General features: G+C 40.6%; 1 long non-coding RNA gene across 1 annotated transcript; it reads right to left on the bottom strand.

The window, feature by feature from the left end:
- Nucleotides 1-21,039: 21,039 nt before the first annotated feature.
- On the bottom strand, nucleotides 21,040-52,824 carry LOC308634617. The gene is made up of 5 exons (XR_014019050.1): nucleotides 51,888-52,824; nucleotides 36,136-36,240; nucleotides 33,764-33,958; nucleotides 24,720-24,836; nucleotides 21,040-22,319 (listed from the first exon to the last, which is right to left on the bottom strand). It is a non-coding gene; the product is annotated as an uncharacterized lncRNA (long non-coding RNA).
- Nucleotides 52,825-72,089: the final 19,265 nt, after the last annotated feature.

Raw genomic sequence — 72,089 nt, 5'->3', positions numbered from 1 at the left:
TGGACACTGTTGTCATTGACTTGAGACCTTCTTTTCTATAACAGAATCATAAAGCTATTACATCCCCCTAGGTACTTATTTTAGTGGCTTCCCACTAATTTTGATAGGTAGTGTTTTTTTTTTCATTCAGTTCAAAATACTTTATAATTTCATCTTTAAGCTTCTTTTTTAACCATGCTTTATTTAGAAGTATATTATTCAGTTTCTAAATACTTGAGAATTTTGCAGAGGATTTTTTTATTTATTTCTCATTTAATATGTTGTCATTAAGAACATATTTATAAAACTTGAATGTTTGTAAGTCTATGGACACTTAATTTGTGGCTAGAATGTTATCTAACTGGATAAATGTCCTGAGCACTTCAGGAGAATTTTGTCAGTGTTGAAAATGCTGAATTCTGTCATTAACAAGAATGTTCTGTGTCAGTTCAAGGTGGTTCATAGTGTTCAGAATTTCAATATCCTACTGATTTTCTTTCTGCATAATCTATAAGTTATTGAGAAAGCAGTAGAAACATCTAGCTATATCTATAGCTCTCTCTCTTTTAAGTTCCCCACTTTTCACTTTATGCACATTGATTTTCTTATTGCATGCACAAAAATGTAGATTAGTCCAATTTACCAAGAGGGTATAACAGTCCTATATTTTGAAATGATCTTTACCTCTAATAGCATTTATTGCTCTGAAATCTACTATGCCTTATGTTAAAATAACAACTACAGGTTTCTTTTGATTTGTGTTGTTATGGTATTTTTTCATTCTTATACATTTCACTTATTTTTATCTTTATTTTCTAAAGAGAGTTTTATTTGGGCAGCACATTGTCAGTCTTGCTTTCTTACACACTCTGATAAGTACTTAAAGAAACGCTTGATATTAAGGTGAACAGTAGCTCACAAAAAGATAGTCAATATCACTAAAGGTCAGGGAAATGCAAACTACAATGAGATAGAACCTCACATCAATAATTAAGATTATTATTAATAATAAGTAGTATCCATTAGTATCAAAAATCGGATAATAATAGGAGTTAGCAAGGATGTGAGGGAATTGGACCCCTTGTGTATTGTTGTTGAGAATGTAAAATCATACCACTACAATGGAAAATAGAAAAACATTTCCTCAAATAAGTAAACAGAATTATCATATAATGAAGCAATTCCACTCCTGGGTATATACCCAAAAAAATTGAAGGCAGAGTATCCAAGAGATATTTGTACATCCATGTTCATAGAAACATTATTCACAATAACTAAAATGAGGAAGCGACCCAAATGTCCATCAAAAGATGAAAGGATAAACAAAATGCAACATATACATACAAATGGAGTGTCATTCAGCCATAAAAAGGAAGGCAGAGGCCCAGCAACCCACGCAGGGGAAGAGCCGCCCCAGCAAGTGTAAGGTAGGCAGACCTGCGACCACCGACAGAACAGGCCCAGCGGCCGAGAGCGTGGCAGATGCATCGCCCCGGTTGCAGAAGGACAGAGCCGCTCCCTTGCCTGCTAGGTAGGCGGACCTGCGACCACCAACAGAACAGGCCCAGAGGCCTGCGGAGGGACAGAGCCGCCCCAGCGCCTGCAAGGTAGGCAGACCTGCGATCCACCGGCAGAACAGGCCTAGCAACCCGCGGAGGGGCAGAGCCGCCCCCCGCGCCTTCAAGATAGACAGACCTGCAACGGACAGACAGATCAGGCCCAGCGGCTGGTGGAGGGGCAGAACCGCCGCCCACACCTGCAAAGTAGGCAGACCTGCTACTGACCGGCAGAACAGGCCCAGCAGCCTGCCAGGATGGTAGGCAAATTGTCCCAATTGGAGGAGGGGCAGATCCGCCACCCACGCCTTCGAGGGAGACTTTGCAACTATACAAGAGCAATATAAATATATGGGGGAAAAGTCAATAACACAACAGTTTCACCAAGCAGAAAGAAACGTGAGCAGTATGAAAAGACAAGGAAAGAAAGGACCACAAGCAATGCAGGTCAACTCAACTTTAGAAGAGGTAATAGCTGCAACAGATGGAATGTCAGATAAAGAATTCAGGATATACATGCTTCAGATGATCTGGAGTCTCAAGGAAGACATTAGACAGCAAAATCAGACAATGAAAGATCACTTTGACAATGAATTACATAAATAAATCCAAGAAGCAAAAGATCAAATATACAGGGAGATAGAGGTTATAAAAAACAAACAAACAGAAATCCTAGAAATGCAGGAAGCAATAAACCAACTTAAAAACTCAATTGAGAATACTACCAGCAGAGTAGAACACTTAGAAGATAGAACATCAGACAATGAAGACAAAGTATTTCGACTTGAAAAGAACATAGACAGCTCAGCAAGACTGTTAAGAAACCATGAGCAGAAATCCAAGAAATATGGGATAACATTAAAAGACCAAACTTAAGAGTCATTGGGATACAGGAAGGTATAGAGGTCCAAACCAAAGGAATGAGCAATCTATTCAATGAAATAATACGAGAAAACTTCCCAGACTTGAAGAATGAGACAGAATCCCAAATCCTAGAAGCCTACAGGACGCCGAATGTGCACAATCATAAGAGATCCACACCTAGACACATTATAATGAAGATGCCCAACATACAGAATAAGGAGAGAATTTTAAAAGCTACAAGAGAAAGGAAGCAGATTACATTTAGGGGTAAACCAATCAGGATAACAGCTGATCTTTCAACACAGACTCTGAAAGCTAGAAGATCCTGGAATAACATATTTCAAACACTGAAAGAAAATGGGTTCCAACCAAGAATTGTGTATCCAGCGAAATTAAGCTTCAGGATGGAAGATGAAATTAAAACCTTCCATGATAAACAAAAGTTAAAAGAATTTGCAGCTAGAAAACCATCTCTTCAAAACATCCTCAGCAAAACACTACAGGAAGAGGAAAAGGAAAATAACAATGAAAACCAACAGTGGGAGGTAGTACAGGGAAAGGGGGAAAAGTAATCAAAGATGAAAAACAAACCATGTTAAGTAACATAAATAAACAAATATGGCTGGAAGAACAACCCATATCTCAATAATAACCCTAAATGTTAATGGCTTAAACTCACCAATTAAGAGACACAGGCTAGTAGAATGGATCACAAAACAAGACCCAACAATATGCTGCCTACAGGAGATGCATTTGATAGGAAAAGACATACGTAGACTGAAGGTGAAAGGCTGGGAAAAATCATTCCACTCATATGGACTTCGGAAACAAGCAGGAGTGTCCATACTCATATCAAATAAAATAGATTTCAAGCCAAAGTTAATCAAAAGGGATAAAGAGGGAACATACTGCTACATACATACTGCTCAAGGGAACCATACACCAACAAGACATAACAATCATAAATATATATGCCCCAAACAATGGTGCAGCTATGTTCATCAAACAAACTCTTCTCAAGTTCAAGAGTCTAATAGACCACCATACAATAATCATGGGAGACTTCAACACACCTCTCTCACCACTGGACAGATCTTCCAAACAAAAGTTGAATAAGGAAACTATAGAACTCAATAACACAATTAATAACCTAGACTTAATTGACATATATAGAATATACCACCCAACATCAAGCAGTTACACTTTTTTCTCAGCAGCACATGAATCCTTCTCAAAAATAGATCATATATTATGTCACAGGGCAACTCTTAGCCAGTATAAAGGAGTAGAGATAATACCATGCATCTTATCTGATCATAATGGAATGAAACTGAAAATCAACGATAAAAGAAGGAAGGAAAAAATCATGCATCACTTGGAGAATGAACAATAGGTTACTGAATGATCAATGGGTTATAGAAGACATTAAGGAGGAAATTAAAAAATTCTTAGAGATAAATGAAAACACAGACACAACATATCGGAATCTATGGGACACATTGAAAGCAGTTCTAAGAGGAAAATTCATTGCTTGGAGTTCATTCCTTAAAAAAAGAAAAAACCAACAAATAAATGATCTCATACTTCATCTCAAAATCTTAGAAAAAGAAGAGCAAAACAACAACAAAAGAAGTAGAAGGCAAGAAATAATTAAAATCAGAGCTGAAATTAATGAAATTGAAGCAAAAGAAACAATTGAAAAAATTGACAAAACTAAAAGTTGGTTCTTTGAAAAAATAAATAAAATCGACAGACCCTTAGCCCTGCTAATGAAAAGAAGAAGAGAGAGAACCCAAATTACTAGCATATGGGATGAAAAAGGCAATATCACAACTGACACTTCAGAAATACAGAAGATAATCAGAAATTATTTTGAATCCTTATACTCCAATAAAATAGAAGATAGTGAAGGCATTGAGAAATTTCTTAAGTCATATTATCTGCCCAGATTGAGTCAGGAGGATATAGACAACCTAAACAGACCAATATCAATTGAGGAAATAGAAGAAACCATCAAAAGACTACCAAATAAGAAAAGCCCAGGACCAGATGGGTATACAGCAGAGTTTTACAAAACCTTTAAAGAGGAACTAACACCAATACTTTTCAAGTTATTTCAGGAAATAGAAAAAGAGGTAGAACTTCCAAATTCATTCTATGAGGCCAACATCACCCTGATTCCGAAACCAGACAAAGACACCTCAAAGAAAGAAAACTACAGACCAATATCTCTAATGAACCTAGATACAAAAATCCTCAATAAAATTCTGGCGAATCGGATACAAAAACATATCAAAAAAATTGTGCACCATGATCAAGTAGGATCCATCCCTGGGATGCAAGGCTGGTTCAATATATGGAAATCAATAAATGTTATTCACCACATCAATAGACTTAAAGATAAGAACCATATGATCATCTCGATAGATGCAGAAAAAGCATTTGACAAAGTACAGCATCCCTTTATGTTCAAAACTTTAGAAAAAGTAGGGATAACAGGAACTTACTTCAACATTGTAAAAGCTATCTATGCTAAGCCTCAGGCTAGCATCATTCTGAATGGAGAAAAATTGAAGGCATTCCCTCTAAAATCTGGAACAAGACAGGGATGCCCTCTCTCACCACTTCTGTTCAACATAGTTCTCGAAACACTGGCCAGAGAAATTAGACAGATGAAAGAAATTAAAGGCATAAAAATAGGAAAAGAAGAACTTAAATTGCCACTATTTGCAGATGACATGATTCTATACCTAGCAGACCCAAAAGGGTCTACAAAGAAACTATTAGAGCTAATAAATGAATTCAGCAAAGTGGCAGGATATAAAATCAACACGCATAAATCAAAGGCATTCCTGTATATCAGCAACAAATCCTCTGAAATGGAAATGAGGACAACCACTCCATTCACAATATCCTCAAAAAATAAAATAAAATACTTGGAAATCAACCTAACAAAAGAGGTGAAAAACTTATACAATGAAAACTACAGAACCCTAAAGAGAGAAATAGAAGAAGATCTTAGAAGATGGAAAAATATACCCTGTTCATGGATAGGCAGAACTAACATCATCAAAATGGCGATATTACCAAGAGTTCTCTATAGGTTTAATGCAATGCCAATCAAAATCCCAATGGCATTTCTTGTAGAAATAGAGAAAGCAATCATGAAATTCATATGGAAAAATAAAAGACCCAGAATAGCAAAAACAACTATAAGCAGGAAGTGTGAATCAGGCAGTTTAGCGATACCAGACCTCAAACTATATTACAGAGCAATAGTAACAAAAACAGCATGGTACTGGTACCAAAATAGGCGGGTGGACCAATGGTACAGAATAGAGGACACAGAGACTCTTCCACAAAGCTACAACTATCTTATATTTGATAAAGGGGCTAAAAGCATGAAATGGAGGAAGGATAGCATCTTCAACAAATGGTGCTGGGAAAACTGGAAATCCATATGCAACAAAATGAAACTGAATCCCTTTGTATCGCCATGCACAAAAGTTAACTCAAAATGGATCAAGGAGTTTGATATCAAATCAGAGACATGGCATCTGATAGAAGAAAAAGTAGGCTCCAATCTACATATTGTGGGGTCAGGCTCCAAATTCCTTAATAGGACACCCATAGCACAAGAGTTAATAACTAGAATGAACAAATGGGACTTACTCAAACTAAAAAGTTTTTTCTCAGCAAAAGAAACAAGAGAGGTAAATAGGGAGCCTACATCCTGGGAACAAATCTTTACTGCTCAAACTTCAGATAGAGCCCTAATATCCAGAGTATACAAAGAACTCAAAAAATTAAACAATAAGAAAACAAATAACCAATCAACAAATGGGCCAAGGACCTGAACAGATGCTTCTCAGAGGAGGACATACAATCAATCAATAAGTACATGAAAAAATGCTCAGCATCGCTAGCAGTCAGAGAAATGCAAATCAAAACCACCCTAAGATATCATCTCACTCCAGTAAGATTGGCAGCCATTCTGAAGTCAAACAACAACAAGTGGTGGCGAGGATGTGGGGAGAAGGGTACACTTGTACATTGCTGGTGGGACTGCAAGTTGGTGAGGCCAATTTGGAAAGCAGTATGGAGATTTCTTGGAAAGCTGGGAGTGGAACCACCATTTGACCCAGCTATTCCCCTTCTCGGTCTATTCCCTAAAGACCTAATAAGAGCATGCTACAGGGACACTGCTACATCGATGTTCATAGCAGCACAAGTCACAATAGCAAGACTGTGGAACCAACCTAGATGCCCTTCAATAGACGAATGGATAAAAAAAATGTGGCATTTATACACAATGGAGTATTACTCTGCATTAAAAAATGACAAAATCATAGAATTTGCAGGGAAATTGATGGCATTAGAGCAGATTATGCTAACTGAAGCTAGCCAATCCCTAAAAAACAAATGTCAAATGTTTTCTTTGATATAAGGAGAGTAACTAAGAACAGAGTTGGGAGAAAGAGCATGAGAAGAAGATTAACATTAAACAGGGGTGAGAGGTGGGAGGGAAAAGAAAAGAGAAGGGAAATTGCATGGAAATGGAAGGAGACCCTCAGGTTATACAAAATTACATATAAGAGGAAGTGAGGGGAAAGGGGAAAAAACAAGGGGGAAAAATGAATTACAGTAGAGGGGGTAGAGAGAGAAGAGGGGAGGGGAGGGGAGGGGAGTGGGGATAGTAGAGGATAGGAAAAGCAGCAGAATACAACAGACACTAGTATGGCAATATGTAAATCAGTGGATGTGTAACCTATGTGATGCTGCAATCTGTATACGGGGTAAAAATGGGAGTTCAGTAAAAATGGGAGTTCATAACCCACTTGAATCAAAGTGTGAAATATGATATATCAAGAACTATGTAATGTTTTGAACAACCAACAATAAAAATTAAAGGAAAATAAAGGAAGGCAAATCTGACACATGCTACATCATGAGGATATTATGCTAAGTGAAATAAGCCTGTCACAAAAGAACAAATGCTGTATGATTTCATTTCTATGAGGTACTTATTGTAGACAAATTCATACCGAAAGTAGAATGGTGGCTATTAGGGGCTGGCATAAGATGGAATGAATTATTTGATGGGTACACGATCTCAATGTGGGACGATGGGAAAGTTCTGGAGATGGATGGTTGTGCTGGTTGCACATCAGTGTGAATGGACTCAGTACCACTGAACTGCACACTACAGAATGATAGAGATGGTGTTACATATATTTTACCACAATCTTTTATATTGGAAAAAATAAAGACTCTGTTACTTCAGAAACACTTGTCTGGTGCAGAGCGGTGTCCTGGCTCAGGTCAGTAGCCAGGCACCCTGTTGATCACACAGGAATGTAAGTATGATTTGTTCTTCTGCCTGTGCTGTGATTTAAAGCAGCTGTGTCTGTCCCTTAGGGCCCTGGTTGTTACTCAGAGGGAAATATTAACGACACTAAGCCCTTCTGAGAAATGTAAGCTCTAGACAGGAAAAGCTGAGGGCTGGAGCCAATTCAGCTGTCCTCAGTCCCAGAGGAAGGAACTGAGTACCCAGATCATATTCAAGGATGAATCAATTTTACCCTGGAAATATCTAAAATTGCTAAGCACATATTCATTTGTTTAATGAATATTTATTGAATGACTACTGTGTTAGAGATTCTTCCAACCATGAGTACAGCAACCTTGTTACTCCTTGCACACAATATCCATATTATTATTTGATTCTCTAGGGAAAATAATGTGCTAAGGGGACTTCTGTGTCCAGAACCATTGAGTAGGTAGGCCCCCTCTCCCAAAGACACTGAGAAAAGTTTAAACATTTGAGACAAAAAGGCCCAGGCAATGGGAGGTAATAGTTGAAAAGGGCATCTGCTGACATGTCAGAAAAGAGTGGCATAAATGAAAGCTCCCTTAGAAGCTTAGACAGTATCCAGAAACTTTCTTCTCTCCTTTATCGCCCATCCACAGAGTGGTGTACCTGTCGGTACTGACTGGACCCTCCCTCTCAGGCCCACAATCTCCAGGGCAGAATGGATGTCATGCACACCTGCCTGATGATTACTCCCTCACCTCAGTCCCTGTCTCAGCTTCCAGGCTGCCTGTTGGATGTCTCCTTTTCAATGTGGAACTCGCTCCCTTTCCCCACCTGCTCTACTGGAGCTACCTGATAGCAAGGCCTTCCACACAGTTCCAGGAAGGGAACAGGTCACCAGCCCCTCTCTTGCTCTCAGTCTCTCTAAGTTCAGTTTCCAAGTTCTACTTCTAAACAAATGTGGAACCTTCTGTCAGCTGTCACTCTCCTGCCACCACCCCAGATCAAGCTACCTGATAGGTAAACTGCAAATGCACACTTTGCAAAACCCAGAATCCACTTGTCCTACCTCCCTCTATTCCCTCACCCCTGCCTGGGGTGGAATCAACTCTTCACTGTGCAGCCAGAGTGGGGATCAATTTGGATCATTTCTTAAGCCTTTCAATAGCTTCCCTTCAAGATCTGTCCAAAGTTGGGAACCAGCCCCATTCCCCAGGATGCATCTCCTGGTCTTATGCCCTCGAATTTTTCCAGCAAATCCTGTATTCCATCCGCGTGGAACTTGCACAGAGGATCTCCTCCAAGCCTCAAGGAGTCCTTCCTTTTCTGTTGGAAGTGCTCTGCTATGGCCCAAGCTCACAACCCAAAATTTGACTTATCTTTGAGACCCTTTTAGCCCTAGTTTAACACTAGTTAACTCTCTAGTGCTCAGAGAGTCTACAAAGCACTCTGAGATCTCCTATGTGACCCTATGCTTCCTCTCATCCAAGCCTGCCACCTTCTTTGACCTGATTTGACACATCATTGTCTTTCCCACCAGATTCCACAGTCTCCAAAGTCAGAGACCATGGTACTCTTCTGACAGCATTGTATCTTCATCAAAGGCACAGTGCTGTAAACATCATTCGAATCAAATATAGAATTGCTAATTTTCAAAATCATCGGGAAATTATAAACAGCTACAGAATATTTGGAAACTAAGGCCAACCAAGGTCCAAGACGTGCCACATGCTGGTATTAACATGGGGAAACTAAACAAGAACTGGAGCCTGAGAACCAAGAGCTATAATTGAACTCACAGAAGAGACCAGTGGTGCCAGGTGTGGTAGTGTGTGCCTTTAATCCCAGTGGCTAAGGAGGCTGAGGCAGGAGGATTGTGAGTTAAAAGCCAATTTTAGTAAAAGCAAGGCACTAATCAACTCAGTGAGACCCTGTCTCTAAGTAAAATACAGAATAGACTGGGGATGTGGCTTAGTGGTCGAGTGCCCCTGAGTTTAATCCCCAGTAACCACCCCTCCACAAAAAAAGAAGAGACCAGTGGTTCCTTAGCATACTGCTTTTTAGTTCAGTGGGAAAAATCTTGGAAGTCATAATTAAAAGAAATGTTCTTCTTGGTAACCCCAAGTATTCACAGAGAAGCAAATGGCCACAGGGGAGCCTAGGAGGGCTGGAGCCCCTCAAGAAGCTATGGGATAGAAGTTTTCACCTGAGTCTGTGTCCCCAGTTCCTAACCAAGACAGCTCAGGAGACAAGCCACCTAGCAGTCTCCTTTCAAAGGATATCTACCTGGAACCAGATTTGGAGACTCTGATGGGTCTAAGATGAAAGCAATGCAGGAATCACTACATAATTTTCAAGGCCCAATACAAAATTAATATTAAAGCTCCTTGTTTAAAAATTATTAAGAATTTCAAAACAATGACAATCAGAGAACTAAGTCAACCTCAAGGTCTTTCTGAGTACAGGCCCATAAAGCCAATCCTACAACCATGATGTGCATTCTAAAAATTGTGGCCTCAACAACATAGATGATTTCCCCTGATTCTTGTCTGAGATTAATGCCATAAAACCTCCCCACTAATGAAAGGCCCACAAGTGCATAGCCCAGAGACCTCAGGATACTATAGAACCACCTCATACCCATAGCTTTCCATGCTATACTTTCATCGTACTCTTATTTAACCTTTATGTTTAAGGGGTTCCAGAGACTTCTAACATGATTTTCTTTTAAAATTACTTTCCTACCTAATAAGCCCCAAATCAGCAGTTGGCAATGGAATTGGAAATCAGGAAGAAGTCAGCTCGCTTACTTCATCCCTACTGCCCAAGATGAACTACAAAGGGAAAACTATAAAAACATATGATCGAATCTCTGAGGAAGGATACAAACAGAATGGAAAACCTAATTCCTTTGGCCAACAATTTTACAGTTTAGAGATCCCAGCATTATAAGCACACAAAGAAATCTGAAGTCAATGGAACATAACTCTACCCATGATCTCAGGTGACTACAGGGGCCCAGAGCAGTCATGACCACAGATCAACTTCAGAATCTAGCTGTGCTCACATGTCAGTATATGTTTTGGTAAGAGAAAGTGAGGCAACACTGATAACAAGCCTTGTCCAAAGACAGAAGATGGGAATCAGTCTAGGGCAGTCTCAGGTCTACCGCATGGAACATTCATGCTGATTCATCATCAAATGTCTCATGGACACTGGAACAGACCTGTGAAAGCTTCAAAATCACACACATCTCCACCCTGGTATAGTCCGGGAAGAGTTTGTGTCAGACACTTTAGAAGCATTTGATTGGGAGATATGGCACTTGAAGAAGTCAGGTTCTCAAGTGAAAGGGATGGGAAAATATTTCAAGCAATGTGGTGGGAAGTCCCAGAAATGAGAGAGGGCTGGACCTTTGGACAAACCTCTGGTTCAGTGTGAATAGAATGAATATCTGTAGCCCCCAGGGGGTCTCCACTTACAGGCACTCATCCCCCATGGTAACACTAACTCCTAATCTCATCAATTAATTTCATGAATTTTCATAATTATATAAATAAAATAATACGGTCTTTAGTCTTTTTGCTTGATTCATTTCTCCTTTAAACACTGACTTTCTTAAATGCAGAAATTCAGTCTCTAGTCTCCCTGTCCTCAGTAAAAATTTAATAAATTGTTTTGGTACATGAATGAATGAATAAATGAAAGGACGAACTAATGAACAGACATTTCCATGGATTCATGAAGCTCAGGAAGCTTCCACTGCCGGAGGGAAGGTGTGCCTGGGGCCGTGGTTTACTCTGTTCCTGCCCAAACACTGAGGTGATCAGAGCTCACTGAACTTGGGTCTTTGAAGACATCTTTGTTGTCCTGTGTAATTATTACTTTCCCTTCACAAGTGTCTTGGTTTGATAGTAAATTATGTTGTCACAGTAGTCCTAGTTTTGATATTTAGGAGGCAGAAACTCACAGGCCTTGGCAAGTTGAGTTAGGAAAGAAGGGTGCAACCAAGAGGAGCAAGCCATATTGAATCTTCATTCTCTAAGTCCACAGAATATGAGGAGATGACAGTAGCTCAGTAGAGCTGGGAGAGTGGGTGAGGGAAGTGACTTTCCAAACGCCTTTGTCTGTATCAGTCTTCTGGATCTGCAAAGACAAAGTGCCAGACTGAATAACCTGAACAGCAGAAATGCATTTTCTCACAGTTCTAGAGGCCAGAAATTCAATCTCCTTGGCTTACTGATGACATCTTCTCCCTGTGTCCTCATGTGGTCTACACACATGTGTGGATCTGTGTGTCCTGATCTCCACTTCTTATAAGTCATATTAGCTTAGGGCCCATTCTAATGACCCCATTTTAACTTAATCAATTCTTTGTAGGCCCCCATCTCCAAATAAAATTACATTTTCTTTTTTTATTGGTTTTTTCAAAAAAATAAATGACAGCGGAAAGTATTACAATTCTTATTACATGTATACAGCACAATTTTTCATATTCTGGTTGTACATAAAGTATGTAGACACCAATTCGTGCCTTCATACATGTACTTTGGATAATGATGTCCATCACATTCCACCATCCTTGGTAATCTCCTGCCCCCTCCCTTCCCTCCCACTCCTCTTCCCTATCTAGAATTCATCTATTCCTCCCATGCTCCCCCTCCCTACCCCACTATGAATCAGCCTCCTTATATCAGAGAAAACATACGTCATTTGTTTTGGGGGGATTGGCTAACTTCACTTAGCATTATCTTCTCCACCGCCATCCATTTACCTGCAAATGCCATGATTTTATTCTCTTTTATTGCTGAGTAAAATTCCATTGTGTATATATGCTACATTTTTTTATCCATTCATCCACTGAAGGGCATCTAGGTTGGCTCCACAGTTTAGCTATTGTGAATTGTGCTGTTATAAACCTTGATGTGGCTGTGTCCCTGTAGTGTGCTGTTTTTAAGTCCTTTGGGTATAGACCAAGGAGAGGGATAGCTGGGACAAATGGTGGTTTCATTCCCAGATTTCCAAGGAATCTCCAGACTGTTTTCTATAATGGCTGCACCAATTTGCAGTCCCACCAGCAATGTATGAGTATGCCTTTTTCCCCATATCCTCGCCAACACTTATTGTTGTTTGTCTTCATAATAGCTGCCATTCTGACTGGATATACAGTCACATTTTCAAGTACCAGGGTTAAGGATTCAACATAGAAATTTGGAAAAGCAATTAAGCTCATAAAACCTTTCCATGCTGTTGTAATCCCCTCCCTGTTCCAGGATCCATTTCCCCTACTCCTCCCCAAGCTCTGCCCACATCCTCAAGCCCCTCTACCACAAGTCTTTATATTCCCTGCCCTTCACCTAAGTCAGCTGGATAGAAAGTGTCAGACTTCAATATGATCCCAAAACATCAGGATTTACCTCTGCTGTTTCAATGTCTATGCCCCCCTCAAAAAAAATTGTATATGGGAGCTGCATGTGATAGTATAGAGTTGAGGCCCTTAGGAAGTATCCTTCATGAGTAGTATGTGCACGCTTTTACTAAAGACTTAAGAGAACTAACTAGGCCCTCTTCCCTTCCATTTATTCTGCTTTATGAGGTCATGGGGTTTGTCTGCAACAGAGGATACAGCCACAAAATATCATCTTGGAAGTAGAGGCTGGACCCCCACCAAACTCAACCCGGTAGCACCTTGATCTTGGACTTCCAGCCTTCAGCCTCCAGAATTGTAAGAAATAAGTACCTGTTCCTTATGATTTAATTACCCAGTCTCAGTTATAGCAGCAGAAACAGACTAAGACAACCTCCCAACTGTTCTTCCTAATCTGTGCCTATAGGAAGTTTTAGTGATTCTCAGGTTATCTCAGATAATAAAGTTATCTGGTCACTATGATTTATCTATAACAGTCTCCTCGATCAGTAGAGTAAGCACATACTGAAGGGAAATCTTATCCTCAGCTCAGTTCTGGCGCTGAGGCCACCATGGATGCCTTGAGTGGTTCTTCCACTCCACCCTCCTTGCTTTGTTAGTTAGGTTTTCACCCCTCCACATTTAGGGAGGAAAGAAAGAAAAGGAGAAGGCAGCTGAGGTCTTTCTCAATAGTCTATCATCATCTGATGTTGTTTCTCCCTAGGGTCTAAACCCAGATCAGGAAGACTCTCTCTCAGGCTCCTTGGCCAGTGTAGCTGCTAGGCTTTGTATACCCTACAAAGACCCCCTATTGGGCACCACAGCCCTTGGGGTTGGCCCACCAAGCCAAAATTCCTTAAAGGTATCTCCAGTATGACCTCCTGTGATGGAAGGGACCCACTTGTATACCTTTTGTCCTGACACAGCCCTGAACTTTAGGACATCCCTGAGGCAGCCAGGCATAGGTATGACTTTAGGGCCATAGACGGTAGAAAATTCATTCAAATTCAAGATCTCTGATTATTCTACTTAAAGCTCCCTCCCTTGGCTTGAGGAAAAAGCATATGATGAAGAGGTAAAATACAATCACTTGCCAATGTCCTTCCTGAATCTAAATGATTTCTCAGTCTTTTAAATTCACTATTCCTATGAGGGTACTCCAGTGTCTCACTCTGGGTCAAAAGGGGAGACAGGCCCCAGCATATCATCCGGTCCACATTCCAGGCCCTTCCCTGCCAGATGCCACCCATCTCTAAGGCACAAACCAGTGGGACTCAGTCTCAGTTCCCTGTACCACTCTTCTCAGACCAAGCCCAGCTTTAGAAGCTGCTGTGGTTTGAATGTGTCCCCTCCAGAATTCAGGAGTTGCCAATGTGCTAAATCTAAGAGATGAGGTCTTCACAAGATGACTGGGCCATGAGGACTCCTCCCTCAGGAGTAGGAATAAGGTCCACATAAAAGAGGCTTCACAAAGCCTTAAGTGTCTGGCCCTTTCACCTTCCACCATGTGAGGGCACAGCCTTCCTCCCTTATGGAGAGTGCAGACTTCACCAAACAACCACAGCTGCTGGTCTTGATCTTGGACTTCTCAGGCTTCAGAACTAGGGGAAATAAATTCCATTCTCTGTGAACTACCCAGTCTCCAGTGTTCTGTTACATTCACACAAATGGACTAAGACAGGAACAATATTGCCTGAGCCTTCGTCATCTTGATCCCAAAGGGAAGTTAGACATGAGAACTGCCCTGCCTTGAGGTGTCAGAAACATCCGAGTGAGGTGTCCAATGAGCACCAGGTTGCCAGGACTAGTCGATTATTCAAGAAATGATTGTTAAGTCTTCATTCTGTGCCAAGCAGTGTTCTAGATGCTATAAATGGAAACGGACAGGTAAAAAAAACCCTGTTCATGTGGAAATTAATTGGGGGATAGAGACAAAAAGCAAATAAATTAGTAAATTTGCATGATACAAGAGAGGAGCAGGCTGAGGAGCTGGGATGACAGAGGCAATGTCCTTAGAGTGAAGCAAGTTAGCACTCCTGTGAACCTGGTAGGTGTCTCTACAAGGGGACCAACAACTGGAGCTGGGGCACATGAGCATTCCTAGGGAAAAACATAGATTGAGAGGAGAAGGTGCTGGGATGAAATGCTAAGAAATTCAACACTTTAACAAAAGACTAAAGGGCATGAGGAGGAACAGCCAGACAGACAGGAAGGGATCAGGAAAAAAAGTGGGTAATTTTGCAGATGTTTCTTATAATGATAAAATCAGGGCTTACCATGAGCTCTATTAGATTGAGAGAGAGGAAGGTTACATCTCTATGCATCAAAACTCAACAGCACAGAATTCCATAAAAAAAGGTGAAATTTATATAATCTTTTCAATAAATTGAGAAAGAAGCCCACTAGATCTGTCACAAGGGAAGCATCAGTGATCCTAAAAGAGGCTCCTCCAGAGGAGTGACAGGTAGGGAAAGAGAAGTGGTTCTGGTGGAAAGACAAGTTTTGGGGTGGAAAATCTTCCAAGCTTCCTGACTCCCTACCTCAAAACTCCCAATGGCTCCTCATTATACTGAGAATGACCCAGCAGGGACTTGACAAACTCCTCAGCCCCCACTTGGCCCAATCTTCTGCCCACTCTCTCATGCACCTCCAGACTTCTTGCTGAGGCCCCACATGCCACATGTGTACTCTGCATACCCAGTGTGTTCCACCGGTGGGCATTTTCTGCACACAGCACATTCTTTGCAAAAGCAGTGTACTTTCCAGATAAGACCTTTGTACTTTCTTTCTCCTGCCTCATCACAGGTCTCCTCCCATATGAGTGTTTGTTTTTTAGCTCTGCATGACCTGTAAAATACACCCCTCCTAGATTATTCCCAGATCAAGATACTTTATCTTCATCAAAGTACTTCATTACTTTCTCAAATTGTACAGTATTTCTGTTACCATGTTTTTTAATCTAGTTCCCTCACTAAGGGGTAAGATCCAGGAGATTAGGAACATGGGTGTCTTGCATCTTACCACATTCCTGCTTGCCTAGAACACTACCAAGCACATAGTAAGTAATTAATAGTGGGTAATTTTGTGGATGCTTCTTATAATAATAAAATCAGGGCTTGCCATGAGCTCTATTAGATTGGGAGAAGAAGGTTACACCTCTATGCATCAAATAGCAACTGAAAGACAGGGTAAGATAAGAGTAGCTGAGCACTTATTTTGCCCAGATCTTATTGGAGAAAATATGTTACAGTAAATAAATATGATGCAGTCATTTCTTCTTTAATCTTTTCAAGAAACTAAAGTTAAAATGCCAAAGAACGGCCATGAAGTAGGAATTATTTCTAATTCAGCCTCACACATGCCAGAAAATTCTTGCATTGGTGACATTTGCAGTGTGGGTCATGTTCTCTTTCTTCTTCATTTTAGGGCATACATTTAATTAGTCTTTGGAAATGAAACACTTCATTTAAACCTTGGTGATTCTTCAAAGTATATGTTTTAATGCCTATTTTACAGAGACTCATAGCCCACACTCACAGAATGTATTAGGTGGTAGACAAGGCCTGAAGTGACATCTATTTGACTTTTTAAAATAGGAGTTGGCAAACTTAGACCTGAGGGCCCAGTCTGATTGCTGCCTTATTTTTGCAAATTAAGTTTTATTGGAAAAAGGCCCAGCTTATTCTTTTATGTATTGTTTATGGATGCTTTTTGCACTACAACAACAGCTTTGACTAGCATAAGGCTGCAAAGCTATAATAGTTATTGCCTTTTAGGAAAAAGTTCATCAACCCTTGCTTTTGACTTTGTGCTCACCCTTCAAGAGACTATGACCTTAACAAATGCATCCAGATTTGTGTTTCACTGAAAGGGGAGAAGAAGGCTTTGCATAAAAATAGAACATGTAAATTGGGAACTGTAAGTGCAAAATTGTTTTATTACTGAAACACTATTAGTCAGATCTGTGACCAAAATATCTGACAAAAACAATTTAAGCAGGAAAGATTGGTATGGTACATGATTTTAGAGGATTCGGTTCATGGTTGGTTGACTCAAAGGCAGAAACATCATGGCAGAAAAGTATGTCAGAGGAAAAAGATAAACCCTTGCAGGGTGCCACCACACAGCAACCTACTTCCTCCAACTAGGTTCCATTTCCCAGTAGTTCTTTCAGCTATCAATAGACTAATCCACTGATGGCATCTGAGCACCTATAATTCAATCATTGCCTAAAAGCCCTACCTCTAAACCTTGCTGCATTGGGAACCATGCTTTCAACACATGACTTTTGGAGACATCCCAGATACAAACCATAACAAACATCAAAGAAGAATGTTTTGAAAGTAAATTTAAATTTTTTAAATAAGTTTAATTTCATTTGAAATAATTTCTTATGTTTTTTCCCCTTCTTTTTTATTCTAGTTAACTCCAGACCATTTAACTAAAGTGTCATATCTAAGAAAGACATTGGAAACACATTCAATAAGACAATGATAGTTAAAATTGCATGGGGAGCTCTGGTGTTGAGCTCTGTGGCTTCAAAGCAAGCAGAAATAAATGGGCCTACTGGTATTAATGAAGATAATACAAATCTGCAATGGATGACTTAAATGTTAATTCTATATTTAAATAGTCAAGTGAATTCAAGCCCAGTAAACACATACAAAGTAATTGATATTTATGATGTCTTCCCAGTCAAATGTCATTTTTCTATGTATTATCTAGAGGAGATTATTATAAGTTAGTCTAGGGCATTTTTAAAATTATTTTAGTTGTGATAGACATTTATTTTATTTTTTATTCATTTTTATGTGGTGCTGAGGAGGGAACCCAGTTAGGCAAGCGCTCTCCACAACCCCAGCCCATCATAATGCATTTTTACCTTCAGAGGAGTGACACTCCTGAATCATACTAAGAGCTCCCCTTAGTCTTTACTTTAACTGCAACCAAAATGATACTGATGATTATCAAATCACAGGCAGCTGGATCCTCCTCTGCTGCATGTCATAAATCAGTGCCTCAAGGGCACAGGAAGCAGAGGCGCCCATGGGGGTGGCCGTCTCCAGAACAGATGCTCCCTAAGTGGTCACACTCAGGGTGAATGTGCATGAAGTGTGAGGCTATTGATTAGAATCTAGGCTAAGGAACCTGGCTTCTCCAGAGCTCCAGGTTAAGGGCTAAATGGGGTGTTGCCATCAGATCAGGAAGTGGTAAAGTGTTGGGGACCATTCTCACCACACCTCTGAGACTGGATGCCACAGCATCTGCTCCAGTGCCTGGCAGCTTGGTGGTGAGGAATACAGGATTTGGTGTGAGATGCCCTGAGTCGGGGAAGGGGTCAAATCCAGGCTAAGGTTTTTAGTCAGTTTGTCGTAGTGCTAAGCCTCAATATTTCCATCTGCAAGATGGAGTTAGTAGTTTCTTCCTCCAAGAGTTAACCATGAGAAGTTGGTACCACATGTGAAGTATCTAGCCCAAAGAAAGCAATTAATAATTGCTCATTATTTTTATTATTACCTCTCCTCTACTTCATTATGTTGTTGATCTTCCTGTAACGAATAGTATGTTGTATTAAAAGTAAGTTTATTTATGTAGCACATATTCACTAGGCAAATATTATGTGCCAAACTCTAGGCTAGTTCTGGGTTATAGAAAAATTGCTAAGATATAAGTATTATCTTCAAAGGGCTATCGATGTGAGAAAGAAGAAATTTGCAATTACCTAACATAATGAGAAAAACAATAATTTGGAGTATCATTAGATATCAGTTCTTATGGTATGTGGGCTGTTGATTGTACTAGAGTGTACAACATTTATAATTATATTTAACTTCACAATAAGTGTCTTATGTCTTTATTTGCTCTGGCTACCATAACAAAATACCCCGAGCTAATTTGCTTAAACAAGAGAAATTTTTCTCTCAATTCTGGAGGCTGGAAATCAAAGGTCAAGATTTCAGCAGGTTTGGATCCTGAAAAGCCTCTGCCCTTGGCTTGCAGCCACCTTCTGTGTCTTCACATGACAGAAAGCCCTCTGGTGCCTCCTCTTGAGGGTACTAATCCCATCATGATGACCCCATAACCCACACCCCTCACCTGAACCTAATCACCTCCCAAAGTCCCATCTCCAAATACCATCACTCTGGGTATTAGGGCTTCATCATATGCACTGGGGGGACACAATTCAATTCATGGCCCCAAATTAGCCACTATTGTCCCTACTTTACCCTGAGATTCTGACACAGTCGGTTAACCAGGGACTATCATAACTTACCCAGAGTTACCAGCAAGTGTGGGGCAGTACTAGAACTCAATCCAGGATATTTTTCTGTAGGAGAATGGACAACAAACTTCACAAGACAAAGCAATTAATTTTCCATAGTGGCAGAAGCACTGTAGCATTTTAAGGTGGAGTCTATTATCCTGGAACTTGAAAAAGTGGTATTGGGGATTAAGTTTCCAGAAGAATTTTCGAGGGCACATAAATATCCAGACCTTAGCAAGTCCTTTAGAGGCTTTGTGCTCTCCTGGTGTCTTGGTCCATTTGGGCTGCTTATGACAAAGTACCATAGATTAAGTGGCTTATAAACAGCAGGGATTTCTTACAGTTGAGGAGGCTGGGAAGTCCAAGATCAAGGCCACAGGAAATTTGTTGTCTGGGGTGGGTTCACTTCCTGGTTCATAGAGTGTAACTTCCTGCATCCTCACATGGTGGGAAGAGGGTGAAAGGGCTCTTTGTGGTTCCCTGCTGTTTATAAACCACTTAATCTATGGTACTTTGTTATAAGCAGCCCAAATGGACCAAGACACCAGGAGAGCACAAAGCCTCTAAAGCACAGAGCCAGGCAGAGAGGGAAGAAAGAGAACCAGGGCACTGAGTGAGCAGCTTGCAGGGATCAGTGCTAGGGAAGCAATGAGAGGTGGGGGGAGGAAGGGTGAGTGTGGAGAGAGAGCGATGGGGTCAGGGCAGTGAGGATGGGCCGCAGGCTGCCAACTTGAACAGTTGGGAGTCCGGCAAAGGATGCTGAGAGTTTGGTGTGATGAAATCCATACTCAACAAGGTCACCATGACAACAAAGAGAACCAGGCAGAGTTGGGAGAACCAAGACAGAGAAGAGGCCAGTGAGATGATGTAACAATAGGAATCTGAGGTATGGAAGAGCCTGAGGCAGGGAAAGGTGAGAAAGTGATGTCCCAAGAGGTCAGCAAACCATCAGTGAGCTCAGGGTGGGTTCAAAGTGGAATGAGTGTGACAGGTGATGTGGGCCTTGGAAAAGGCACAGGGCACAGGGCTGGCTCCAGGGCTAGCAGCCAGGTGCTATGAACTGAGTGTCTATGTTCCCCAAAAATTCATATGTTGAAACCTAACCCTCAGGGCTGGGGATGTGGCTCAAGTGGTAGCAAGTTCATTTAGCATGCGCGAGGCACTGGGTTCGTAGAAATAAAATAAAAATATTGTATCCACCTAAAACTAAAAAAAAAAAAAAAAAACCTAACCCCAGTGTGAAAGTATTTTGGACATGGGACATGGGACCTTTGGGAAATAATTAGGTTTAGAAGAAAGTGCAGCCCCCATGATGAGATTAGCACCATTACGAAAGAGACCACAAAGAGCCCTTTCACCCTCTTCCCACCATGTGAGGATGCAGGAAGTTACACTCTATGAACCAGGAAGTGAACCCACCCCAGACAACAAATTTCCTGTGGCCTTGATCTTGGACTTCCCAGCCTCCTCAACTGTAAGAAATCCCTGCTGTTTATAAGCCACTTAATCTATGGTACTTTGTCATAAGCAGCCCAAATGGACCAAGACACCAGGAGAGCACAAAGCCTCTAAAGGACTTGCTAAGGTCTGGATATTTATGTGCCCTCGAAAATTCTTCTGGAAACTTAATCCCCAATACAACAGTATACAGAGGTGAAGCCTTTGAGAATTGATTTAAGTCATGAGGACTCTGCCCTTTTGAGTGGGATTAGCAAGCATCCTATAACAAGTTCCCAGTTGAAGGGAGTACTTTTTTCCCCTTCTATTTTCTGTCATGAGGACACTGCCAAAAGCTGAGAGCAACCCTAACCAGACACCAGTGCTGGGATTATGGACTCCACAACCTTCAGAACTACAAAAAATAATTTATATGTCTTTGTAAATTATGCACTCTAAGGTATTTCATCAGAGGATCACAAATGGACTAAGACAGAACCACACCTCCCAAACTTAAGTTGCTCATCAAATCTCACAGCTATGCCTCTGGGCTGCCCCTTGGGCTATTCCCAGGCCCTTGTGTCTCTGTGACTTGCAGGCTGACTGGCCTGAGAACATATTGGATCCTAGACCCTCAGTTAGCCCTGTCCTGGCTTCTCTTGGTCCCTCAAACTACTTCTCTCCAACTAGATCTCTCAGGGCTCAGAGACAAGGGAGGAACGGAAGGTATGGTTTCTTCAGTGTGAGGGTAGACTTAGGAGGAGACAGCTATTTACCCAGTTATCCGGACACTATTGAGTGTTTGGGGCTGATTATTTTAAGGAAGTTTACCCAGTATGCAGGCCAGGATTGGAGAAGACTCTATAAAATCAATTTGATATCAACATAGTCAAAGTCATAGAAATCTCAGTGTTCTGATTTCCTGAACAGAAGGGTCTCAGTTCCTGGGCAGGGACACAATGCCTTCCATGTAAAATTGTGTTCCATTTTGTATAATGTACTTACTCCATGTGTCTGCATGGTTCTATGTTTAAATGACTTTTTTGAGTGATGAGTACAAAATTTCTTTACACAGAAAACCTGGAATATACACAAAGCATAAATAATGTTCACCAAAAGACAGATGAGTAATACTGCAACCTAGAGGAGGGTGTTTTCACAGGTGCATTCCCACAGTCTTCATCTAGTACTGTGTTTAGTCTAGCTACCTACTTCCATCTTTGGGAGTCTGAGCAAAAAGAGTCAGCTCATTTTGCACTGTGATTTGAATAGAGTCTCTGTCCAATGACTACAGATTGGATCTCTGAAGCTGGTTTTGAAGTCCAATCTCACCATGCCTTTTGCTGAGTTCTTCTGGTCCCCAGGTTCTTCTCTGCAGAGTAGGGAAATAGCTCAGTCCCAGCTTGCAGTGACAATGTGAGGGGCTTACAGAGATGAAACATTGACCTATAAAAACTTCACCTGGAGCGACAGAAATGGAACCTTGGTTGATGTTTGCTGCAAAGCATAAAACAAAGAAGATTTGAAAAAATTCTCTGTTACAGTTTTTAGGAATTAAAAGACAAATTATGAGTTTATGATGGTTTTGATGACCTATGCAGCTTTATCAAAGTCTCTCCTGTTCATGTCCAACCCACAGAAAAATAAGTGCAATTTCCTTACCCTCTTTAGCATGGAAAGAGAAGAGCATAATGTGACCTCCTTAATCCAGAGATGTAAGCACACATTGTCGAGGCTGATCTTCCAGAACATGAACACTTATTCAGATGGTGCATCCCCAGGAGGTGAACCTCGGTCTGGAGGACCCCAGAAAGTCAGGCTGGTCCCAGAAGCCTTTGTCTTATCTGGGCCTCTTCAACCTAGAGAAGTTCTCTAGGCTGAAGCATTGAACCTTTCGTCCACCTGGGGAAGACATACTCAGCCCTCCAAGGATCATTTTGAGGAGTCCTATTTATTAAAGATGTTTCATATCATGATTCAGAGGAAGGAACTGATTTGGTTTCTTAAGGAGGACTATACTATGTCCACTTGATGCTCCACAGCATCATGGCACCAAGGAGCAATGACCTCAGAACACATCTCCTCTCTGGACTGGAGTTGATCCAAACCAGAATCTGTGGGTGCTTCCTGGGGAGAATGAATCCTGCCTATCCATTAGTATCATGGACTTAGCTAGAGCCCACACTATTTCCTGATGTGCTGCATCTGCCCAGCCAGAGTTCTGCCTTCTTGTGCTTATGAAATGGATTTGTAGAATCTATTTTTAGAATTTCCCATTTACTCCTAGAACTTCACCTTGTTGGTCTTGGCACAACTTACCATTTTGTCCAATTCATTTCTAGTCATGACTCTGTTCTGCATTTCATATGTGCTTCATATTTGAAGTTATTGGGATGTTAGATCAAGGCCTTTCATGGTATTATTCAACCCATTGATCAAAATGCTGAGGAGGATAAATTCCATGACCATTCCCTGTGGCCATCCACTAGAGACTACCCCAGGTTGACAAATCCCAGTAAGTCAGGTATAATCACAAAAAGCCTCAGAGAGTGAGACCCACAGCTCTGATTTTCATACAAATATTTCCATCTCCAGCACTGGAGGCCCTGATTTCTCGTCCTTAGGTTTCCAGGCCACTGCTTCAGACCAGCCTCACTCTGCTCACCTAGCACCTGACACCAACTCTCAGCCCAGCCAGTGGACCCAGAGTCCTATGCCCTGACCTGCCACTGTCAGGCACAGCTTTCTAAAGCAGTCACTTTCATTATTATTGTTGTTGTTTTTAATCTTGCTATAAGTGGCACACAATCTCTTGCCAGGTCCTCCTGGCAGACTGTTGGGAAAATCAGTGTGTGTGTGTGTGTGTGTGTGTGTGTGCGCGCGCGCGCGCGAGCGCGTGTGAAGTGTGTGAAGCCAGAAGGCCTGAATTCCCCCACTAACCAGGGCTCCTCCCATCCTTCTTTTCATAGCTAATTTAGTTAAGTGTTTAAACAATGAAAATCTGGCAGCTCCCCTCCATTAGAGCTATGAGATCGAGGACAGCTGCCGCCCAGCTCTCAGCCCTGCGCTACAGCCTTGGAGCCCGAAGCATCCATCAGCTTTCCTGAAATAGCAAGGCTCTGCTTCCTTCCAGGCTTCCCCTGGAATAACCCCGGGGGAAGGACACTCCATTTCCTCCACCCAGACGCTTTATTTATGACCACCCAATGAGTCCATATATGGAGAAAAAAATTTCACCACTGTGTGGAATGAAATCATGCAGTTGTAAATAACTGATGTAAGTGTTTAAATTAAAAAGATCTCACAATGAGATTATGTATGTATGTAAATAGATGTATGCTTCTCAGCTGGGGAGAGCCTGAACTGAACTCATGCTGTAACAGCAGGGTGATCAGGCAGGAGAGTGGGGCTTGGACAACTGCAGGGACCTGACAAAATGACGAGATTTTCAGCCCCATTCTTCTTAGTCCGATTCTGAGGAGATCCAGGGATATCAGCTCCATACCAACATGGACAAGTCACTAAAGAGTCAGTAATTGGAGTGGAGCCTGGGTGGCATGTTGAAGAGAACAACAGTTCCATGCTTTTTCTCAACTATCTACTTATTTAAAAGAACTTAATTACCCTTGTATCCTGTGACCTTGTCTTTAAGCACACATCACTTCTGTCAAGGAAAGGCATGTGCCCTTTTCATTTGACTTCACTTGCTGGATGCCTTGCTGAGAGTCAGTGGTTTTTCCTCATAGACGCACTACCATGTGAAAAGTCATATGAAAACCTAATCTAATTTGCTATGAGCCAGCATATTCAGTAGTTCAGATCCTCAGGGAGGACTCACTATATAAATCATTAATTACCATGTGGTCCAGCAATGGCCTTAAAAAGAAACATGCCTACCTGGATATTTGCAGAGCCATTTGGCTTCACTTGAAGATCGCTCCTTCTAAAACATGCCCTTCAAGGGAAAATCACTTCCTTTCCATGGCAGCAGTTCTCAGAATCCCATAGATATATCTGAAATCAAAGGGAGCATGCGAGTCCATGGAAGTTGCTCTTCTGTTGAAACTGAAAACTGTTTACCCGAGACACTGTTAGACTTTGGTCTCATTATTGGCTGAAGCCTCAATAATTGCCAGCTGGACAAATAGCCAAAGCTTGAGGGTGGGGAGATGATTATATTTACAACCGACCAAAGCCAGGTTTCTTCTCTTTTCTTTTTAATACATGGTGATGGTCTTCCCTAACCTCCTCCTGGTGTGCTGCAGGGACTGTCGGTCAGCATCTTATGAAAACAGTCATCATCCTGAGGGTCTCTAAATAGCACTGGATGTTCTACAACATAACCAAAACCTGGGCGCTGGTGGGAGTTTTAATTCTACTTTGGGGATTTGCTAAAACGTTCCTTATGGTCAACTTGTACTTTAATACCTTGAGTATGTTTGGGAAAGTTACACATGTTTTGCAATACAAATACATGACATGCTTACTGAATTGTGTCCACATAATCTAACACAGCACAAATATGTCACCACTGCCAATAGCTCTTCTCCCATTTTCTTTTTGTGTGACTAAAACTTTTATTTGTATTTGAAACTTTTATATTCACAATAGAAAATGCAAAACTTAAATTTTCATTGTGGATTTTTTTTCCTTTCACTAGAATAAATTAAACCCTGTTATCACATTGATTATTTTGGCCTTGGGTTCCACCATGTCTTTGTTGTTTTTTTTTTTTTTTTAATTTTGAGACAGGGTCTAGCTCAGTTGCTTAGGGCCTCACTAATTTCCTGAGGTTTGTCACAAACTTGTAATCCTCCTGTATCAACATTCTGAGTCGCTGAGAATAAAGGCATGTGCCACTATGCCCACCTATACTCTGATTTTACTTCCTGTCTTCTGTCTGGGTCACTGAATTTCCAGTTTTCAATAATGGTAGTAAGTAATTTAGATGGTAGTAAGTTAATGTATTTAACCATATGATATTTTAATATATTGAGAAGTACATTAATTTTGTTTTATAGGTTTGCTTTGGGGAGAAAGGATAATTTATTTGTTATCATTTTATATTATGAATTCTCCACTTTTGACTTTGATAGTTTGATTCTTTATTTGGCTAGCTTAGCATGATTCAAATGAAATATAGGTTAGCTTTTTTCTGTTTTTTTCTAAAGAAATAAAATGTAGGACAGACACTTAAATTTTAACTTTAGATGAACTGCAAAAGACTTAATAACAGGATGCCCTAATATTGCCCAGTCTTCCCACCTTTTATCTGTCTAGCTGCCCCACCCAATCCCTTCCTTCTAATTTTGCAGACATTGATAATTGTCTTCTTCATGTTTCAAAGTTGAAGTTAGAGCCAAGTTTTGTCTGCTTGGATCTTCGCTGAATTTGTTTGTTTGTGTGTTTTTACTCTTGAAATTAAAATAAGTTATAAGAATAAGTCTAGTTATTAAAAAACTTTTTGTTAGTTTTGTCTGCTATTCAGAAAACTTTAGTCTTTCTTTAGTTCAGGAAAGTTTCTCCCAACAGTTATTTAATAATAACACCGCTTTTTGTTGTGTTGTTGTTGGGTTTTTTTCCCTGAAATTCCAAATATTTGTAAATTAAATATATCTCTTGTCCCTGTTTTTTACAGATTTTCCACCCATTAACTTTATCCTTCTCCTCTGTGATATCAAAGTTGACTTCTGCTCCATCTAATCTTTGTTCCAAAAGATCCATTTAGCTCTTTACTTTCTCCATTTAGATTTTTGAAATGAACATTTTTTAAAAACTCTCCTTGCCACCTTCCCAAACCTGTCTGGTTTTGCCTACTTCAATTGCATAGAAGAAATGTCTGCTCAAAGTTAGTTGGAAACATACATCCAAAGTGTTCTCAAAACTTCCCGTCTCCTATATGAAACTATATTTCATAAGAAATTATTTGCTCTAATTCCTCAGAGTGTTCCTCTTTTGAACTGCACTATCTTTTCACTTGCCTGGTGGTTTTTCTCTGTGGCCCAATATGAAAAAGAAAGTGCAATGTTTCCAGAACCAGTTGTGGAGATCCTAGCCTGAATCATTCATACCCCAGGGGAGGGGAAGGAAGGGTAGATAGGCTAAGATTTACTGCAGTTTCACTCTGCTGCTTCAGCTCTCTGAGGAGACAGGAGGCGAGCCAGTCTCGAATGGGCCTATGTAGACTCTGCATCTCTGCTTGACTTTCTTTTCTCAGTTTGGGAGCATCAAGAATTTCCTGGAAATATTCTTTTTTTTTTTTTTTTTTTTTTGGGCAGACCACTGATTGGTTTCACTCCTGTTGCTGGCCCTGGCCCCAAATTCATGACAAGTGTCAGCTGGGGATTAGTGCCACTAAGGGTTTGTGATTTGCAGAATTCCCATCTACTGAGTTCCTGACAGCCTCTCCCTATCCCTCTGCATTTCTCTCTCCTACAGCACATATGTCAGGCAAAACTAGGAGTATTGGAGGGATTCTGCTAGACTTTCCTCCATGTATTAGTTCTCCTTTATGTGTGAGGAACTATTCATCCCATAGAACTAATCTAAAAAAAAATGCCTAGACCATGTGGCTGTCATCCTTCCCTACTTTTACAGCCCATTCACATTTTCCTTATTTGTATAACAGTGGAACATGTCAGTGTGAAATTTGCTTAGGATAATTTCTTGTATTTCAAAGTATAAATATTTTGCTGAATTTTATTTTTCCAACTTTGGAACAAATGGTATGTTAAAAAAACATTTTTACTTGGAAGTTGTTTCATGGAATATATTATTCAATTTAACAATAGGTCTCATTGTTAAATTTATTCTCAATACAAAGATCAGCCATAGATTATTAAAGGCTGCAAGCTGCAAAGCTATCTATAGGTTTCTGGTGAGATAATTTTTCAGATAACAATTTTTGTAGGAAGCAATTGTGGCTTCATTCTGTGATAGGCAAGGTGCCAGGAAATACTAAATCAAGTGGCAATAGAGTCCCTAAAGAAAGTTGTTTCTGATTTATGATGATAGTTCTAACAATACTGCTGAACTTTTTACACATTGAAATGACCACTGAGTTATGTTTTACATTATATCAGAGAACAGCCAGTCTGCCAGAGCCAATGTTGCAGCTGGAATACAGGAAAGCTCCATCATGTTAACTCCCAAAGTCTGAGGGAAATGATTTCTTATTTCTAAAATGTTGGTGCCTGTTTGGTTTTCCCCAACACATTTCACACCCTGAATCTATGGTGACATTGAGAAAGTGGAAAACAGTCCATGCTGGATTTGAGGTTAAAGCAGAGATGAAGGGTCCAAGAACCCAAGCACGCACACACACACACACACACACACACACACACTCAAAAAAAAAGGAGACTTACTATTAGCACAGGGTTGCTAAGGGCAACTGAAGAAGTCTGTATTATTTTTTTGTGTGTATCACAATTTCAAAGGACAACTTCTACAGACTTATCTTCCAGCTTCTAGAGTCACCTGAAACTCCCTACTATGTGATGTGTGTACTTGTGTGCTCACATGGACATGTGTGCATGTGTATGTGTGTGTGTGCATGTATGTTTTATTTTGAATATTAAATTATAATCCTGGAGCTTTAAGAAGAGCCCAAACTAGTGTTATCTGATTGAAACTGGAATACCACATACGTAATTCCAAAATTTCTAGCGGCTCCATTTAAAAAAAAAACAATATAAAGAAACTGATAAAATTACTTAATAATTTAACTTACTTAACCTAATATATCCAAAATATTATGATTTCAGCATGTAGACTGCATAAAACTAATTAGTGGGATAGGTGGCATTCTTCTCTTCATACCAGGTTTTTGAAACCCAGTGTGCTGCTGGTGTGTATTTGAGGATGAGATCCCAGCAGCCACTTGCACTGGCAGATGGGATGGGGCAGCTTCTGGGAATGACAATAACCCTCTTGTTCTATCTCACTCAACTCTGCTCAGCTCTTTGAATCTCCCTAAAAATTCCCCTTCTCTGAATACCCCAGAACATGACTCTCAAAGGACCACCCCACAGCTCCTTGAAGCATGCTGCATGACTCCCATGTTTATTTCACTGATAGGTGAATGAAAAAAAATATATATGTATATACCATGTTAGTCAGCTTTACATCACTGTGACCAAAATACCTGTCAAGAACAACTTAGAGAAGAAAAGGTATATTTGTGTTCATAGTTTTAGAAGATTCAATCCATAGTTTGTAGGCTCCATTGCTGTGGCTCTAAGGTGAAGTAGAATATCATGGCAAGAGGATGGGGCAGAGCAAACCTTTTCAACTGAGAGCAATCAGGGAGCAGAGAAAGGAAAGAAGGGGCCAGAGAGAAGATATAAACCCTCCCAGGGCATGCTGCAGTGACCCAGCTAAGCCCCACTTCCAGAAGTCCATTCTGCTGTCATTTGATTAACCCACTGATGAGGTAAACTTTTCATGAACAAATCATTGCCTAAAAGCCCCACCTCTGAAAGTTAGCAGAACTTTATGATTAATAACACCCGAACCTGGAGCTCCCTGACCTGTCAATTGAATTTGGACCTCCAGGAAAAGGACTTTCCCCCCCTTAGTCTCTGCTACCCACTTCCATCTTTGTGCCACCACCAATTCTCAACAAATATTCTTGTTTTCTCCTTTTGGTCTCCCTTGCCAGATTGAGCAGTATCATGATAGGGATGCTGGGGGCATTTCTGAGTCCTGTCCTAGGGAAAAAGATTGCAGAGGGGCGGTGAGGAGGGGTGGGCCTGTCTTTGCTGTGTTGTCTATCATGAAATAGAAAGTCTGAGACTGGACCTCAGCATCTGCTTGCAAAAGAAGGGCAAGGTTGAAGAGACACCCTGAGATGGTACATAAAGATCTACAGAGGTTGTCAAATGCCTAAAGACCAGGCAAATGAAGCTATCCAGAAATAAGATGTGATTGGTGGGAACTGGAAAACGTGTCTCAGACAGGATATTTCAATTCACTTTTTAATCATGTGCACACTTAACAAAACTGGTAAGAGCTCAAAAGTTATTTGAGTTCCTGAAAGAGGGCTATGTCCCGGGGATTCACCTTACAACCTCGCAGTATGTAGCTATAGAGGCTGCCTGTCTCCTGCTTCAGACTTGCTGCCTTCTGCTGTCCATCAATACCCAACTTTAAATACCTGGCTCATAATCTTCATATTCATGCCACTTTGATGGTTCATCATATTTCAACCACTTTGATGGTTTTCTTTTCCTTTATGACCACACTTCTGATGACCTTAAATTCTGTATATAATTGTATATTCAAATATGGTGAAATGTAACCTGGTTCTCCAAAGCAGTTTGTCTCCTTTAAACCAGTGTCAGTTGCAGACTTTCTGTGCAGCTCTAAACTATAGGCTTATAACTGCCTAAATATTCTGATGCTTAATCCCACTATCTATAAGAGCAGACCCTACTGTCCATTAGTGTCCCAAGGCCCACAGTGAACCAGGATACCCTCACAATCTCAGTGCTGACCATCTTGCTGAGCTTTGCAGGGAGGGGGGTATCTCTAGTTGGGGTGTTATTCATCAATTTCTGTATTCTGATTCGCACCCAGTCTACCCACTGGCCTGGAGTTCTGCCCAGAGGTCCAGGTGGAAGTATTGCCCAGACCCTTCTCAAGGATCAAACCTTGCCCTATTCCTCCAGCAAGGTGCTAAATAGATCGGCGAGAACAAGCATATTGCCTTGCTATTCTACCTGCATTTACTGGAAACTTCTGCTGTTGCCTGAATACCAGAATAGATTTCCCCTTGGAAACTGACACTGGCTTGGCTCCGGCCTGATTCTGACACACCTATTTCCCAAGCTTCCTCTTCCTCCTGGCCTGCTCCTGAAGCACCAACGTGCTTCTCTGCCACATTGCTTATGGTCATGGATACTTCTTCTTTTTTTTTTTTTTTAGTTTGTTCTAATTACTTACACATGACAGTAGAATGTATTTTGGTACATTATACACAAAGAGTACAACTTCTCATAGAGATGTCTTAATTCATCTTTTTCTTTGCTTTTTTTTTCATGTTTTTCCTGAGCAAACATGAGGAGAGTAGATTCTTTTGAGTCTGACAAATTTGGTTTTGAATACTGTCTCCAATATTTAATAATTCTATGATCTTCAGGTAAGTTACTTAAAATTTTGGACCTCATTTTTTCCATCATTAACATGCAATTGATCCTATTTCAGAAGGTTGTTGGAATGATCAGAAAGGGTGGTGTAAGTTATTTAGCACAGAACAAATATGGCTATATGTTGGATATTGTTTTGACTGAACCAATGCTTTGCCCACATTGTAAACACCACTGTTTTAACTCTGTCCTATTATCAATGGCCAATAGGATATCCATTTGATGTTTTTCAAAGCCTAGATCCCATAAATAGCTTTTATTGAATGGTCTCATATAGGCTAAATAGTTGAACCTGATCCATCCTCAACTCTTATCACATCCTTGTCCTTTTGTGGCCAGGAATCCCCTAGATCTTTTGAATGCCCCCTTCCCCATCAACCCTGAATTTTCTTCCCAGAATCCATATCTAAAGTTCTGGATGTCTGGATTAAGGAAGGTATACTAGTCCATTTTCTATTACTATAACAAAATACATGAGGTTGAGTACTTCATAAAGAAAAATGATTTGTTTAGCTCATGATTCTGGTGGTTAGGGGATCTGAGCAGCATGGCACCAGTACCTGGGCAAAGGTTCTATGGCTGTTCACAACCTGGTAAAGAAAAGTTTACTAAGAGAACTACATTAATCCTTTTCCAAAGGCAGGGCCCCTAATGACCTAGTTACCTTGCACTAGGTACCACTTCTTAAAGATTCTACTGCAATAACATTAGCACATTGGAAACCAAGCTTCCAGCACATGAGCCCTTGGGGAACTCACTCAACTATCTTCAAGTCATAGAAAAGTATCATTAGGCTCAAGCATCAGTAAGGTGAGAAAAAAAATGGAAAATAGTTTAATTCCCAGAGATTTCCAACATGTCATAAATCACTATGGGGGTGAAAATACAGTTTCTCTAAATACATATGAATGGTATGGTACCAACTTACTGCCATCTTAAAGGGTTACATCTTAAATGTTTATTAAATGTTTATTAAAAATATATATGATATGTCTGCTTTTTCAACCATTGGGTATTGTTCTTGCCACTGTCTAGGGTATATTTGAGAGCTCAGTCCTTTTGGTTATAGGTGAAGGTTGGTTGACACTAGCTCCTATGACTTACACCATTATCAGAGTTGCTTACCACACACAGGCTTATTTTTCACAAAATATTTAATACAGGTTCAGCAGCCCCCTTCACCTATGATTATGATCTCCAAAGTCTAAGCAGAAGAAATAGAGCTGGCTCTTATCTACTTATCTTGAATGTGACCCTTGCCACTGTCACTCCCAGTCCATCGGGTAGAATATCCAACCTAACTGGGAAGAGGCTCAGAAAGAGGCTCCAATGGAAACCCAATGGAATATTGATAAGCATGGCTCTCTGCTCTAGTGTGTGTGTCTACATGTGTGTGTGGATGTTTATGGAACACTGATGCATATGTCTATATGTGTGTACAATGTCTTCTGTATTCCTAAAGTGCACTAGTATTGCTCTTCTACCATCCTTCTATTCCTTTGAAGTACTTGTAATGCACAGTGCAATATTTCCATTAAGACACCAGAAAATATTCTTAGCCATGTTTGCCATCATACCATGAAAATTTTCATGCAAACTAAGACTATAGTATCATTTATTTTAAAAAAAACTGGCTTCCCACTGGGTGTGATAGTACATGCCTATAATCCCAGCGACAGGAGGATCACAAGTTCAAAGGCAGCCTCAACAAAAGCAAGGCACTACCAGCAAGACCCTGTCTCTAAATAAAATACAAAATAGGGCTGGGGATATGGCTCAGTGGTCAAGTGCCCCTGAGTTCAATCCCTAGTACCGCCCCCCCCAAATAAAAAAAAAAACTGGCTTCCCTAAGATATTTACAATATGTTTGGATTTGTTTAAGTGAACTCCATTTTGATAACAACTTTAGAACTGTTGTCAATAAAGAAGGTAATATTACACCATCAAATTTGTTCCTGATATTTTACAAATTTATTTTTCTACACTATTTTCACTTTATCGTGATTCCCTCCAAAAGTCTGTGAACACAAAAGTTGCAGACAAGCCATGTACATCATGAAGACTTAATTTTTCATTCAGGTCAGGCTTGTTGTCAACAATTCAAATCCACAAAGCCCAGCCATTCAGAGAAGAATATTTTTGCTTTTGTTCCTCAGTTCTCCTTCAATAAATATTTGTTTTTATATACCCATATAAGCACCTGTGTAATTTTGTATCCTTACATTAGTGCAGTGTTGTTTTTTATTATTTGAAATATTTTCTAATTTCTAATGTTTCTTTTTAATAAATAACTCTAGCCATGGGACAGCTGACTTTTCATTCAAGGACCAAGAAAAAAAAAAGAAAGAAAGAAATCACCACACTGACAATAAAATTTGTTTTGAGATTACATCCTGCAAGTCACATTTGTTTTTTTCCAGGATGAAATTGTATTTCTAGTTATTTTCTTCAATTACAATCATTCATTCATAAGGCAAGCTTAGATTTGCAGCATGCTGTCAGTCCCAGAGAACCAGCATGCAGCAAGAGGCTGGGCTCTCTGCCCATCTCTAGGTGGGTGCAATCCTCTAACATGCAAATGAGGGAGACAGAACTCATTCCTAAAGCCAAAGCTGCAAGGTTTGCTCTGGAGCCTCTTCCTCTCATCATGCCCCTCGACTCATCATTCCCAAATCCATACATCTGATCATCTTGCCCACCCCAAGTCAAATGGGCTACTCTGGAACATACCTGCTACTCAGTGAGACCTTGGGAGAATCTGATGAATCCCAGCCCAGCTCCCAAGGGACATACCTTGATGGTTCTGAGAGCATTTAATAGGATCTCGCCTTCTTCTCAAAGCATGCACCAGGGACTTCGTGAGGACAGCCTTGGTGAGGAATGGGAAGGTTGTGGTGCCGTACATGGAATCAGCAAATTACTAGACCATCTTCCTACTCAAGATGAGTTTAATTATGAGTTTGTATAGTTGTATCTCCATCTAAGAAACTACAAATCAAAAAAAAATAAATAAATAAACTTAGAGGTGCTCCACCTCACCTACAATTCTCCACCCCAGGTCACCTGCTGGGACTTACAGGATTTCTGATACCACTTAAACTGAACAGGCGCAACTCCTAGTTTGCTTGATTCTCAATATTTTTTCTGAACACCACTTACTTGAGATTTACTGTGTCACATCTGATTCATTTCTCTCTCCTCTCTCAATGCTCAGATCTCACCACCCCCCTAAAAAAAAACCCCAACAATATGTAAGGATAATTATATCAACCATTTAATATTTGAATAATACTTTAGTTTGCTAAGTGCTTCCTGTATATTATCTGATTTGACCCTCATAATTACACCGGAATGAATAAGGGCAGGCATTAATGGCCCCATTTTTTTCAGATGGAAATAAATGAATTGACTTGAGAACTCAATGCTTGAAGTTATTGCTTGATTGGACCATTTAGAAGCAGGAAATGCAATATTCTCTAATCAGAAAGCATGAATATACTCTACTGACAATCATAGCTCACAGGTGAACCAACGGTTGGAGGTAGATACCAAAGGTTTCCCCCCACCTGTGAAGTTCATGGGGGTCTGGTAGTCTGGGATATGCGGGATCATTTCTTCTCAGGGAAATAACACAGTGTTGCTCCTTGTATTGCCACCACTAAAAAAGTAGATGGCTTTCACCAAGACTCCTAGGTTTCAGATGCCACATAGACCACACTGATCCATTTATCAGATGATCCAGTGAGCTACCAATTTTGAATGAGTGTCACAGCAAGAAAAGGCTCTGCCTCAGGATCAGGCACTGCATAAACTCTCCTGTGCCCCAGGCAACACAAGATCTGGTGAGACAAGTCTCTCTACGGAGTCCACAGAAATCTCCAAGAGGAGAGCTTCATCACAGGCCCCTTCAGGTCTGAGATGAGTGTCTTGGCTCACTTATTTCATCACTGTGACCAAAAGACTTCATAGGAACAATTTTAGAAAAGGTAAAGTTTATTTTATGTTTGGCTCAGAGTAGAGTAGCCAAGTGGAAGTTAGGGGAAAAAACTTCTAAGAAACGGCAAGGATTCTACTCACTCAAACTTGTCATTGTTACCAAGTTGGCTTTGGACCACTTGTTCCAGTGAACCAGGGACTATAAGAGGAGTAATTTGGCAGGGGTGGGGATCCTGATTGGTAGGAGGTACTGGGATTTCAAGGAATGAAATGCAATGAATGAAGCAATGGCTTCAAGAAAGAGTATACATAGAACCCAAGTGACATACTGATGTTTCTCTTTGGTCTTCTACATCCAGTGTGGATGCAAATAAGCAGTTGCTGCAATTTCCAAATGACAAGAGTAAAAAATTCTAGTACCTTGAAGCCAACACTGTGACAGATTGGACTCAATAGACAGAATAGTTGATACGACTAGCACAAGGGGTGAACTTCTTTGTTCATCCCTTCTACTGCTATCAGCCTCCCCTGTCACTTATTCTACCAATTATGGAGCAACCCATAATCTGCAGGAGTAAACACCCTTCACACAGGTAAAATCTGGAAGCATTTCTACTCAGTTACACCTCATGTGCCTCTTATGTCTGACTGGGTGTTTCTCTGTGAATCTGTTTAGTGCCTGCATATGTACCATAAGTTTAGAAAGGATGACACCATATGGAGGTCCTTTGACTAATGGGAGATGGGAGACTAAGGTAAATGTTTCCCTCTTCCTCTTTCATAAAGAAGATCCTGAGATCATTTTTACATAGTTCCTTAAACTGTTCCATGGATCAAACAAACAGATACCAGTAGCAGTGACCAACATGATGACAAAATCTTTGTATGACTCTTCATTTTGCCTTGCTTAACTCCCCCTCACTCTTACCCCTGTCTGCTGAACACCACTTCCCTATGAAGCACCTTCTCTCTGTCTCTGTTAACTGTTTCAGGCTGTGCTCTTGAGGGAAATGGCTATTTATGTATTAACATGAGTTGGCTAGGGCATGCCCAGATATCTGTTAAAATATTGTTTATGGATGTCTGTGAGGATGTTTCCAGAAGAGATGAGTACTTGAACCAGTAGGCTGAATAAAGAATATCCACCCTCACTAATATATGTGGATATCATGCAATCTTTTGAGGGTCCAGATAGAACCAAAGTGTGAAGCAAAGGTGAATTTGCTTACTGTTTAAGTTGAGACCTCCCTCTTCTCTTGCCTTCAGACATCAGCACTCCTGGTTCTCAGGCCTTTGAACTGAGACTGGATTACACCATATTGTTTTTTCTGTTTCTCCAACTTAAAGACAGTAGATCAGATGACTTCTCAGCCTCCAGAGTCACAGGAGACAATTCCCATAATAAATCAAAATGTTTCTCTCTCCCTTTCTCTCTCCCCCTCTACTGGTTTTGCATCTCAGGATAACACTCACAGGTACATGAGGCTAAGACACATCACCCATTCTTCACAACCACCTTTTGTCATCTGCCAGTCTCCCAGCTCTCCCCTCTTCTCCAAATTCTGTCACCATCCTGGGTGAACTTAACATCTAGCTCTTTGAGTTCTCAGTCCTTTAATAAGTTCATTTCCAGTGGCCTTCACCTCTCTTCCATATTCTCAGCTAACTTCCAGGGCCTCGTCAGAAGATTGTTATCAACATTACCAAAGTTCATAAATCTAAACCTTACGCACCATAAACTCTCCCTAAAACTTCATCTTTCAGTCCCTTTCCCTCATTTATTCCCACTGTACAATGTTTAACACAATCAAGATTTCCTGGCCCAAGGACCATACACTTGCTTATTATTAGGCAGCCTCCTCTCATCTTTAGTTTGTTTGGTATTTTTAATCTACTTAAAATTCCACCAAACAATATTTCTATCACATTTGCCAATTTCTACAATTCCCTTATTCTTCCCTTTCACTTCTTGACAAAAATCCCCTCAGAACTAATGCAACTGCCAACTGTCTTGTGCTTACATCCCAGGTGCTAATCACAGTTTGAGAAAAACCACAAAGCTGAGCAATTTGGTACTATTATAATAGCTGGCAAGATTTATTGAGGGTTTAATCCTTGCCAAGCATTATTCAAAGTGCATTACATAGATTATCTCATTCTTTCTCCTACATCATGCTGGAATGCTGCCCAGAAATTCTGTCTTCAAATCACTGAAATTCACTTGCATCAGACAACTTTCTCTCCTGCAGCTCAGAGAAAATAGAAGTTATCAATTAAGAACTTGGTATATATCTTCCTTCATATTTCAGCAGGATTCAGTAGAAATGATCCCTCCCTTGCCATCCAGACACTCTTGGTCTTCCTTACCCCCACTCCTGTTAGTTTTTCTTCTACTTCTTTATTCTCTTTTCAGCTGTCTATCATGTGTGCTTTTTCTCATGCTTTCTTATAAATTTTGATGGTCCTTAAGATAGTTTCTTCTCTCCTAAACCACCCTTTCTGATGACCTCTTCCAAATGCTTAGATAACATGTCTTGAGAAAATTACTCCACAATACTTCAATAAAACTGGAAAACACAAAAAGAAAAAGAGAAAATGATTTTTCCAATTATATTCCCAACCCAGTTCTCTCTTCTAAGGTCAGACTTACTCAACATTTCCTCTTGGATCCAACCAACTGATCAGAGAAAGTAAAACAGATCTCTTATAAATCGACTTCTGTCTACTTCTTCTGTCACCTACTTCCAGTCCCTCCACACCAGCAACCTGAACTGCACCTTGGACTTCAACGGCCCCTCTCCCTCACCACCTATCCCCATACCTTCCAATAACTTCTCTAGTGTACACTTCTTTTTTTTGGCTATTTTTAATTATTCATAACAGCAACATCAATTTTGATAAAATTATACAAGCATCAAATATATCTTATCTAGTTAGAGTCCCTTTCTTATGGATGTACTTGGTGGTGGGGCTCATTGGGTTTTCATATAAGTAATGAGAAAACTATGTCAAATTTATTCCACTATCTCCCAGCTCCCTTCCCTCCATTCCTCATTGTCTAATTTACTGCACTTCTGTTTTTCCCCTCACCACCTCTCCTTATTGTGGGTTGTCTTCCACATATCAGACAACACATTCAACTTTTGATTTTGGGGATTGGCTTACTTCACTTAGCATGATAGTCTCCAACTCCATCCTTTTGCCGGCAAATGTAATAAAGTCATTCTTCTTTATAGCTGAGTAATACTCCATTGTGTATATTCTTTATCCATTCATTTATTGAAGGGCACCTAGATTGGTTTCATAGCTTAGCTATTGTGATTTGAGATGCTATAAACATTAATGTGGCTGTACCACCGCAGTATGTTGATTTTAATTCCTTTGGATATATACAAAGGAATGGCATAACTAGATCAAATAGTGGTTCCATTCCAAGTTTTTTGAGTAATAACCATACTGCTTTCAGAGTAGTTGCACCAATTTGCAGCCTGGCCAGCAATGTGTGAGTATACCTTATCTCCACATCCTCACCATTTATTGTTACTTGTATTCTTGATAATTGCCACCCTGACTAAAGTAAGATGAAATCTCAGTGTAGTTTTAGTTTTCATTTCTCTAATTGCTAGAGATGATGAACTTTTTTATATAATTGTTGATTGATCAATTTTGATAGATTTAGATTATCTCATTCTTTCTCCTACATCTTGCTGGAATGCTGCCCAGAAATTCTGTCTTCAAATCACTAAAATTCACTTGCATCACTTCTTCTGAGAAGTGTCTGTTCAGTTCCTTTGCCCATTAATTGATTGGGTTGTTTTTGTTGTTGCTCTTGTTGTTTGGGGGAGGAATGGTATTAAGTATTTTGAATTATTTATATATCCTGGAAATTAATGCTCTATCTGAGGTACAGGTCACAAATATTTTCTTCCATTCTGTAGGCTCTCTTTTCACATTCTTGATTGTTTCCTTTGCTGTGAAGAAGCTTTTTAGTTTGATGCCATCCATTTATTGATTTATTTTATTTTAATTCTTTTCCTTTAGGGGTCTTATTAAGGAAGTCGGCTCCTGAGCCAATATGTGGAGTTGGGCCTGCATTTTCTTCTAATAGGTGCAGGGTTGTTTCTTGTCTAATACCAGAAACCAACATGAACTTCCAGTTTTTCCAGCATCATTTGTTGAAGAGGCTATCTTTTCTCTAACATATGTTATTGATGTCTTTGTCTAGTATAAGATAACTGAATTTTTGTGGGTTTGTCTCTGTATCCATTGGTCTTCTTGCCTGTTTTGGTGCCAATACCATGCTGTTTTTGTTGCTATTGCTCTATAGTATAATTTTAGGTCTAGCATCATAATGCCTCTTGATTCACTTTTCTAAGACTTGCTTTGACTACTCTGGGCCTCTTGTTTTTCCAAACAAACTTTATGACTGTTTTTTCTATTTCTATAAAGAACATCATAGAATTGATCAGAATTGCATTGAATCTGCATAATGCTTTTGGTAGAATGGCCATTTTGACAATATTAATTCTGCCTACCCAAGAACATGGGAGATCTTTCCATGTTGTAAAGTCTTCCTCAATTTCTTTGTTTTGTGTTTAGTATCCACTTCTTAATATCTCTGGAAATTGTTGTTTTCTGCTCATGCTCACTACCATTAGTGTAGTCTAGAACCTTATCTCCTACCTGCATGACTGCAGGAAACTTCTAGTTAGTCTACTTGCCTATATTGTGCCTATATTAATCTCTTTCTTCAGGGGCATGTCCAAAAGTCTTTGCCATGTTTATTTGATATATGCTTCAGGTTTTGCTCTCACCACTGAGCTCCCTGGGAATTGGTACTGTGTCTTTCTCCCATCTTGGTCTCACCAAAACATACCCTCCCATGAGACTGTTTTTCAAAAAGGCATTATTGAATAGATAGATGACCATTAAAGAATTAGTCATTCATTCATTAATAAGCAGGTCAGCATTTTCCAGTTTGAATTTATAGAGACCAATTCGAGTTCCTTATTTTGACCACCTTTTGTAACAACAAACTTAGACTTTGCATTGGTTTACTTTCCATTAATGTAACAAAATACCTGAGATAATCTACTTAAAAAAAAGGAAAGGTTTATTTTGGTTCTTGGTTTCAGATGTTTTAGTCCCCATGGTCGGTTCACTCCACTGCTTTTGGACCTGTGGTGAGACAGTAGTACATGGTGGAGAGCACATGGTGGAGCAAGCTGCTTATCTCATGACAACTGGGAAGCAGAAAGAGAGAGAGAGAGAGAGAGAGAGAGAGAGAGAGAGAGAGAGAGAGAGAGATGGTCTCCACAATCCCCTTTGAAACCTATCCCCAGTGACCTCCCACTAAGCTCCACCTAGGAGCCACTCCTACACAGCAGGGTAGGAACTGTTTGGGAAAAAAAGCGCTTTGCACTGAACGTCCTACACAGATGTGTTTTCACCCAGGTGTTCATGGTCCCAAGAAAGAGGATGCCGTGCAGTATGAATCAAATTCCTCTCCTTAGAATCAATCAGCATGGTCAGAAGCAGTGTGGGTGACCACCACTCACACCCTGCAAGAATCATGAGTTAGTATTCCACTTTCTGTACTCTGCACAATCCAGAAGTTGATTTTCAAATTGCATTTTAATTGAGGCTTGATTAGCCAATTCAAGATTAATTTCAGTGATACAAGTCTCACATCTAGTATATGCAGTTTGTGGCTCCCTTCTCTCTTGATCCATTTAGTCTTCAAAAACACATGATCATGAGCCAGATCAAGCAGTAGTGAGTGAATATTAAGATCAGAGCTTCAACTATGCCTGAGAACCGATGATGGAACACAGGATGAAGGCCATGACTTTGCTCTAAAAGCAGCTAATGAAAGAAAAGGGTTTGCTGTCTGCCATATGGCATGGAAAAGGGGCAGAGTAGGCGACTGGGAGTCTGAGCTGTCTCTCACATGTGCATATCTTTAGCAATAAAGAATCCAGGGCATTAGCAAGTGACACCAAATCAACCTGTCACCATTTAGCTCTGACATGTCTGAGTGTGAGCTCTCCATAAAATGTCACAGTGCAGAGGGAACAAGAATGATCAGGGACCCAGTGACCTCCCCAAATCACACACACTGCCCATCTCTAAAGGCTGCTTGTAGTCACAGGCCTCTCAACAAAGCAGAGATTTCATGAACCTCATGGGAGCCACTCCTACACAGCAGGGTAGGAACTGTTTGGGAAAAAAAGAGCTTTGCACTGAATGTCCTACACAGATGTGTTGCATCAATGACAGTGCTGCCTGGGGACTTTCTTCACTAGTCTGCACTCTGAAGGGCAGACAGTGTCTGGGGCTCGGTAGTCACCCATTCCAGGAATTTGGTCATAACCACAGGCTTATAATTTGTTATAACTGTCCTTGTACTGTGGTCATGCAACACAGCCCAAGTGCCCATAGTATAATATCTGAAATAAAAAATTGTGTTGTCTCAGAGAAAGTAGAATATTTTAACCAAAAAACCTTACCCTGCAACTACCACCTTAATCATCTCTGAGAACCTCCGCCCAGGATCTGCAGAATAATTGTTACTGTTCAAAGTGGCTATAATACCTTCATTTAATTTTGCTTTTTTTTTTTTTAATCAGGGGGCTTTCTGCTTCCTTGGGATTGAACCAGGGGTGCTCCACCACTGAGCTACATCCCCAGGCTTTTTTTTCTTCTTGAGACTGGGTCTTTATAAGTTGCTAAGGCTACCCTCAAACTTGCAATCTTCCTACCTCAGCCTTCTGAATCACTAAGATTACAACTGGGTGCCACCAGGCCCAGCCTAATTTTGAACTTCTTTGCTGAAATAGGCCAAACAGGTTCACACACTCAGCAAACATTTAACTAGCATCTTATGTGCCTATTGTGGTTTGGATATGAGTTGTCTCCCAAAGGCTGTAGTGTCAATGCATGAATATTCAGAGGTGAAATGATTGGACTGGAGAGCTAAAACCTAATCTGTCTATCCTGATTTAAATGGACTAACTGGTTGGTAACTGTAGGCAGGTGGGGTGTGGCTGGAAGAGGTGGGTCACTGTGGGCATGTCCTAGAAGAATTCATATTCCCTGTTGTCACTTTTCCCCTCTATTTCCTGACCTTCATGAATAGAGCATCATTCCTCCATCAAACCCTTGTGCCACAATGTTCTGCCTTGCCTTGGGCTTAGAGCAATGAATGGTGTTGGTCCAATATAGACTGAACCTCTGGAACCAAAATAACCCTTTTCCCCACTAAGTCATTCTTGTTGAGTATTTTGGTCACAGCAAGAAAGAACTAAAACAGTCACATACTGGTTCTCAGGTGAAATCGCATCATGTAGCAGTTTATTCTCCCTAGCTCGGTGTGTCTATGTCCAAACACAGGGTCTAACATATCCTTGTAACTCATGTCCTAAGGCATCAAAATGATGCCTAGCTAATGAAGGCAGAGTCAAGAAAATTCTGTCCACACTATCTTGGTTATCAAATTCCCTTAGAACTGATCCTATTAAAAGGCAAATGTTTTGTTTAGATCTCATCTTCCAATATTAACTAAAACTTTAACACAGGAGGAAGAACAGAGAAAGGAAGAGAGAGATAGATGAGTGAGGGAGGAAGAGAACAAAGAGGGAAGCAAGCGAACAGCAGTTGGAGATAACTCTGTAGGATATTTACTCCAAGAAAACAGAGGAGAAAATTAAATGAATTATCAGAAAGGAAAACAAATAAGTGAAAGTTAAAAGGGTAAGAAGAATAGAGACAAATAGGAGGGGAAATGGAATTCTAACATGAAAATAATCAGTATACTACAGAAGAGACCAGGAAAAAAAATTCAGATGTTCATTCAGTTCAAATAGGATCTTTCTTACATTGAAGGAAAATTTCAGTATGATGCAAAGTCTTCATATATACCAGTACAAAGAGTATTAGATTTGAGAAACGAGAAACAGATTTGTCCGACAAAGAATCACAAATGTATTGAGAAAGTAAAAACTGGCATCCTAAAAAGAAAACTATCTGCTGATTGTTATTTTCTCCTCAGCATTTCTTCTCACCAGAACACAAGACATTATTATTGCTATGTGTATATACGTGACTGCATGACCAGTGTGATTCTGCAACCTGTACACCCAGAAAAATGAGAAATTATATCCCATCTGATTCAAATGTATGATATGTCAAGGTCATTGTATTGTCATGAGCAACTAATTAAAACAAATAAAAAATTCTTTTAAAAAATGCATAGATTTGGAGGGGAAAGTGTAAGAGAAGAGCTCTATTACTTCCCAAATGTCATATGTATGTGGCAAAAGAGATATGTTCTAAGATAGGCAAGTCAACCAAATGTGAATTATCTGTGTAATTTACTGAATATTCTTCAAAACATCAATAGGATATTAATCAAGATCAGATATTGGGAACATAAGTTTGAAAGTGACTGACAGCAAGTATTTAATTATCTCACCAGAAAATTAAATATGATAGAAATATTTATTTTTTTGAGGTTTTTAGTAACCTAACTGAGTCCAAGAACAAAGCTCAGGAATACTTAAGAGTAATACAATAAATATCTAACTTCTAACAATACAAAATATACAATGTCTGGCATCCAATATAAAAGTTACCAGACATGCAAAGAAATAAGAAAATACAACTCAGAGAAGGAAAAAAATCAATTATTTGAAATTATTCAAGAAATTAAATAGATGATGGGTTAATAAACAAGGACATTAAAAATGTTATAACTGATTTCCTTGTTCAAGAAGGTAGAAGAAAATTTGAATGTATTAAATAGAGATCTGGATGATATTAAAGTGACCAAAATTTAACTTCTAAAAATGAAAACTATAATGTGTGAGGAAAAAGTATTCACTGGATGGTATGATAATGGTGGCTTGAAGAATGGAGGGTAGAAATGGAAGAATTCTATTGTAAAATTCTTATGTTAACATGCAAAGCATAACATTGTTTGAAAATAGACTGTGATCAATTAAATAAGTGCAGTCATCTTTCCTGATATCTCATCCCTTGAGGATGTTTAAGGCCCTTATATAAAATGACATAATATTTGCATATAAACTGTGTACATTCTCTGGTATACTGCAAATCATCTCTACATTATTTACAAAGATACCCGATATAAGTAGTTGTTTTACTATATCCACTGTTTAGTAAATAATGACAAAAAAAATGTACGTGTTCAGTAGAGACGCAGTTCCAACTTCCATCCACAAGTTGATTCCATCTGTGGGTGCAGAACTCCTGGATTCAGAGGACCAACTACACTATAAACTCTAAAGCAATCACTAAAATAACACCTCAGAGAGTTCTGGGTATAAGCTAACAAAAATGAAATAAATTAAACAATGTTTAAAAAAGTAAACAAAAGAGAACCAAAAACAGTTGAGGCAAATAGAAAACTAACAGCAAGTTGATAGATTTAAATTTACCGTATCAATAATGACAATAAATGCAAATGCTCTAAACCCTCAATTAGAAGATAGGAGAAGTAAGACAGAACAAAAAAGCAAGACCTGAGTATATTCTATCCATAAGAAATAATCTTCAAACAAAAAGATACAAAGAGATGAAAAGATGAGTATTGGAAAAAGATATAATGCTAACACCAATCAAAAAAAAAGCATGAATTGATTTATAAATATCAGACAGGTATATTTTAAACAAGGGTTATCAGCAATGATGAAGAGCATCATTTCATAATGTTGATGGGATCAATATAACAAGAGATTTTCTGCAGTTGCTAACATAGTTTCAAAATATACGAAGCAAATACTAACAGAACTATAAGGAGAAATAAATACACAATTAGAATTTGATATTTACAAATGTCTATTTTAATAATTAATAGAACAACTAAAAAGAATATCAATAAAGATATAGATTTGAACAAAACTACCAATCAACATTAACCTATTTGACATTCATAGAACACTCCACCTGACAAGCACAGAATATACATTCTTCTCAAGTGCATAAGGGGCATTTGCCAAGGTATATTCTGAGTCACAAAAAGAGTCCTGATAAACCTAAAGGAATACAAGTTATACAAAGGAAGTTCTCTTTGCATATGAAGTTAATTCAGATATCAGCAAAAGCAAAATATCTGTTATAATCCCTCAATCATTTGGAAAAATAAACAGTCCACTTCCAAATAATTCTTGGAGCAAGGAAGGAATCAAAGCAGAAATGAGAAAGTATTTTTAAATGTTTAAAAATTAAAATATAACATAGTAAAATTTGTGACATGCAAAATAAATCAGAATGTGTGGACATTTTATTGCACTAAATACCTATATTAAGAAAGAATAGGGCTGGGGATGTGGCTCAAGCGGTAGCGCACTCGCCTGGCATGCATGCAGCCCGGGTTCGATCCTCAGCACCACATACAAAGATGTTGTGTCCGCCGAAAACTAAAAAATAAATAAATAAATATCAAAAAATTCCCTCTCTCTCTCTCTCTCTCTCTCTCTCTCTCTCTCTCTCTCTCTCTCTCTCTCTCAAAAAAAAAAAAAAAGAAAAAGAAAAAGAAAGAATAAAGGTCTCAAATCAATATCAATGACCTCAGCTCCTAGTTTCGGAAACTAGAAAAAAATATTTCAAGTCATCATGCTGCACATGCTAACACAATTTTGTCAATTTAAAATAAATTGACAAATAAATTAGAAAAAAGAACATTAGGGGCTGGGATTGTGGCTCAGCAGTAGATCGCTCGCCTAGCACAGGTGGGGCCTGGGTTAGATCCTCAACACCACATAAAAATAAAGGTATTGTGTTGTGTCCATCTACACCCCCAAAAAATAAATATTTTTTAAAAAGAAAAAAGAATATTAAAGATATGCAAATGCTGAAAAAAGGAACTGGAGAAAGATGAGCAAATGAAAAAATAAGCAGAAGAAAAATAATCATAAAGATCAGAGTGGAAATAAATAAATTGAAAAAAGGAAAACAATGTAGAAAATTAATAAAGTCAAAAGCAGGATCTTTGAGAAAACTGATAAAAATGATAAACCACCACCCACACTGAGCAGAAAAAAAGGAAAAGACACAAATCACCAATTTCTGAAATGAGGGTTGTTATATCATCACATATTGTATGAACCCCAAAAACGAGGGGTAGAAATAATGCACATACCTGAAAAAGTGAGAAAGGGAAATAATGTATGTATCCCCAAAATGTGAGACGGAGGAATAATGTTTGTTCCCCAGAAAGTAAGGATGGGAAATAATGCAGGCCCCGCCTATATGATGGCGTATGTCTCCATTTGTCAGCCAGAGAGAGGCCCTACACTTAAAAAGTAGGCCAGAGAGCAGTTGTTTTAGCGTGACCCCAATTATGTGAAAGTATTGACATAATTGTCAATGGGCACAAAAAAATATCTGAACAAATGCTGACCTGATTGTAAACAATAGTCATCTTGGCCTGTTGAGACTCTGGGGATTTTTGACAATGAGCTTATTTTATTTTACAATAAAACAATCAAGCTATTTTTGAAGCATTTATCTTCAAATTGGAAATTCACGTTAGGGATGTGGGCAATAAGTCATATGTCTTGTATTACTACAACTTTTTTGAAATATAATTTGACAAAAGCTATCAAAATGTAAAGCATGTACATATACTGACTGGGAATCTGATTTTTATATGAACAATAATATTAATATGTGAGGACAGCTGCATAAAGTCATATTGTGGTAATGTCTAGGATGCATTATTTCCCTGTCAGTCATCATGGATTTGTATGTATTATGATGATTTTCTGGCAGTAAGATGTTTGGGGAGATTCCTTTCTCTAACTGCACAGGCACCATTTGGGCCAACAGTGGTGTTAGAAAGATATGGGGATTTTTATTTCAAGGTTATTTCTAAATGCCGGCAGAAAGAAGAGGAGGCAGGACAAGAATAGACAAAGGAAGAAGGAGGAAGAAGATGATGAAGAGGAAGAGGAGGAGGAGGAAGAGGAGAAAAAAGAAGGAAAAGAAGAGGCTCAAGAAGATAAAATTATATTATGCCATTATCATGGAATTTCATTAAACAATCTTAAAAGAATAAGATCTATTTGAATTAAGCTAGAGATGTCCAGGATTTATTGTGAGTCAGAGGCAAATTATAGAGAAAATGAAACATCAAATCCTTACTTTTGTTTTTTAAGGAAAGAAAGCATTCTATATGTTTGTTCATATACCTTAGAATCATAAAAATGTAGGGGAATAAACTCCCTCTGGTCAACAACAAACAACAAGTAGCATCTCTATGGACCCTCCAGTGCTGCATCCTACAGATGATAAGAGAACCGAGTATCAGATGGGATGCAGCTTCAGTGAACATGGCTTGCCCAGGTCCAGAGGCTCAGGAGCCTCATTCTCATGTGATCCAATTGAAAGGGAGGGAGCTCCCAAGATCAGCCATCCCTGCTTCTTGTTAACACTAGGGAGCAGATGCTTGAGCCAGGTGCGATTTGACACACACAAATAAAGAAACGTGATGCTTCTTGCACCTGAGGGTGGAGGAGCAATTCATCACCTACACCATTCACTTATTGATTCTCTGTCACGTGTAAACAATTTTGTATCACCTTAACCAAGCTGCTGAGAGTGGCCTTCTCCTTGCCATTCAACATTCAGTGTATTCAAGGCACTTTGGCAAGAGCCCAAGTTTATATAAATATCACACCTTAAGTCCTTATCAAAAATCAGTTTTCCAGTACTTACATTTTAGATTTCTTGCTGCCTTTTTTGCAGGGAGGGCAGGAAAAGGTAGAATGATCTCTCTATCAGAAAATTTTAAAAGTGGCTCCCAAGAGCGTGAGGAGCTGAAAAGTTAAGACAGCAAAACTCAAAAGTGTTTGCAGCAGCCTGAAGTAATTTAAGAAAAGAAAGTGAGAGGGCTTGCAAAAGATATAGGCATGGAAATTATTTAGCTTTTTAATCCAGATAGATGAAAATATGGAAACAAGAAACCTATTATCCCAAGATTGTAATTTACCCAAATGGCAAAGGTGTTTTCAAATTCCCACCAAATGCACATTTTTAAAAAATTAGTAAAAATATGTGTGTGCATATGTATGCATATATTTCAAAATGAATACATATTTAAATATATTTCAATATAAATGATACCTTATTTCACACCCTACTGTGCACCTTGCTTTTCTTAAATTAGAACTTTCTATTATTAGGATAAACCCTAATTTATTGAACCAGGTCCCTACTGATGGACATTAGAAGGCTTCCAATTGTCTACCATACCAGCCATGCTGAAGTAAATACCAGTGATGTATTTCCAAGGCTCTTACACTGGTGAACTCAGAGTTTGCCTACAACATAGGAAATGTTTTCAAAGGGTAGTTTTCTGGGTCTAGTTGACTCATGGCAGAAAATCTGAGTGTTGAGAATTCCCTTGGGAAGCGGAATCCTGGCCTCTCCACTTGTCAAGGGTTCCTGGGAGGAGATCCTATTCAGAGATGTCTTACTGGTTAATGGAAGAAAGCTGCTTTGTTCTTAAAAAGAATCTTTTACCTTTCGCAAATAATTTAGAAAAATAGAGTTGAAAAAAATGGAACACGTACATCAAGGCAAGACTAAATCCAGAATAACTTCTGAACCTGAAGGGGGGATTCCAGTTCCACATGCTGAGAGCCTGGACCACCAAGGTGGCTAGAAATCTGAGTGTCGGAGAAACAGAGTGAACTTTTTTACATGCCAAACCATAGAAAATTCCTGCAACATTTCCTTTCCCAATAAAACTTCACATAACAAAGCTGTTTCTGACAGGGTTGAAGTTTCTATGGAAGTGATATGAAGGCCTTCACTCTGCAGGTGCAAGCAGTCCCTTGGGGTTGTCATCGAGAGTGTTTCATTTGTGGCAAGGTTTACAAAGTCATAGTCAAAGGAGAAGGGAGAGAGAGCTAGAGAAAGCCCTGCCCTGGGAACAAGAGAATACAGCCCAACCCCCTTCTCTCTCTCTTTCAGGACAAAGTCATAAGGATACAATGGGGTTATGGAGAGGGGAGAAACAAAGGAAAAGGCACTTTATAATCATTACCTCATTTAATTCCTGCAGAAGGGGAGGAGGGAGAGAGCATTGTTTCCATTCTACTAACCACATTCCAGAAAAATTGGAGAATGGTAAAAGAGAGTAAAAAAATCACCCTAAATCCCATAATTGAAACAAAGCTATTGTTACGACCATGTTGGCATTTTTTCCCACCCTGAAATTTGAATGTATTTGCTATTATTTTTATGTAATTACAGGCAAAGTGGTATAATTTAATAGCCTCCTTCTTAATTTTTCATTAACCATTATAGCATATATGGTTTCCATGTTGACAAATTCTTCAAAATCATCACCTTCCTAAATATAAGCCAATCATCTCAATGTGGTCAGCTTTTCTTGGACAATCCTTTATGGTTGAACATTTACATTGCTCTGGGGGCTTTATTTCTTCTGCATTATTTTAAATAATGTTACAATTTCAGATTATTTTATTAAGATAAATACCCTCAATGGGTAGGAAAGTGAAGGACTGGGAGAGGAAGTAAGTGCATAGCCATCCTAAGATGCCCTTAGGAACTTGGAAATAAGATTTCCTTTGAGAGTTGCACCATAATAACCGACTCAAAATTGGTGAGTACAGCAATTTGAGATGTTATCCTGAAGGGGTAGGAACCGTAAGGAATGAAACCAAGTTAAAGGCACTAATGGGGTTAAAGAATGTGATGACTGGAAGGGGTTCAGGAGGTTAGACACAGAAGTCCAGAAAAGTGTCATGCAAGTAGAGTTTTGGGGCTAGAGGTACAGAATACAGTCCTGATTTATTTCTGTTCTCTCAGCATTATTACCTATTCTCCCACCGACCATTTTACTCTCAAAATAATTTCTTGTCATGGAAAAGAAATTACATGGTCATCCTTCTAGGGATGACTTGACAATGTCCAGGCCTCTCTCTCCAAGCAGAGCTAAACAAAAGAGCCCTATTTGCGAGTTGAAAAGGGACAAGGCCAGACTGACAGAGGGATGATGGTTCCTGGCCCCTAAGCAAGACAGGCTACCAATCCCACCTAGAGGCAGATGCTCCAATGGGACAGGACCTCGAAAGGTGTCACTGGACCATGAGTTGCAAAGATTGGGCCCTATGGTGTGCAACCCCTCAGACACACAGAAGGTACTGCTGGAGCCAGGAGAAATAGGGGACCACAAAACTCACTGGCCAGGCATTCATGGAGAAGGAGGCTCACAAGACTCCTTCATTGACTTCTTGAATGATGCACAAAGCACCTTACAGTACTAGCCCATCCTGCCACTGATGCTGTAGGGTGTGTGACATCAGGGAAAAAGGAATGTGTTTGCATCCATTGTATCCACTGTGTGAGCCACAATTCATCATTTCCAGATGGGTGAAGCAGCCTACAGACCCAACTCTGGACCAGGTGCCAACCTCTCCTCTCTCTGACGCCACACTCACCATTTAGTCTCCTGTGGTTGAAGGAAGAGGAAACCCTAGGAAGATTCATCTCTCAAATATGCATTCTAATCTACCCTGGAACCATTTTTAAAATTAAGTTTCTGAGCCACAGGATGATGGGTGGACCTTTCTTCCAAATATTTAATGATTTTTTTTCTTTCATTTGCCTTTGATTGCTCTATATTTTCATTTTTAAATTAATCTGAAATTTACTTTGATGTGTTTAAGACTGAATTACTCTTTCTCCTCCACTGTAAACAGATTATTCCTAAGTGACTTATGAACAATACATTTATTTTACATTTGTTTGTGTTATTTATGTATCGTACAACTCACATATTACCACACATATTACCTATTCATACAAATATATGAATGACTTGACTTATATGATACTTGAATATAAATACACATACTTACAATCAATAAGTTATGAATTATGTATTAAATTATGCATTAATTTCTGAAAAATGCATCATTAGGGCATTTTGCCATTGTAAAAGCAACATGGAATGTACTTATACAAACCTAATGGTATAGCCTACTACACACCTAAGCCATATGGCATAACTAACTGCTCCCAGGTTAAAAACCTATAAAGCATTTTACTTTAATGAATATGGAAGGCAATAGTGACACAGTGATAAGTATTTGTGCATCTAAACATAGAAAAGGTTTAGTAAAACTGCAATATAAAAAATAGATGGTGGTACAATTGTAAAAGGCTATCAACATGAATGGAGTTTGCAGGTCGGGGAGTTGCTCTGGGTGAGTCAGTAATCGAGGGCTGGGTGAATGTGAAGGCCTCGGACATTACTATCCATTGCCATAGACTTTACAAACACTGTGCACTTAGGCTATACTAAATGTACTTTAAATTAATTTCCTTCCTTCAATAATAAGTTAATACCATAAAACTAAGATAAAAAATAAATACTCCATTTATGTATGATGTGTCAAAATGCATTCTACTATCATTTACAACTAATTATAATAATAATAATAATAATAATAATAGTAGTAAATTAATCATAGCTGTAATTTTTTTATTTTATAACTTTTTAATCCTTGACTTTTTGACTTTTGTAATAATACAGCTTGAACATTTTGTAGAGCTGCAAAAATATATTCTTTTTAAATATATTTATTCTGTAAGCTTTTTTTCTTCTTTTGAATTAAATGTTTTTTTGTTTTCTTTTGTTGCTTTTTGGCTTTTCTGTTAAAAACTAAGACACAAATACACACAGGAGCCTCAGCCTAATGGGGGGTAAAGATCATCAACATCGCTGCCTTTCTCCATGGTTGCCCCACTGGAAGGTCCTGAGGGGCAATTACATGCTTAGGACCATTATCTCCTACCATCACAATGCCTGCTTTGGGAATTCCTTCCGAAGGAACCGCTAGAGGCTGTTTTACAGTTAGCTTTTTTCTTATGTAAAAGATAGGAGTACACTGTAAAACAACAACAACAAATGTAGTAATGAATACACAAGCCAGTAATCTGGTCATCTTCATCAAGACTGGCTTTGTTTCTCTGTTTGGTTCCACTTCCGTCTCCAACTCTTTTCAGAATCTCTTCCTTTCCTGAGACTGTTGGCTACCTCACTGCTCCTTGGCAACTCGTCATTGTGGTCACCATCCACATTAACTTTCACATTTTGTTCATGGCTGTTTGTGAGACGATGTTAGTAAGCAGGATGCACAGCCACAGGACTGAGGTCTTTGTGGGCACCTGAGGATCAGCTCAGAAGGCGAGAGATCCCAAGACACCTGAATCAGGCTGCAGCCTTCCCTGCTGGACACTCCTGCCATCTGAGGCTGGGCGTGGAGACTTTGGAGGTGTCAGGCGCCGAGAAGTCGATGCTCTGAGCTGACCCGGGAGATGGGATTTCAGGACTGGATCCTCTTTTCAGGTGATTCATCCAACTCACACCTTATTTTATATCCATCAGGCCAGGAGCTTTTCATGAAGGAAAAGCTGTAGTGTGTGAAGCGAAGTGTGAACTTCCTCCAAGGAAGGCCGCCTTCCCCTGGCTGGGAACAGCGTTTTTAAATCAGTACCAGATCCTTTAGTCCCTCCTATATGAGGAAGCCTGGCACATTGTGATTATTCCAGGTCTAGGAAACATTTCCAGTTTTTGAAGAGGTTTTCCTTGTGGTTTCTTGGTTACAGTTCACAATTCTCTGCGCAATATTTCATTGTAATTCAGGTAAATTCACTGAAGCACAGAGAAATGACAAGACTCGCCGTGGAGTGCCTGGTACAGCCACAGTCTTTAGTCTGCCAGAGCTGATCAGTTGTCCTGGAGTCATTATCTCCTTTGAGATGTGGGTCTGGATTGTCGTTTACTGTTCGGAACCATGATCCCCTTCAGTTCAACCTGGTGGGCTATTGTGAAGGGTCCACTGTGCACCAGAGACTGTGGAAAGGAACACGGCCTTGATTCCTGCCCTCCTGAGACCATGTTGGAGAGATGGACACAGGAGAAGTATGACTTGAAGAAAGCTTGAAGGGTCACAACCAAAAACAAGTGCCCTTCTGGGTCCAGAAGCTGCAAAAATGAGGAAAGTGGATTAGTCAGCTTTGTGCTACTGCAAAAAAATACCCGAGGCAACTAACTTTAGAAAGAGAAAAATGTCATTGAGCTCACAGTTTTGGAGGTTCAAAATCCAAGATTGGGCAGCCCAATTAGTATGGCCTCTGGTGAGAGCACCTGGTGGTATGTCATGGTGGGAACACATGTCTGGAGTAAGTGATCATATCTCAAACCAGAGCAAAGAGAAAGAAGATGAGCAAAGTCTCAAAACCCATTTCAAGACATGTCCCAAATGATCTGAGGACCTCTCACTAGGGCCCATTTCTCATTAGGGTTACCTTAAGAACCAAGCCTTCAGTGCATGGACCCATATTAAAATCACAGCAGAGGAGTTTTTAAGAGGGACCCGAGCAGGCCACATCCTGAATTGCCAGAAGCCTGACATTCTCATTTCATTCTCCCACCAGCTTTCTTTATAACCCACCTCAAGCCATTTTTACCCGCAGAGAACAGCCACTTAATTCGTAAATACAGTAATAGACACTAACATCTTCAAAATAAAGGACTCTATAAATACAAATGATAGGAAACTCTCAACCCTGATAAAGATGTTTTTCAAAAGACCAAAGCCTAAGAGGGTAAACAACAAAAGCACCAATTGTGTGAGCTCCAGGCATTATTTTTAGACCCTTCCTCATGGTTTGGAACAGACGTGCAATATGCAAGAGGTGATGCTGGCTGCCAGTCATGTTCCATTTTGGTCCTCAGTCCCGGAAAGTGCTGAATCCTTGATTGTTTTGTTAAAAACATCCCAAAATGGATTTTGTTGTCAGCTACTCTTGATCTTTTAAAATTTCCTGCATTTGGTGTTGACTGGCATTCCTGGCCTTGATAGAAATATCCAGACAAAATGACTAGCCTGTGAGCTGTGACTTTGTAATCAGCAGCTTCAGCCACCCGGGCGGCAGTTGCTGAACATTATACCAGCCAGCAGGGTGGCAGGAAGTCAGGCTGCAGAGCCTCATCCGCTATGACTAGCCAGTAGCTTCAGAGGTCTTCTTGCCTGTGGAGTCTCCTTGTTCCACCTCAGCACAGGCAATGGTGATTGTAGTCAGAACCCTGTAAAAGAATCCTGCCATGAACACAAAGCAACATGGTATGAGTGATTAGAAATGTTACTAAATGTGCCCAGCACAGTGGTGCACACCTGTAATCCCAACAGCTTGGGAGGCTGAGGCAGAAAGATCGCAAGTTCAAAGCCAGCTTCAGCAACGTAGCAAGGCCCTATGCAACTCAGTGAGACCCTTTCTGTAAATGAAATTTTTTTTTTAAAAGACTCAGTGTTTGAGCATCCCTGGTTCAATCCCGGGGCCGGGGGGGGGGGGGAGGGGGGACTGTGTGCAGTTTCAACTAAGGGAAAGATGTAGATACAGACTTTGTCAAGCCTTTGCCCTACACATACCTGAAATGAGGGGCATTTTTAATGCATAGAAGGATCAATGAACTGAATTGGATTTCTTGACTTGCTATAACTTCTGCAGTAGTCTATGCTGAGTCATCTTAACACTTCAAAAAGAGTTCCATGATGAATTCTCCTAGGAGAGGGGCAGGCTATCTCAGGGGCCTTGGCATCTAATCAGGGCCTAGCACTGGGACCCTCCTTATTCCTGGGGGATCCTTTCTAAGACCCCTCATCAAATTCCTAAAACCACAGAATTCCATGAATGCTGTCTTTTAAATGCTTTTATTAGTGTATTACAGCTATTAGTGGAGTTCATTTTGCTATATTCATAAGTGCATATAATATAGTTTGCTTCATTTCAGTCTCTCCATATATATATACTGTTTTATCCATATGTACAGATCTAAGATGAAGTTTAATTTACAAATTAAACATACTAAGAGATAGTAAAACTGATAATAAAATAGAACACATAACAATCTAATATAATAAAACATGAATGTGCTTGCACTCTCTCAAAATACATCTTATTGTGCTGTATAGACCTTAGCAACCTCAGCATACAATTCTTTCCTTTATTTACTAAGTTGAGAATTTTCACCTAAACACTTTAAAGATCATCCCACATCCAGCTAACTTGGGAAAAGATCAAAATTTAAAAATATGGTTTTCACTTAAGATGTGTCACTTTTATACCATCACAAAGTCAAAAAGTTACAAGTTGAAGCATTGTAAGTTGGGGACTACCTGTACTTAAAATGAAAATCACATTAAACCCTTACCTTTGATGTAGCTTTCTAAGGAAAAGCCTTAGAAGTGACCCAATCATAGCACTTAACAACCCAAACTGTTTGTGCTGTTTGTTTTCTTTATATGTGGACTCTGGTTTCCCACAACTAAAGGCAAGGACAAATTGTAACATAAAGTTCCACTGTAACCCTGAAAGAAGTTAGATAAGCTTTGCAGTAAGAAGACTCATGCTTCTATTTCCCCAGATACCTGTGTCCTCAAGTGTTATACACTCTAAATATAATTTTATAAGTACATGAAGAAAGAAGAGAAAGTTCCATTCCCTAGCCTCCATTTCCATTTGTCGGAAGGTTGCTGGTGGGAGGGGGAGGCAAAATTGGAACAAAATGCACACACCCACACTTACTTCATCAAGATGTAGTTTGACTGTAATCTCTGAAACAAAAGACAAGTGGCATACCAATTTTCATGAAAGGCAGACATAAAAATGCCCCTATCAAATCTCACGACTTGTGTTAACTTTAAATATGTGTGGTGATGTCCTTGACAGGCCACACCAGAGTATTTGTAATAACTGGCTGTGCAATTATCCACAGGCAAGAGGAGTGTGTGCGACCTCTGACCAGGACACATTAGAAAAGAGCCTCCATCTCATGAGAACCAGTCTATGAAACTAACCTCTCAGGATAGAAGCAATCAAATTACAAAACCCTTGAACAGCACCATTTAAAAAAAAAAAAAAAACTTTTATTTTAGCTGAATCTCCCAGTGGCTATGACAGCTAAGAAAAAAAAATTGAAAAGGCTAATTTTCACTGCCATGGGGTGGAAATATAATTTTAGAGCTCATTTTTCTTAGGATATCAAGTTATTTCACTTCTCCGAAAACCTTCCCAAACCCTTGAGGATTTTTAAAAGAAGCACATGCTTTCGTCTTTGCATCTCAGAGGGAAGAATTGAGTCTTAGAGAAACCAAGTTTTAGACAAGGTCACCCAGCATTCATTTGGAAGAATCAAGGTTAAACTTCAGAATTCCCAAGACCTCAAGTTTTACAGTATTATCACCTCTGGAATTCTGAGTTCTAAACATCTACTTTATTAAAAAATTAAAAATATAAAGGGAGTTGTCCCAGTATAGACAATTGGGACTCCACTAGCTAAATACATGCTCTGCCTGTGTGCACAAGGTTGGGAGTTCAGGGGGAAAGTCACTTTGGAAATTGTGCCCCCTCTTGCCAGTATTACTCCCATGAGAATATAAATAAAATATTTAAGAACCAGTTTTACAGAATCTTCAATCTTTTGTAACTCTGTAGTTTTTGTATATTAAAATTCAGCGCAAACTCTTCATATTCTTGTTGAGAAATCATTTCTTCTATACTAATGTCAGATTTCTAAGGCCTGGATCTATGCATAGTTTTGGAAATTCATCAATGCTAGACCCCACAGTTTGGGCTCAGGTTTCCTTCACATCTATGATTCCTGGTCACCTTGACCCTAAGAACTATCATTAAACATGAATAAGGTTGGTCATTTGAGAAAAAAATTCAGAAGTTGACAAGCTTTGAACATAAAACTAAAATCTGAAAATTCTCATTTCAAATTACCAGACTTGCTAATCTTAATGAAAATAGCAAGCTGAAGATGCTTCTTTGCTCTGCTTCAGGATGACATGTAGATTAACTCAATTAGTTTTATTAGTCACAGGCTCTCTTTATATATATATTTAGTTGTATTGGACACAATGCCTTTATTTTATTTATTTATTTTTATGTGGTGCTGAGGATCGAACCCAGGGCCTCGCACATGCTAGACGACTGCTCTACCGCAGAGCCACAACCCCAACCCCACAGGCTCTTCTTATTATCAGAGTTTTGCAACAGCTTTCAAAAGACAACAAATTTTGCCCAAATTTAATACCCTTATCTCTAAAGTCCCCTTTATCTTAAAAACAAGACAAAACAAAAACCAGTAACTGATTTAAAAAACAAACGTCCCTCCTAACCATTATTGGTAATTTAATAAAATTTGGCACATGGGAAGCTCTCCCTGCGACACGTGGTAGCCTGATTGGTCTGCAGTCCACACAACACCCACAGGCACGTGCTGCAGCCGGGCTTGTCAGCTGCCGATCTGACAATGCCAAGAGCACTCAGCCAGGGCTTCAGGAAAACAAGCACTTAACTCTTTCTCTTATCCATGAATTTCTCAGTAGCTAGCTGAGAGGTAATTTTAAAAATGGGAAGGATTATTGAAATTATAAGTCCAAATTCTCACTGAAGACTGAAATCTTTCTACCACCCCTCTGACATGCAAGCCTCCTGTGTGGGAACATCAAGGCAGTCAGCTCTCTGCTGATCACTTCCTGAGGGCTACAAAGGAAAAAGATAAGCAACTTACTGGTGTCACACTCCCAGGACAGTGTGTGTCCAAGCACACCCGGGTACGCAGCAGTTACTCGGCAGGGAAATCAGATTCTCTCCATGTCCAGATCAATTCATGGAGGTCCAGGGATCCAGGTGAGCTTCCCTATATCAAATAGCTTTTAAATTTCATGGGCTCTAATTTGTGCTGTTTTTCAAATGAAAATGTGAATAATTAAAATATACCTCCCATAAAAGGTTCACCATTGGCTCCAATTGGATCGCAGTCTCATCTACATTGTTTATAAACCGTATATCTAATCGATATTATAAATGGAATCTATATTCTTAGCTAGCCTTCTATTCTTCATCTACAATGACTCCCAGGTTAAAACAATGATTTCTGGTTCTACAATTGGTTCTAGCTTATGTTCCACTCATTTCAAACCTTGCCCTATATGCCTCCTCTCCACATAAGTTATTCTTCTTCCAGCACTCGGAGTAATTTCATAAAAACAAAACTATAATCTACCACTCTGGGATTAGCACTTCCTTGTGGCTTCCCATGCCCTCAAAGAAAAATTCAAATTTCTTCATGTGCTCACAGTACTTTCCACTGAAGCACTTACATAGCCCTACCCACCAATGCTTTATATGATTTGGATAGAAAAATGTACCTTACTTCTTTATAGGCCTCAAATGCTCCAACCTGATTCAGGCCTGGGGACCTTTGTCCTGTTTTTCGCTGACCTGTGACTTTTTCGTGCCACTCAGTTCTCCTCTGAAGTGTTCTCATAGAGGCATTGACAGCCTGGAAGCCCCAGCTCTGCAATTTTCTAACTCATTGTCTTGATTTATTTTCTTCATTGCATTATTATTCTCTGATACTGCCATAATTTCCTTTTATTGTCTCACATTCCACTCTACCATTTAGAATGTTATCTCCCTGAGAACGGAGCTGCTATCTCATTGAGCCTGAACTATGGGCTGAAAAAAAGCAGGTGCAAAACTCATCTTTTGAATTTCTTCATGATGTATATGACAGTTCTTCTGCAATTGAAATCAGCCTCCTCCCCAGATAAGTCCAGTGTGGCATATGCTAAGTCCCTCTCCAACTCTGTTCAGAGTTGAGATCTGAATGTGCCTGAGTACTGGGTATGTGGTACTGAGTAATGTGGCTCCAAAAAAGAACCTTAATTACATGAAAAGGAGGCCAGGGTTAGCAAAAGCAGCCTAGTCCAGTAGAAAACTTCTACACAACTCAGCTACTGTGGGCCTCTACCTTTGCCCCTTGCCCTTCTTTCTACCCATTCCTGTGGTCCAGAGTAGGTAGGGCTTCTGGATGATGGGAGCCATATCTGCCCCAGCTGTTCTTATTAGTTCCTCCTTTCCAGCCTCTTCCACATAGTACCTGGGCCTCCATCCATGGTCTTAAGGTGAAGACAAAACTAACAAATCAAAGGAAAGCACTCACTCCTGAAGGTGGGAAACCAAAAATGAGACTCACTTCCAGGAATACACTTTTCAGAGGGAAAGCTCTTGTGGAGCCCAGAGCACAGAGTCCACTATTAGCAGAGCTGCCTGCTCCTAGGATGGTTTCTACAAGGCTCTTGCCAGCATCCACCACCTACTTCTCATCTTTCAATTCAGGAGGTGAGCTAATTTCTTGGCTGAGTCAGTCCAACAGAAAGCCAAGATGGCTTGATATCCATCTAATTTGGAATAAATGTAACTTGCCAATCTAGAAAACTGAGTCTAAAATGGAATTTGTGACTTGGTGAATTTGCTTTCACTGTTTCAACAACCAAGTGTGCAAATGCCCCTTTCACACTGGTTTTGAATTCTACTACCTAAGAATGAGAAAGGCGCTTAAGATCTCAGAATCTAGTTTAGACAATAGAAATTGTAGGAGTATTTCAATACTTCCATTTTCAGGCCTGACTCATCAGGACCTCAAACTCCTGGGTGTTGACCTCTAACCTCTATATGGTTCTGTTCTTTTCCTGTATCTCTACATCTGTGACCTATACACTCAAAGACTTCCAAGGTTAGTTTCAGCCCTTGGATTTCACAATCAGGATTTGTAGTTTTGATCGGTTCCATTCCCACCTCCTTGAAGAGGTCTTTCTGATGACCCTGTCTAAAAACTGGTTCTTATGTTACCCTCTGTCACTGCACCCAGGTGGTTTCCTTCAGGCACTTATCCCAACCTGCAGTGACTCCAATGACTCATTTGCTTCACATTGACCCTCTCTGCCTCCCACACAGTACTCTTGCTCCCAGATGAGAGGGATCCTATATTCCATTCACTGTCATATCCCAGGGCTCTGCACAATGTGCCTAGCATAAAGCCAGTGCTCAGCATTTGGTAAATTATTTAATGATAGTATCTACAACTGATTGAAGTATTTGTGGCATAGGGCAAATTCATTCCTCACAAGTCTGAGACTAACGTGTGTGAGCTTCTACAGCCATTAAAACTTCCAGATTGAGCCCAGATTGATTTCTCTGCAGTTTAGCTCCAGTTCTAACCATTAGCTCTTTTGTTCTTTTTACAGGTTGCTTAAATAAAATAAGCATAAAGATTCTTTGGAATCTGGCTTCAAACCCTTCCCCTTAAATTTGGAAGATAGCAGCCCAAGTTAGAAAACAAAGGGATTGGAGGGCCAAGAAGCTTTCAGAAGCAACATTGTCAACATTTATACTGAAATAGAACAAAGGGAATGCTTAAACAAAACAGCTCATAGTGAACATCAGAATTAAAGGCCCTGCCTCTTTGTTCTTCTTAATGTCAACCTGGTGAAGAACATGAATATTTGGGTAATATTTGTCTTTAAGGGAAAGATGAGAGTTGAACCTTGAAAATAACCTTCCTTTTATATCATATATGACTTAACAAAAGATGGACTACATTATAATTTGTTTATATACACAAGGGTTGTCACTTTTTTCTTTATGATTTGCAATTCCACAGAAATAACATGGTCATATATGGATTTGAAGGAACATAAACCTTATAGAACTTCAACATAAATTAAACTTTATTCTATGTTATTAAATCATACTCTTATTCTGAAAGAAAATGTTATTTATTGGATGATACCTTTGCAAGAAACATTTTCAGAGGTAAATACTTAGGACATTTTCTTGCTTTCATAAAAAAGGAATGTTACCATTAATTTTTTCTTTAAAAAAAAAAACAAAAAACCTCTTGCCATGGGTAGCCTGGAAAATGAGGAGCCTCTGAGTATAGGAAGGGCAAGAGGTTTGCTGCCATTCCTATACTCCAGCCACTGACCCAGGGAAAATAACCTCTGAGACAAGGACCCAGGGGAAAGCTGGCTTGATTGGATTTCCCCAAGGTTTTCCCATCACTGTATCATCAAGGGCTGAGTAGCCTACAAAATTCCAAAAAGAACTGTGTGGGACAAGTGCATGTTTGTAAGTGTATGTGACATGTTGGTTTATTTAATTAGGCTGAGTTAAAATCATATTCCACTCTCCCCTCCTCCTGGCCTGTCATTTATGGAAACCACGATGTACCCACAGGACCAATGTGTGAACAGACAGGGCCACATGAGCAGAACATTGCTTATAGGCAACATTGTCCACACTGCCCCTTGGCACAACCTTCTGAGGTTGACCCAGGGATATTCTCCTGCCCCTAGTCAACCTTGAACTTCTGCTCACAACTCTTTTGCTCTGAAGTGGAAAGGAGTCTGCTTGAGTGGGAATGCTGAGGGTGTGGCCCATGAGGAGGTCAGGGCAGGTCGGCAGGTCTCCAGGGGGCCATCAAGCCCTCAGTAGACTCCAGGCTGCAAGGGCCAAGCTCCCGCCCTCTGTGGTCCTAAAGCACGTTTGCCTCACATGGCAAGCGCTGCTTCCTTTGTTCTGGGATGTCTCCATGGGGGCTGAGCCCTTGGGAATTAAAATGCACAATAGCAGGTTGCAGAGCCTGAATACTGTGTCTGACAAGAGCAGGTCTCTGTGTGAGCTGTGGGCCCAAGCACAACTTCACAAGGTGGTTGAGAGGGCTATGAACATAAAATGAGTCAAGGTAAAGCCATCATCACCACCCACCTCTCTAAGGCAGGTTATGTTCTCAGACCTTGGACAGGTCTCTATGAAGTCTGACCATTTATGTAAGCTGACCTCCTCTATCGTGTGTGTGTGTGTGTGTGTGTGTGTGTGTGTGGTCTTGCATATATGAGAAAGCAAAATCCAACTTGTAAGAAATACCTTATTTCTTCCACAAGAGAATCTTTTTGGAATGCCTATGAGTGAAACATGGTTAACCTTTGCATTATTTCTGATTTTTTATTTAGAAGGATGGGTTTAACAACAATAGGTTAACCAACTGAGTAGCCTTTCCAAGCATCACCTGTGAGTAAATATAGTATCTAAAACCAACATAAAAAGTTAGGTGTGTAATTCAGTAGTAGAGCAATTGCCTAGCATGTGGGAGATACTGGATTTTATCCCCAGTACAACAAACAAAATAAAAAATTAAAAAAATAAAGCCAACATAAAAATCAGAGCATCCACATTGAATCAAAAGGTCTCACAAGGCATGTCTGCACACCAGAAGGACCCAGAGAGCTTTAGTGAGGCCTGGACTAGGTCTAGACAACCTAGACACTGAAAGCAGAATGTCTGGGAGAGGAGTTAGACATCTTTACTTTTGTTTAACTCCTCAGTTGATTTTAACAGGGAGCCGAGGTCAAAACCCTGGATCCTGGTCCTAAAGAGAAGATTTAGGTGAAGTTTTTTATTTTGCTATTCCCACTGTTTTGATTTTAACTCTATCTACACACATAATAGGCCTGTTCCCACAGCCATGTTACTGGAATACACACTGTATAGTCAATGATCCTGAGGCTTTGGCATGTGTCTAAATTACCTAGGAGCCCCAGGATCCTACAATTAGACTAGGACCAGGTACCTTGGATTTTACAGAGCTCCCAGGGTGATTCTGATGTCCCAAACAATAGCCTGGTCCTTCCTTACAGAGCATAAGGAGACCAAGTAGGCAGCTAGAACTGTTATCCCCTTACAGGTCAGTGTTCTCCAAGAGAATGCTTGTTACCTATGCAGATGCTTCTCAAGTTAGAACTGGGTCATTTCCCAATAAACCCATTGTAGGTTGAAAATACCAAAAGCATTTAATATATACCTAACCTACCAAACATCCTAGCTTAGCCTCGCCTGCCTTAAGTATGCTCAGGTCACTTATACTAGCCTAAAGTTGGGCTAGTCTATACTAAAGGTAGTATAAAGAACTTCAAATCAAAATCCAAAGCTTAAGGTCCAGTTTCTACTGAGTGAATATCATTCTTGTACCCTCAGAAAATTGAAAAATCATAAGTCAGGGACTGTATGTATACTAGTGGAGCTATTCTGAATCAATTGTCCTTCCTATGAGTCTGCTGAACCAATATAAGGCCCCCTTCACCTCCCTGACACACACAACAGAAATTCATTCTGGAGAAGAGTCTGTGCAGAACTTGGTGTCTTTAATCCCCATGGGCCTGGGATAGCCTTTGATCCTCTCCATCTACCATCTCTGAATGCTCTCATATAGGACCCTCCCCAATTCAGGGCCAGAGGCAAAGTTAAGTCTCCAAACTCAAAATAAGGTGACTTCCTGTCTCCCAATGGAAAGACCCCAGCCCCATACAGGTCACTCTCCAGTCCCACATGTTGCTACTTCCCCACCAGGGCCACACTCACTATCTGTGGTCTGTGAGGAAAGAAAATCACAGGTGGACCAGAGACTAACCTCTGTCCACAGAGAGAACAGGGATGCTGCACTGCTGACCTGTCCACACACCCAGCATGTCTCAAATTCAGCTACCTGCCCCTCCCAGCACCTTGGATGGGGTATGTTTCATTCCACCCCAAATCCCAGGACAGAGACCAGGAGGGGCTGGGTGTGTACCAATTGACTCTGTCCTGACAGGCCCTAAGGAACTGGGTGCCCAGCCTGACTCTATGCCACAGACCACACTTGCCTACCTGCCCTGTGTACTTTATACTACCTTCCTGGTCCCACAGCTCCTTCCCTCTGCTGAACACACACCTCCCGTGCCTCCTGGCAGCTTCACTTTGGCTAAAGGCAGTTCCTGTCTTGATCCTTTCTCTAAACAATATTTATTTCTGTTTGGCTGCACATGTGTATGAACTACCTAGAAAAATGTCTCTTCTGCCAACACCAAGCTACCAAGGGCCTGCTGGCAGGGCTATCTCCACTCTGCTGGGCACTCTGCCTCCAGAGCCCAGCACATTGTAGCCTAGGCCTGGGAGGATTCAGAGAGCTAGTCTGCAGCACAAAGGGGTGGGGGGAATGACTACTCTCTGGCCATAGTGAGGACTTCGTAGGGAAGTGCTGGATTAGCACCCACAGCAGTGGAGTTTGAAATAAGCAGAAAACTAAAGCCAGAGTTTGGGGAAATTAAATTCAGATTCCAAAAACTTAGCATGTAGAACAGTGGTTTTCAAAGCTTATTGTGCATAAGAATCACCTGGAAGAGATTAAAATAAAGACTTCAGGGCCCTTACCCCAGAGACTGTGCCTCAGCATGTGGACCAGAGGAACTGCGTCTTTAGCAAGCTCTGCCAGGCCTATGGATGTGGGTGTTCAGAGGAAAGATTCTGAGGGATACAGTCATAGCAAAAGCAGAGCCCTGACCACACCTGTGAGGTCAGGTAACCAGAGCCAGTGCACAGTGTAGAAACCTGAGAGAACCTGAGGTCCAAGCTGGCAGGAAGGAAAGGAAAAGCAAGAGGTACGTGGGTGGGATACAGATCCCAAAGCCTCAGGTCTCTGAGCATAACTTCCCTTGTTCTGAAGCTCCCAGCTTCTCAGTTCAACCCTGGTACAGCACTTGAAATATGAGCCAGTTGTAGGGAACCTCGGGGCCTGTGAAATCTTCCTCCTTAGAAATAGACTCCTGATTTATGGAGTTGAGCATCCACCAGAGAGGAAAGGGCTGAATTTATTGCTGGTAAAATATGAAGGATGTAACATGATACCTCTTCAAATCTCCTTATATATTTTCACCAGGCAAGCAGTAATTGCCTTCAGAGGCGCGGCCCCACCGGGTCAGGGGAAGAATCCCCTGCTGCCTGAGGGGAGGGGAGGTCTGAGAGCAGCCTGGCTGTGGGAGGACCACAGGACAGAACCGGACCCACAGGAAGAAGTCATGGGTGAGTCCACCCAAGGCTGAGGGACCTGCAAATAAGGAAGCCATAGAGACAGACAGAGGTGGAGGGCAGGGCAGCAAGGAGCCAGGAACTCGCTCACTACAAATGCAGGAATACTCCTTCCATTTCCAAAGGCACTGAAATCCCTCCAGGGGATAACCACGTCCACACAAGGCTTCCTCCCGGTAGATCTAGCACAATGAGGACCCCAAGATGATTCACTCTCTCCGCAGCCTGGCTCCTTGTGGACCTTGGCTGATCAGAAAACTGTAGCCAAATTAGGATACTCCAAGGGTCTGAATCCAAGCCCCACTGGCCTAGAGCCCAAGGCCTCCAGATTTTCTACATGGTTTGTGATGATCCTTAACAATCATCTGGCCCTGTTTTCCCCCATCATTGAAGTGTGTTTATCAAAGCCTCAGTAGTTTGTGCAGAAGACCATCCGACCATGTCTATATGATGTGTCTAAAGAATGGAACTTTATCCTTCCAACAAGCAGTTGAGGAAAGACATGATCCCCATAGCACTAGGATGGCTTCTGCTCATCAATAATCATCCCAGACTATGTGAAGTGACAATTATAGAAGGACTGCAAAGGACAGACACACACCAGGTGGTACACACATCGCTGCCTGCCTCCACCCCAGCAAACCTCTAAGGAGCTCACCCTTGGTCTGAGATCTGGAGGACAAGTGCATGTCAACAGGCTTAAGAGGGAGCAAAAGTTCACAGAGGCAAACAGATTAACATGCAGGAAGCCAGAAAGCAGAGGCCGGTAGCCAGTCCTCAAGAGCAAGGGCTGATGGTGAGATCTGTCGTGGGACAGAGTGAGGATCAGATGGGGCAGGGCTGTGAGGCTGGTGAGGAATCTGGTCTTTGTTCTAGAAATTAAAAAATAAAGCATATAAAATCACTGACGGGTTTTAGGCAGGACAGTAGTATGAGGAAACTTTGAAAAAGACCACCTTGTCTCCATGCAGTGTGGGGTGAGAACTGTGGATAACAGAACCAGCCTGAATCAGATTCAACCTCTGTCTCACACAGAACCAGCACAGAGTAGGCACACAGGCTATTCCAGTGATGCCGTAGAGAGGGGCTGCAGCTTCAGCTGAAAAAGCTGGCTATGGACAAGGGATGCACCTGAGAACACCTGGCAGGCAAAATCAGCTGGGATACACTACATTCAGGACAGCTGAGAGGATGTTGTCCCCATAGGTGATATTCTAACATGAAGGACACAGGAACAGGTACGACATGGAGCTCAAGGTTCAAATTCTGTTATTACTATGTCAAGACCAAGATGTCATCTAAATGAGGACTTTGAGAAGGCAGTTGGCTATGTATTTCTGGAGCTGAGAGGAAAGTTCTAGATGGCGATTTCAATGTCCATGTCAGGGCCCTTGATGAGGTGATCAGAGGAAAGCTCCATATAAAAAGGAGAGATGACCCAAGACTGAGCCTAGTGGGGTGCCAAAATTTACCCACTAAGGACATCAAGCCTAAAAAACTACCCAGCAAACCAGGAAGGAAATCGGGAGGACATGGTGATCCAAGGGTCAAGAAGAGAGAGTGTGTCACGGACGGGTGAATAAGTGTCAAAAGCTGCTTAGAAATTAAAACAAACAAACAAACAAAAACCAGAGAGAAAGAAACCCAAGGACTGTATTAAGAGGTCATCTTGAAAGTGCCAAAAAATCAGTAGATGACACACTATAGACATTTGATTGCCAGTGGGAAAAAAAAAAAAATGGAGTCAGTGAGAAATCCCAAAATTTTTGAACATGTGAGAAATATGAATGGAACTATGCTTGGGAAATCAGAGATAATGTTTATATTTTAATAGTCTGGAAGAAGTGGGAGAAGGAGCTTTAAAAAAAGGAATTCCTCTTTTTTTTAACTGTTCTAGTAATAAATATGGAGATGCAGGGAAAGGCATCAGTCACCATGGGAATGGACGACTGAGGATCATCTAGTCGTGGTCACTGAGTTCATGGTCATTGAATTAAAGGATGAGGACACAGAGATGGAAAAGAGAATTGCTGAATCCACTGGTTAAACAAGGTGTCCCATGAAGACACAACTGAGAGACTGACTGGAAGCAGGTTCTCGTGCCCCAGCCACGGGGGACAACTAGGGATTCCTGGTGAGCACTGTTGTTCATAGCAGTTGTTTCAAATCCCTATAGACCGTCCTGTGACAATCCTCCTCAGCCAGTGTGGCTGGCAGATCTGGTACTCAGGGGGAATCAGGGTAGGTGGTGTGGGGATGGTGTAGCAGGGACTGTGGGCTTCACCCAGAGGATGAGAGTAAAATACACAGAGGTCATGGGGAGGCAGAACCTAGGAGAGGGAGGTGGACAGCAAGAGTGGTCAGGAGAGGTAGAGATGGGATGATGAGGAACGGAGACCCTCAGAGGAGGAAGAAAGTCTGGGCACACTATGGGAGGTAGGAGAGATGCAGAGTTCTACAGGTCTCCTGGTGTTAGAGGACGTAATTTCCATTCATTTGTGAGTAGAAGCCAAGTGGCAAGGGCTAGAGACAGAAGAAAGAGGGCAGAGAACAGTAGCTAGATACCCAAGCATCTAAGATGGATGAAGGGACTGGAAAGATGCACAGCTTTAAGGACTCTGGGAGGGTCAAGAAAGAACTTTTGCGGTTGTTGTGTTTTTCTTATAGTGTCTGTGTCTGTGTGTGTGTGTGTGTGTGTGTGTGTGTGTGTGTGTGTATATATATATATATATATATATATATATATATATATATATATATATTTGTTTCCCCCAAACTTCACTCAAGTATAATTGACAAATAAAAATTGTACGTATTTAAGTTATACAATGTGATGTTTTGACATCATATACCACAATCAACCTAATTAATATGTCCATCATCTCACCTTTGTGTGTCTGTGTGTGTGTGTGTGTGTGTGGTAAGAATCATTGAGATCTGCTTTCAGTATTTTTAAGAATACTAAGGAGTTTTATTGACTCTGGTTTCCACAATGTATATTAGGTTGCCAGAACTTATTCATCTTATAACAGAAAGTTTCCTGCACTGGTTTCCAGTAGGAAAGACTTAAGTATGAAGAAGCAGAAACTGCCAATACATAGGCAGATAAGAGGAAAAGATGAATCTCAGTAGTTACCCAACATGTTAATTAAAACATTTTCCATCTCTAGAAGTGTTGACTATAACCCATTCTCCAGACAGGCCATTTATGATTAAAATAGGGCCCCATGTCCACAGACATGTTTTTTCATTGACTCTGTCATTACTGCCATGGTAGATTTCCCAGCTCTAGATGCATCCATTCTTCTGGCTCCCTGAGAGTTTGTCTGGCTCCCACTCAGAACCGTAGTTGCGTTTGAGCAGAGGCCGTCTATGGGGATCTCTGAGCCCTGAAGGTGCTGCCAGGTACCCAGGACCCCAGGAAACCACCTCAGGACCTGTTTCCATCCAAGATAGGAGGATTAGCTCGGAGATGTCTTCAAAATTGCTTCTAAGGTCACACAGGGAAGAGAGAACAAGGGAACCATGTTCAAGGTCAGAAATGAAGCAAAATGTGCCCAGCAATGTGGTGCACTAACTCACGTGAGTTGACCACTCATATGTAGTTCCTAGGTGACAGAAAGAGGACCTCATCCATGAAATCAGCACCCAAACACAGACCCCACCTGCAAACACTGTTTTTCCTCCCTAAATTCATTATGCTGAGACCTAGGAGGCAGAGATCCCCCCCTACCCCAAGTTCTGCTGGGAGGAAGCAGGCCAAGGGAGGAAGCCAAGGCACCACATGAGCATTAGGCTTATCCAGCATAGCCCCAACCAGTCCTGCCCACGTGAGCCCTCACATATTAGCGCACACCACTAATCACACACCTGCTGCTCCACCCCCTGGAATGAGCAAGAGTGTGCCAAGGGCACCTAGTCATCACAGCAAAGATGGAAAGGTGAAGCCACCGCTGCCCTTGCTAGGGAGGACAGGCTCAGATAAGAACAATTCTGGACCTAGGGCTTGCCACAGCAAAATCATGCTGGGGAAACCTACTCCATCTCCCCAGCCTTGATTTGTACATGGGACCTGGGAGAAGTAGAGTAAATGAGCTAAATTTTCTCTGTCTCTACTGGCTCTGATTCCAAGTTTTTGAGTGACTGCAAATTCTAGGCAACATCATTCATGCTACTTATTATAGGTGTTCTCAGAATCTCAGCTATTTACAAGCCAAACTTTTAAATATGTGCTAGTCCATCAAACCAATCTGTGGGAAAAATAATACCTCAAACAAGCATGAGAATGATATCCACCTGGCTTGAAAGAAGTCAGATTTCCAAAGAGGGAGACAAAGTACAACTCTGGGGTCTCCTCCTTACTATACACAGCTGTGAGTCTGAGGCCCACACCTGCGGATGGGAATAAGATGTAATAGCCCCTACTGGGATGAGAGGAGGACCTCCCAGATGGTGCAGGTGAAAGTACTCTGTCTACCACTTAGGCAACCAGGCCTCTCACTTCAGTGGCCCCAGTATTGTTCTGCATGACACTGAATAGCCCAGTGGTTAGGAACTCCCTTCTACTCAGGATTGGCTTATTTCCAGGCCTCCAGTTTGCAAAGCAAAAACAATGACAATTTTCAGTCCCTTGTCATTTCCTAAGAATACTTGACAAAAGTCAGTGAGGCAGTAAACAGCCTGGGAGCCAAACATCTTTGGCTCCAGCAAGCATGTTAGGCATGATTCATCTAGTGAAAATTTTCTTTTTAAGGAGGGAAAACCAGGTTAAGCAAGGGCCGGCACACAGTTGTCTTCCTGTGAAAAACAAAAGCCCGGGCTGCCCCAGCCCACCAGGCCAGGAGTGAGACTCGTTGACCAAGCCCATGTGTGGCTGATATGCAACTCTGCCAGCTCAGGCCTTTGGGGATGCTATGGTGGTGGTGGTGGTGATGATGATGATGATGATGATATAGTGTTCTTCCAGAAATGCCCCAAAACGTCCCAGTGCAGAGTCTTCTCTGGGAAGCAACACTGTCTTGGCAAAGCAGTGAAGTCATTGGCCTCTTAGTCCCTCCAGGGCTAGGGAGAAAGGGAGGTACAGTTAGAATATGAAGAAAGCCTAGCAAACCACAGAGGGAGCTAAAGTAGAAATCACAGACTGAAGAAGAGCCAGGAGAGGGTGAGATCCAAGACCACCTGTAGAACATGGAGCAGAAGCAGCAGAGAGGTGAGCAGCTTGAAGATTTAGGCCTCCGTTGTAGCAATGTTCAGGTTTCAATGAATTTTCTGAGCTCAATATCCACAGTAGTCCCTCACAGGGGATTAGTTTTAGGACGTCCCACAGATACCAAACTCTAAGTGCTATGGTTTTTATAAGTGTCCCCCACAGGCCTGTGTGTTGAAGGCTTGGTCACCAGCCTATGGTGCTATTGGTAGGTGGTAGAACATTTAGGAGGTAGGACCTCATGAAAGTAAGTTGGTCACTGGGGGTGTGCCATTGAAGGGGACAGTGAAACACTGGCTCCATTCTCTTTATCTTTTGCTTCTTGGCCACCATGAAGTGAGAAGTTTCCTCCACCACATGTTCCTGCCATGATATACTATCTTGCCACAGGCCCAAAGGCAATGGGGCCAAGCAACCATGGACTCAAGTCCTTGAAACCATGAGCCAAAATAAACCTTTCCTCCTTCTAAGTTGATTATCTCAGGTATTTTGTCATGGTGATGGAAAGCTGATTATATACATGGAAGATGCTCAAGTTCCTCACATAAAAGGTAATAACATTTACATATAACTACATATATTCTCCCATATACTTTAAATCAACTCTAGATTACCTAATAAAATGTTAACACTATATAAATAATTGTTATACCATATCATTCAGGAATAATGACAAGAAGGAAAGACTACATGTGCTATACAGTAAAAATGCAATTTTTAAAAATACTTTTAATCCACAGTCATTTTAATCTACAGGTGAGAACCTGGTCAAGATCAGTGCTGAACAAAAAGTTTACTGAGCAGATGAGATCTGAAGAAGTTGTAACTTTCCTGCCTGATCTTGTCAGCCAGTCCTACCTGCCTGACCATCTCACCTAACACTGCAATACACAGTCTTTCCAGGGCAGGATAAACTGCCTTAGTCTACTCTACATTTTTTTTTGCCACAGTTTGTATCACTTTCTGACTTGCTCTAAAATTTGTGGATTATGTCAGTTTCTTATTGGCTCCCTGCTTTTGGTCCCACCACCAGGTAGAATGTACAGCAGTTCCAAGAGGGCAAGGAACTTTGCCTTCCTCCATGATTACCCCCAAGCACCTGGAACAGTACCTGGCACATAGTAGGCATTTTTGTATTTGCTGAATGTAGAAGTGAACACATGGCAGCTATCGAGTTGCCTGGCTGACTTGGGCCTGAACTGGCCCTGCTGGTGGTCTGCACCATCCACTACCCTGTCACTGGTTGGACAGTTGTTCAGCTGCAGCTCTCCAGGCAGGTTTCCTGCATAGACACAGAGTCGGTCCCGCTGTCCAGACATGGTACTCCCTTTGCCACTGATTGGAACCAGATGGAGTCTCGGCTGTAACATGACTGAGCACTGACTTCAGTAAAGTAAGTGAATTACCAAAATGTAGTCATTATAATCCATCTTCATCTTAGTGACACACTTGGCAAGCTGTTATAAACCAGGACTTGAAAAGTGAATGTGAATTTACAGACCTCTCAATGGTGCCCATAGGACCCAAATCTGGCAGAATTGTCATCTCTATTGAGCTATTACAACTGGATGATGAGCATTTCTACCCACACACTTACTCTTAATACACCACTAATGCAGCTAGAGGAGCTATGTAATAATTCATCATAAAACATCAGATTTGGGAAGACCCTGAGGGTCATCTAAACAAATTCCATCTGCTTGAAACCAATACCAGTAAATCATAGCTACCACACTTCCATGCTGTGCCAATGCCCTGCTCTCAGAGTTCTCCCTCCCAAACAGTACCACACACAGAGCAAATGGTCCTCTCCTCAGAGCTGAGCCAACCTTGAAACCTTGAAAGGTTGAGCCAACTAGCCCCCTCATACAAGTCACCTACAGAACCTACACTCAACTCTCACCCAGTACTCCTAACCAACATACCTACCACTAGTTCTGAATCCTGGAGAAAATTATCAAAAGAAATGTAGGGGACTGGTAAGTTCTAGGTCCACAGCTCCTAAACTTACCCATCAATCTTTTCAGCATGAACAGCAACACAGCCTGACATCATTGGTTCTCAATGTGGTGCAAGAAGTGCATAGCACTCATGGAGAGCATTCTCACCAAACAAACAGACAAACAAAAAAGAACCTGAGTTTAGTAAGGCTGGAATCTTGTT

The sequence above is a fragment of the Spermophilus citellus genome, assembly GCF_964194105.1.
Source record: "Spermophilus citellus genome assembly, chromosome: 15".
Classification (NCBI taxonomy): Eukaryota; Metazoa; Chordata; class Mammalia; order Rodentia; family Sciuridae; genus Spermophilus; species Spermophilus citellus.
This window is presented reverse-complemented; position numbering and strand designations above follow the sequence as displayed.